The sequence below is a fragment of the Eublepharis macularius genome, chromosome 15, assembly GCF_028583425.1.
Source record: "Eublepharis macularius isolate TG4126 chromosome 15, MPM_Emac_v1.0, whole genome shotgun sequence".
Taxonomy (NCBI): Eukaryota; Metazoa; Chordata; class Lepidosauria; order Squamata; family Eublepharidae; genus Eublepharis; species Eublepharis macularius.
This window is the reverse complement of record NC_072804.1, coordinates 55,092,351-55,160,859: the sequence shown is the minus strand read 5'-3', so window position 1 is coordinate 55,160,859 and position 68,509 is coordinate 55,092,351. Positions and strand designations below refer to the sequence as shown.

Sequence of the window (68,509 nt, the reverse complement as noted above, 5' to 3'; positions counted from 1 at the left end):
TCCTGCTGCCGCCGTCGCCGCCACGGGCGGGGCGCCCAAACCAGTTGAGGTATGTCTCTTCTGGAAGGGCATTCCGGCCGTTGAGTTTCGACTCCCTTTCCTCTCCTGCGGGCGGTAAAGACACCAGGGCAAGCCAGGCAGTTCCAAACGAGCCCTTAAAGCCCGGAGCACGGCTGGGCAAACCCTGTTCTGCCGAGAGACGGCCCTTCCCCTTTGAGCGTGAAGCAAAAGACAGACTCCACTGAGCTTTAGTTTTCCGGTTATTCATAGAACTTCTCGCTGCCCAACTTGCGGCCCTCGAAAGTGGGCAGAGGGCTGTGTGACCCTGCCTCCCGCTCTGCGTCTCTTAAAATGACCCTCCAGCTGTTTAACAGTTTTTGAAGATGCTCGCCCTGGCCGCAGTCCATCGGGCAGATGTTCGGCACTGAACAGAATGCTCTCGCTAGCTGGAAATGGGCCATAACTTGCCCACCTTGTCCAGTCGCTGCTGCTTGTCTTTAAGAAAAGTTTCTCCTCTTCATGGGACCAGATAGTTGAATGAGGTGTGCCTTGCTGAACATCCCAAAGAGAACAGGCTAGGGTTTAGAGAGGGCAGGAGGTGGGCCTTCTCCCCCTCCTCGTAAGTAGCAGAAGCTGGAAAGAACTCTGGGGGTAAGCGATTATATGCACATTTCCATATAATCTTCCCAGGATGCAAAGGTAACCTTTTCTTAGCACAGCTGATTTATTGTAGCTGCCAGTCCTAACAGATCACGTTTAACTGGCACCAGTAGCAAACTAGGCAATGCACAGTTCAGGGAACTAATACCCTTTTGTCTGTTAGAGGAACAAGACAGGGTTGGGAAAGTCCTGGGATCAACTGGGGTACAGATTCCATGAGCATTTGGGAGACCCAGTTTCTTCTCCCCGTACTGCCAAGCACCTTGCTGAGTGACATTGAGCCAGTCACATCGGCACTCATGCTAGCCTACCTCACCAGGTTGTTGTGAGGATAAAATAGGAGAGGGGGCTTGTGGGTACTGCCATGAGCTCCTCGAACAGAGGAAAACATAACAATGGATAGATCGGCACCTGCCAAGCGTGGAGCAGATGCGGGCTCATGGCAGGTGGTCTTGAAGAAGCGAGGGCCTGGGAGGTATAAATTGAGGAAGTGGTTTGATGAAGGCGTCCTAAATTAAGGCTCCACTATAGAGCTGGGAGGAATATTATATGCTGCCATAGGGATTATGCGCAACTGCGTGAAGTTTGAGGAGTAAAAAGGGAAGCCACCGTTAGCCACGATTCTCGGTGTACTACACACAGCTATGTTGCTCGATCCTTTGGCATTTCTGTAGTGAAGGCCCGTTCTCCTTGGGGCTTGAAGCCAAAGTGAAAACCCACTTGTAGACCGAGTCAAGGTGGTGTGTGGCTCGAGTTTCTCTCTCTGACTACCGCGTGATTCTCACTTCCTGTTTCCATTTTAAGTAGCACTTCAGGTGGCTCTTGGCTGTGCTACATGACTTGTAGCTGAGAGCTGGCCTGTCCCTTTATCTCTCTGGGGCAAAGCCAACCTTGCAAATAAGTCTTCAAGAGTTACCAGCCTGCAAGGTGTCGGAAGCCTCACACAGCCTGTGTTGGTCACTTGAGCCCCATTGAGGCTTTGGAAGGAAAAGAAAGGCAAATGAATCTTTCGGTTCAGCAGGCTTTGAGTCCAGTGGCACCTTAGAGACCAGCAAGATTTTCAGGGTGCAAGCTTTTGAGAGTCAGAGCACCCTTCTTCAGACGCTTTCAGAAGTTCTCAGATCATGAGATTGGCTTCCCTGGTCACCTGAGGGCAGTCTGTGTTCGCTGCAGCGTCATGCTGTTTGTGAAATGTGCTTGCAGTGGGTACCCCCCCCCCCAGTGCCTGTGTTCAGCTGGGAACAGAAAGCACTTCTGGGTACCTTTGGGACTGGCGTGCCCAAAGGCAAACAGATGGGGACAGGCTAAATTAGACTAGAGGAGATGTGAGGTGGTTGTGGCTGGCTGGAAGGGGACGTCGGGCACCAATGGAAAGGGAACACGTGTTGCAGTCCCCACAGAGAGGCTGCTAAACACACACACACACACACACTGGTGATCAGGCTCATCCCATAATTTTGGCAAATCCATTTCCACGTTCTTGCATTAACCACACGTGCTCAGACCTTACAGTAGACGGCTGAGGGGTTTTGAGCAAGGAAAGAGAACCAAATAGATGCCACATGGTAATTTCTCCTTTCTTGTCGCCGCTTCTTCCCCTGCCCCCTCCCCCCCCAATCCAGCCGTGTATGGACTGTGGTGCTCGCCCGCAGCCATGGGGAAGATGCTGTCCAAGATCTTCGGCAACAAAGAGATGAGAATCCTGATGCTGGGCTTGGATGCGGCCGGCAAAACCACCATACTTTACAAGCTCAAATTGGGTCAGCCGGTGACCACCATTCCCACGGTGGGCTTCAACGTGGAGACGGTGACCTACAAGAATGTCAAGTTCAACGTCTGGGACGTAGGGGGTCAGGACAAGATCCGGCCCCTCTGGAGACACTACTATACTGGCACCCAAGGGTTGATCTTCGTGGTGGACTGTGCTGACCGCGACCGGATTGACGAGGGCCGGCAAGAGCTCCACCGTATCATCAACGACCGGGAAATGCGAGATGCCATCATCTTAGTTTTTGCCAACAAACAGGACCTCCCCGACGCCATGAAGCCGCACGAGATCCAGGAGAAACTGGGCCTCACTCGCATTAGGGACAGAAATTGGTATGTCCAGCCGTCTTGTGCCACGTCGGGAGAAGGACTTTATGAAGGCTTAATGTGGCTTACTTCCAACTACAAATCATAATTCGAGGGCTATATCATGTATGACGTGCGCGCGCACAAAATCTCTTTAACCAATGAATCCTACAACGTATATATATATATTCTCTTCTCTCTTCCCCCACCCTACTCCCTCCAGTCATTTTTGGGGGGCTGGATTTGAAATCGACTCTTCACTAGTCGCTTCTGCAGAAGTGGAGAGGGATCCACAAAGGAGCTGTTGGGAGAAGTCTATTCCCCCGCCCCCGCCCCCCCCCCATGTCCGATAAGGAATTTTTGTTTCCCGTTGGCGGGCTGAAGGTGGGGGAGGGCGGGGGGGGCTTTTGGCTACCTCTGAGTGCTAGCCTGGCTTTCTTCTGGCTACCGTTTCCACCCCCAGTGGATCTCCAACCTGTCATGACCTGGTAGCAGCCTTTGTAGAGAAACTCGAGTGGCCATAAGCAGTTTGGAGTGACTTGCTCACTAACAGCAGGTTTTAAGGATCAGAGTTTTTCTCTATACCGGGATCTGTCCTCCATCCTTAGATGTGGGCTCTTTCGGTTGGATCCCATGGGAGAATATCCCCTTTTATTGTGGGGGAAGGCTGCACAAAGGGGGTCAGCAGAATCCAATCCTCTTTGCTTTCAGGAGGCCTGTTAGATTTTGCTCTCTGCCCTCGTTGCCTGCTGTATGATTGGGAAGGAGAGGGAGGCGGGCAAGGCGTCAAAGCGTGAATCTGCAGGGTGGAAAGGGAACCTCGCTTGCTGGAATGCTCCACGTATGCAGGCCCTGTCCTATAAACGCCTTTTGCTGGAACCACCTTCAGGGTTTTGGGGTTTTTTTTTTTGCTACTAGACTTTCCACTCCTCTCTTGACCTGTTCAACCTGCCAAAATTGCCTGCTTGCTGTAGGCAGAAATGTGCACGCCCAACGGAACCAGTTCCCCCAGTATGAGATGGGTGGGATTGGCAAAAGCCATGAATCAGAGCTGTGCCGTACTCCCTTCCCAAATTCTTCCAGGCTGCTCCCTTTCACGGGCGACAGGTTGCCACCTTGAAACGGAGGAGGGCGGGAGATGCCTGAAGAGGAGCGGTTGTGGCTCACGCCCACCACCTCTCCAGTGACACATCCCACCCGGCTTTTTGACGTGGTTTTCTAAGCTCTGACTTCCTGTCCATGCAGGACGGAATCCATCCGGGTCTGTTTTGGTTCTCTTTTTCCCTTTCCTTTGTAAAAATCTTCCTCCTACACAGGAAAATCCCCTCCTTTAGCTTTACCTTTTGGGATCATATCCTTGGCTTAAGATGCACTCACAAGGCACCTAGCTAACCGTGCCACCCAGCCAAAGGAAGGGACTATTAGCCAGTATTTACCCCTCTTCTGTGCCATCCTCTCTTGAGTGGGGCCTGAACTCCGGTTGTATGACTTGAGGCCATTCCCCAACCCTGGGAAACCTAGCTTGCTAGCATGTGTTGAAGGAGAAACACGCTCCGCAGGTTCTCTGTTCCAGCTCTTGGGCGTGGAATATGTATTTTTAATCTGATTGGTTACGCTGGTGCTATTCAAACCATAGGCGTATGTGCCTGGTGGCCAGTAGTTTGGCATGAGCGGAATCTCGGGCACGGACGAACGAGGTGGAGTTTTGCAAATACTCATCGAGGTGGCAGCGAGGAACCTGTGCAAGTTTTCTCCTTCTCTTGGCTGAATGTCTGATTCTGTCCCCCTGCCTGCTTCTTTGAAGCGAGGTCTCGAGAGAAGCAGCAATGAGTTTTAGGCAACTTTTTCTCATCGTCCCGTAATCCACCAGCAAAGGAAAGTATTCTCCGCATCCCCAATTGCTGGTTTTAAAATTGAGTTGTGTGTATTTGGACTCCCTTCTGCGCGGGGCGCTATGCTCAGGGATTTGTAGTTTTCTTTCATCCATTCCTTCCTACGCCCCATCCCTAAAGAGCAATTCCTGATTTTGTAGACTTCCCTTTTATCAAGAGCCTGGCTGAACAGAATTTGAGTTCTCCTCTTCATACAAGATGGCGTTTGCCAGCTTTTGCCAAGGAGGACTTCTGCACATCGCAGCATGGCAAATTCTTGGGACTGGGGAGGGAACCTGCCCTCTCATACGCCCCTACAAAAATGCAGCCTGTTGCTTGAGCAAGTGAGGGACACATGCTTAGCTCTGATTCCTTGGTCCGTCACTCTAGCATATCGACATGTGGACGCAGCAGATTTCCCTGGTGTGCCCACATCCGATGTTTAATTTTGTATGTGTGTGTGTCTGTGTCTTTTGGAAATCCCCAAAGAGAGTTTTGGAGGGTTGAGGGGAGGCTGTTAAGAAGTGCTCCAGGAAGAAACAAACAGCCATCAGAAAAATGATAGTCAGTGACTGATCTCAATGGCTGCCCCCCCCCTTACCTGTTTCTCAAACTGACAGTTAATTGTCGGGGGGGGGGGAGTCCGAACTTGGGATCTTTGCACTGGGGAAGTATTAACCCCCCCCCCCCTATTTGCTGTGCATCAGCTTCCCTCTTACTCTGCACGGATATCTTTGCACTTGTGTGTTGGTTTGAATCAAGACTTTCAGGGCTATCTTCTCTTTGCAGGAGAAAACAGCCCTTGCTGTCTTCTAAGGCTGTCCTCAAACAAGAAGATGGTGAGCTCCCCCCGCCCCCGCCCGCCACTATTTGGGGGCCTACCAAGACTTGCGGTATGCGCTATCCCTGCAGGGGGAAAAATCGCCCATGCTTCCTGCTGTTGTAGTGGCCCCACTCATTGGGCGTGAGCTCCTCTCAAGAAAGCCTGACTCATAATTCCCACAAGGCGTGCCCCCCCCCCCGCGCCTTGGATGGGAGGGGAAGTGACTCTTCTTGGCTTGAATGGCTGAAGGCCCATTTTCAGCAACCGCCCTCTTGCAATTCATTCGCTTCCCTCTCCCAGCAGCACACAGCAGTCTGGCTGGGCGCCTTTCCTCTGCACCGCAGGGCCAAGATTAAAATCAACTTTGGGGAGGGCTCTGGACTCTGAAATCCTCAGGATTTCACTTTCAGAATCAACAGCCTTATTCTGTTGTACTGGCCCCCCTCCAAAAAACCCTGGGTGATTATTTGGCCTCTTTAAAGTAAGACCGAGCCTCACCTTTGCTGAGCAATATGGTGAGAATCTTTAAAGGGCCCATTTTCTCCTCTGTTCATATTTCTTCCCCCGAACCAGCTGCAGTTAGCTGTCTTCAAAAATGCTTGAGTGACAGAAAATATGTATCTTAAAAATGGGGGTTGGGGTGGGGGGGGGCGTGAATTCGTGACATTCCTTGTTCTTTTCTCTCGCTTCTGGCTTTCCCTGCCTTGCTCGCTGGCGTTCCCGACAGATCTGTGCTGCGCTTTGGGAACCTGGCGCTCGGATTCCGGCGCGATTGTGTTGAATTGGAGGGCATCTAAGTCGGGAGACGGACATCTGCGTAGGCATTCAAGATAATCCAATTTACGGCACACAAAATGTGGGACACGCATACACACTGCCGGCTTCTTGTTGGGTGGGAAAAACCCTTAATATGCCAGGTTTGCTTCTGCAGATTTTCCTGTGGCTCAGCCAGCGTATTGCAGAAATGTTACTTTGGTCTAGATTCCCCCCTCCCACATCTGGGGCTGCTTATCTGCTGTCTTCAGTGAGTAAAAGAGGGCATTGTGTGTGCTTCCCACCCCCTAAGGATCTGTGTGCATGACACACAAGACCAAAGCTGGCTTGTATCTAGATGGCTGTTAGAATCGTAGGGGAAGGGTGGCTTTTTCTCCCGGGGAATTCAGGGCCTCCGTGGGTCCTATTCGGGATAAACAGGGTGGCCTTAATTGGTAGGTGATGGTTTGAGTTCTCGCTCGAACGTGTGTATTTCAGTTACCCTGACTAGGAAAGTTGTGTATTGGTTATAATGTACGAAGGCACTTAACACACAAACACACACACCTTGCCATTGCCGTGTTCACTGGTGGTGGTTGCTAATTTCCACGTCTGTTCCGATCATGTTAAAGTTGCTTCCAAATCCACGTGCAAGCGAGGGGTGCTTTCTTCTGTCCGGGGAGCGGGGGGGGGAATAACTGGCTTTCTCTTGTGCCTTCAATAATGGCTCTCAGTTACTTACGGGAAAACAAGGTACTTCTTGTAAGCAAAACTGCAGCTGTGGAACTGGAATACACTGGGTTTGTTTTACTATTATTTTTTAAAATTAAGTTTCTTTTTCTCTCCTCTGAATAGAAAAAAGGGGGGAGGGGGTATCCGATGCTGATCAGCATATGCAAATGTACTGTACATTTTAACGCTGGAATTTCTTTAGATTTCTTTCTGTTGGGGGGTGGGATTAAACACATCTTGCGGTTATGGGTGCCTGAATTTTGGGTGGGGGATCCCCCCAAATCTCTACAAACAAGGGCTCACTTCATCAAACTGTTTTTTTTTAAAAAAAAGAACAATAAAATAAATGATTTTTTTCCTTCTAGTCCTCATGAAAATGAAAAGTGGTGTTTGGTTTGTTCTTAATGTACACATGTTTTTAGGGACTTTGTACCAGCTTTGCAAACTAGGCCCGCCTCCTCAAAGTTACTAGCTCACCTCTGCTGGATTTGTGATTGACATGAAAAGAACTGCCAAATATTGGGAGTTTCTTTCTGCCTGCTTGCCCCAAAGGCAACTGATAAACTCCTTAAGCAGCCAGGTAAGTTGCAGTCAGCTGGGCTGGTCCATTGGTTGACTGTCATCTAAGTCCATATTTGGTGCAAAGATGACATTTTGTAGCCACATCCTGACTTGTACCTCGGATTTTCTCCATTTCCTCTTCTCCCCTCCACCCAAGACTTGGTTCTCTTCTTAAAATTCCTCCCATCTTCCATCTTTGGACAAATGTGTTTGATTTCCTGTACCTCATATGACAGGCAGGAATTCTTATAACACGGATGCATTAGAAATAGTTTGCTAACGGAATTTCTTCTTCTTGGTGCCTCTGCCAGGAGAAGCCAGCAGTGGTGTCTCCATTCTGGGCAAAGAGGAGCAATGTCGGTGTTCCCTAGATGCTAGGTCTGCTCCCCCCCCATTTCAACAGGAGCCCCAACACCCCCCAAACAGCCATTTCATCTGGATCCGCTTCCGCCTTGAGCCAATGAAACCACCAGTCCCAGAATTTACCTACCCACTACACACCCAGATTGCCTTCCTTCCTTCCTTCGCTGCACTCCTTTCTCTCTTTTCCAGTCAGCATCCTCCGACCTTCAGGAGTAGAAATTGTGCTTTAAAAACAGACCCTTCTCATGAAGCGGGATTCTGATTTTGGTATGAATTCCTGAACTTCAGTAGATCCAGAGAAGTTAGCCGTGTTAGTCTGTAGTTGCAAAATAGTAAAGAGTCCAGTAGCACCTTTAAGACTAACCAACTTTATTGTAGCATAAGCTTTCAAGAACCACAGCTCTCTTTGTCAGATGCAACCGTCAGGTTCTAGAAAGCTTATGCTACAATAAAGTTGCATCTGACGAAGAGAGCTGTGGTTCTCAAAAGCTTATGCTACAATAAAGTTGGTTAGTCTTAAAGGTGCCACTGGATTCTTTACTATTTTGAACTTCAGTAATGTCACCACAAAAGAATATGTCCACCCACCCACCTCTGCCTCCCCTGTCCTGGTTTTCTTAAATTCAGGTGCAGAGTTTCCTCTTCTGTCAGACTGTGATCTGACCTCAATGGGTGTGGTGCCTGTTTCTTTTTGCAGTGACTTAACCCTCCTTGGGTCGTGGCTGGTTCTCTCGTCCTTTTTGGTTCCTCTTTGAAACGCAGCTCTGACGCAGGCGTGGGGGTGTCGGGGGGGGTGCTGGGGAGTTTCGCCTCTGGTTTCTCACTGAGGCAGCAACGTTCCTCTTGGAGAATCATTTTTATCTCTCTGCGTGCACACTTCCTCCCACACAACCATTCAAAGCACATTTGTTGAAAAAGTTTTGTGGTGGTTTTTAAAATCTGAATGCCCAGATCTTGGGGTGTATGAGATTCCAGCGTCATGGAGCTAAAAGCCGTCTCTTCTCACAGGCCCATTTAATTTCTAAAATGATGCAAGCAGACCATCTCATATTAAAGGGCTCGTGGTCTTCTCTGAACTCCCCTGGCCCACCAAGGTTTGCAAACGGTGCCCATTTCTTCTTTTCACTCCATGTCCCTCAAGAGCGCCGATCCACTTATCACCACTACCCTGTATCTCCTGCAGGCTTACCCTTGGTTTAAAAATGCTAAAAGCGCCCTAATAAAAGCACAACAGTAGAAGAAAAATCGTGGAATTTAAGAATATAAATAGCAGGATAACAGGTTTTTTTTAAAGTCCAGAGTAGCGGCATAGAGGTATAAAAATATTTCTCAGCAAAAATCCCATGTGCTCTCAAAATCCATTTTTTTTTAAATTCTGCCCTTCCTCCAAAGTGCTCAGGATGGCATATGTGCTTCCCCCACTGCTCCACTTAGTCCTTAACCCTGCGAGGTAGGTTAGGCTGTGATAGTGACACGGGATCACTCAAGTGACCTTTGTGTCTCAGATGGGAAACCTCCAATGAAGACCAGGGTTGCAGAGGCAGGCAACGGCAAACCACCTCAGTCTTTTGCCCTGAAAACCCCACCAGGGGTCACCATAAATCGGCTATGACTTGAGGGCACTCTCCATCATTAAGCCATGGGTGGAGGGTGGCTCCATGGCAGAGCATCTGCACACAGAAGGCCCTTGTTCGATCTCCAGAAGCTTCTCAAGTTAAAACAATGATTTTCTTTAGTCATGGATCCAGAGGAGCTGGCTGTGTTAGTCTCTAGTAGCAAAATAGTAAAGAGTCCAGTAGCACCTTTAAGACTAACCAACTTTATTGTAGCATAAGCTTTTGAGAACCACAGCTCTCTTCATCAGATGCCTCTGACGAAGAGAGCTGTGGTTCTTGAAAGCTTGTGCTACAATAAAGTTGCATCTGACGAAGAGAGCTGTGGTTCTCGAAAGCTTATGCTACAATAAAGTTGCATCTGACGAAGAGAGCTGTGGTTCTTGAAAGCTTATGCTACAATAAAGTTGGATGCATCTGATGAAGAGAGCTGTGGTTCTCGAAAGCTTATGCTACAATAAAGTTGGATGCATCTGACGAAGAGGGCTGTGGTTCTCGAAAGCTTATGCTACAATACAGTTGCATCTGACGAAGAGAGCTGTGGTTCTCGAAAGCTTATGCTACAATACAGTTGCATCTGACGAAGAGAGCTGTGGTTCTCGAAAGCTTATGCTACAATACAGTTGCATCTGATGAAGAGAGCTGTGGTTCTTGAAAGCTTATGCTACAATACAGTTGCATCTGACGAAGAGAGCTGTGGTTCTCGAAAGCTTATGCTACAATAAAGTTGAAGGTGCTACTGGACTCTTTACTATTCTTTATTCTCTGACTATAGTCTTGAGCATCGATCTCAAGCTAAAAAGGGCCAAGGTGAGGTAAAATACTTCCACCTGAGACCCCGGAGAGCCGTTGCCAGTCAGAGCTTAGAATATTATGTCTCCCCTATATCCTTCCTTCCGATCCACTTCCGTAATAAAACAGCCGTGGATCATTTCCGGGGAAGGGAAGGAGAATTTGCTAATAGGAGAGAGAAAAAATAGGAATTGACCAGTTGAAAACCAAGTAATTTCTGATGATTGATGTTTTTTTCCTATACATGGTAAAAGTGGTCATTCGCCTTGGTGCCAAATGAATCTTTCATATGATATACAATTAACTCATCGAACGTCCTGCTGCAGAAGGTTAATGATGGCAACAGATTTAGATAGCTTTGTCGATGGTAGGTCTGTTGGCAGCTATAAAGGGAACCATGTCTGAATTCTGAAATACAGGGTGTAAATGGGAGGGTGATGGTTCTGGAAACATGTTGCTTACCGCGGCTGGCGTCCTTTGCTCGGCTGTGCTGAGTGTCAATTAGAAAGATCCACCCAGCTCCGATTCAATGTGTGCTTCGTCCTACACTTCTCTGGTAAGTATTAAGTGTTCTCTGTGTTGGGCCACAGGAATGTGCCTGTTAGCTAAATGAAGGGTTTTTTTTAAAAAATTGATTCTTAAAAACAACCTAGGAGAAATCCCGACAATGTCTTCTACGTAGACCAAATCTGCTTTAGGGAACTTGTGTACAAAACCAGTTTTCTAAAAGAAAAGTTTGTCGTTTTGTTCTCTAAAATGTGCGTTTGTGCACAGTTTGGGGGACTGCCAATAGCCACACCCAGCACACAGGTGTGCCTAGACAGGGTTGTGCAATGCGGCTGCGGATTTGTGGCCAACGGTGTCAGGCTGCACCCAGTTTTGAACAAAACCTCTTTAACTTGAATGGCGACACCCTTGTGAGGTGGGATCAAAGTGGGCGGGGCTATAGAAGGGGGTGGAGCTTTCACAGCCAAGGGTATACAAGTTGGAAAGTTTGAGCTTTGGACGGCTCGCTGGGGGGCTGAAGTCTGGGAGGACAAGCTGTCACAATTGCTGCATCTCCTTGCTGAGAAATAATGTGCCTGTTGAATATCTGTCAGTGCTGGCCAGGGAAAGCCACAGCAACCCCTGGGGCATGATGCTTCCCTTCCATAGCCACGTTTTTGCTTGCCTGGTAAAAGTGTGGCTCACCTGAAATGTTTGTCTCTTGCATTCATCTCATGGCAGAATTCAAGGGGTTTAGCGTGTTCAAATGTCTGCAGGGGCAATCTCCCCCCCCCCCCTGCAAAAATACTGCACACAAGAAAATGAGGGGCTTAATAGCAGGTCGTCCGCTTTGCGTGCCGAAAGTCCCGAGTTCAGCCCATTGCCTCTCCAGTGAAAAGCAATCAGGTGAAAGGCATCTGCCTTGGCAAGTCAGCCTCTCTCTGGCTGGTTCCCTGCGGCCAGTCTGCACAAGCTGCTCCTTTCTCACCCCGTCCTGTAATGCAGCGCAAAAGGGAAAAACACCTTTCCGCACCCTCGACTGCCGTTAAGGAGGGTGTTGCTTCCCCTTCAGTGCGTTTTTCTCTGTATTGTGGAAGTGAAACGAAAACTCTGCTTCACCCTGTATTTGAGCACCTGCTATGTTCCTTAAAGAGGTCTGCAATTACATTAATGACTACTCTTTGCAAATTAACCATGCCCCTCTAGGCACCTGAGGAGAGACTCTAGTTGTCTAGCCCTAATAGTAAAGAGTCCAGTAGCACCTTTAGGACTAATCAACTTCATTGTAGCGTAAGCTTTCAAGAACCACAGTTCTCTTTGTCAGACGCATCGTCAGCTTTCAAGAACCACAGCTCTCTTCGTCAGATGCATCTGATGAAGAGAACTGTGATTCTCAAAAGCTGACAATGCATCTGATGAAGAGAGCTGGTGTAGCCCCTGCTCAGATGCATCTGACAAAGAGAACTGTGGTTCTCAAAAGCTGACGATGCATCTGACAAAGAGAGCTGTGGTTCTCGAAAGCTGATGCTGCATCTGATGAAGAGCTGTGGTTCTCGAAAGCTTATGCTACAGTAAAGTTGGTTAGTCTTAAAGGTGCTACTGGACTCTGCTCTGTTGCAACTACAGAGTAACACGGCTAACTCCTCTGGATCTATATCCCTAATAGGACAGTATTTCCTTCCCAAGGGAAAGCGGTGACAGTCTTGTCCAATTCCCTTGGGCTCTGTTACGAAGCAAAATATCTGGCTTCTGTCTGTCCTTAGATACAGTGCAGAATCCAGAAGTCTTTAATCTGGGCGTGGGGGGGGGGGCAGAGTCGTCGAAGTAGGAGCAAAATCTAGGGGATCGCACCAACAGACATGCTCAGCACTGCCCCCCTCCCCAAGTTCTGTGTCTTTTCCCGAAGTGTGTTTTCAAGCTTGTAAAATGTCAGGCAGTGGAGTCCCCCCTCCCCGCGCCCTCCCCCGGGCTCTCCTTTGTCTTGCAAGAATGTTCTCTTCTGCGGGGGAGTCCTCTTGCAAGGCCAGCCGTGCCCTGCTGCCAGAAAAGGCTCAAGGCCTGCCCTGAGCGGGGACTGAATCATGCCCGTGGGAGAAGCAGGCGATGCTTTTTAATCAAGAAGCTCAGCTGTCTGAAGTCGCTTTTGTAGCTGCTTTTGGCCACGGCGGCTGTGATCCGTAGCAAGGAGGGTGGCCACGTGTGAAGGGCAGGGGTTACTTTGGCAGGAGCTACACCAGTGCTTCCTAGTGAATGGTGAGGCAGAGGCGGCCTTTTGGCATGGATCTAGCCCAAATGTTCAGCGCTTTGGGGGGAAGAAGCAGGCGCCAAGCCTCCAACCCACGCTTCACTTTGGAGTGGCTGATTTCCCCTTTGTTCAGGAGCTGGTCTGGTTTGTCTGTGAGAAGGGCCCCGGTTCACAGCATAGGAGCCTTTAAATAGTTATGCCGATGAAAGCCGTTCTCTCTCGGTCCTTCATTAGTCAGAGAGGGTTGACTGCCCTACCTCACAGGGCTGTTGATTTGATCGTGCAATAAATTAATCTTGAGAAACGCAAGTGGCAAAGGTCCCGGCTGAAATCACCCCTTAACTATAGATAACTTTGACTGAGCAACAATTCTCTTAAGTCTCAGGTGCGCCACCCTCCACCCACCTGGGACATTTTGACTTTGCAAGGCTGTTGTGAACGTGACAAAACAGATGTGACAGGCGACAAATACTCAACACGCACTGTATATCCATCATGTGCCTTTGGCATTCCCGGCTTAGAAGCTGACTGGGACAAGCAGGTCAAGGTAAGATTGAGCAAACTCCTGGCTTAACCTCGTGGACTTTAAGAGATGTCACCCAGAGGTGGAGCTTTGTGGCCGTGTGATGTGTTGGAATGGGCTTGCATGGGGAGCTCGTGCAGCCAGACAAGAGTGCGCACTCTGTTTGTCAAGATCAGATGCCTGAAACAAGCAACCTTGCAGGTTACACACAGTTAATGTTCCACTGACCATCAAAGCGTTCAGTGCCGCCATTTTCCAGCTAATCTTTGAACTTTGGGGAGGGGGGTGTATGGCAGGAACTGGCTCAACTTGAAAGTCGGGTACTTGGCAGAGGGCAATGCAGCGACACTCCTCTCTCAAACTTTTAAAGAACTCTTGACCTGGCAAGATCCCCACTTGTGGCAGGACACAGATTTCCACAAACGCCAACCACCTTGCAACAGTTGACATAGCAGAGTTCATGCCCACAAATGCTCTTTCTTCTTCATTTGCCGTCCCACAGCTAAAGCCAGTGACTTGCATCAGCTAATCCAACTTGTGCGCCAAGTTCATTTAGTGGAAGGGCAGAATTTGAATTTGTGATCCTTAGGCTGTAGCTGTATTAGGCAGGTGTGGAATTAGCCGTGGGGCTGGGGTTGACCAGAATCACAACTCTGGAGCCAGGCGGGGAAAATTCACAAAAGTTGGGACTTTGTCTTTCAGAGCCGTAACTGGAGACACTGTAAGAAAGCGCTAGCAGTTTTGGGGATGGGGAATAGGAAGAATGTGTCTAAATTTTCCATGGAAATTGCAGAGTGAAGCTCTTTTTTCTAACTTCCTCCCAAAACTTCAAACCAACGGCTCCCTCCCCCACCCCTGGATCAGTAACAGGCTTTCTAGTTCTAAGACAGTGACTTGGAGAAGCAATTTCAAAGACTAAATCGGCCTTTTCCAACGTCTGCTGAGCCTCGACTTGATGGAGGAGTTTGTGTGTTGGCGGGTTAGCCATTGCTCTGGGGTTTCTCTTCTCACCAGTTTACAGCAATTGCAGTCGAAGTTCAAAAATTCTGACTGCGGCCTTGACAAGCTGTGTATGCCTGCTTATTTATTTCAGTGATTATTTTATTTTACAACGTTTCTGTCCTACCTTTGGGGATTTGGTGTGCATTACTCTTTTTCCTGACCACAGGAGGATTTTCCAATAACACCCCAAACCCTGTGATGTGAATAGTTACCGAGCCAGAGGAGTTATCCATGTTAGTCTGTAGTTGCAAAATAGTAGAGTCCAGTAGCACCTTTAAGACTAAACAACTTTATTGTGGCATAAGCTTTCGAGAACCACAGCTCTCTTCGTCAGATGCATCATCGGTAGCACCTTTAAGACTAACCAACTTTATTGTAGCATAAGCTTTCGAGAACCACAGCTCTCTTCGTCAGATGCATCATCGGTAGCACCTTTAAGACTAACCAACTTTATTGTAGCATAAGCTTTCGAGAGCCACAGCTCTCTTCGTCAGATGCAACTTTATTGTAGCATAAGCTTTCGAGAACCACCGCTCTCTTCGTCAGATGCAACTTTATTGTAGCATAAGCTTTCGAGAACCACAGTTCTCTTTGTCAGATGCATCCAACTTTATTGTAGCATAAGCTTTCGAGAGCCACAGCTCTCTTTGTCAGATGCATCTGATGAAGAGAGCTGTGGTTCTCGAAAGCTTATGCCACAATAAAGTTGGTTAGTCTTAAAGGTGCTACTGAACTCTTCAATAATTACAGATGCATCAAACAGTGATATGGAATGGCATGCTCAATAGAAGAGGAGCGGGGACAGATGCTGAGGGCAATGGAAAGTTTGACTCAAGTTGCTGGTGTTCTGCAGCAAGGGAGGGTTGGGTCATGTCTTGCAGCTTCCTCACCCTATCGCTGAAGAGATCTCGCCTGGCCACAGCTGCGAAAGGAGCACCCTGACGGCAGGATGCAGAGACAGCTGCTAGGGCCGCAGCTGTTGCCGAAGCAGCCTTCTCTCCCTTCTTCTTGGGGTCACTCCTGTATTAAATGTTATTGTCACAATCTGGCGTCGACGACGAAAAGAGAGGCCGTTAGACTGTCCAGAGATGCTCCTAGCCCCTTTCTTGGAGCATTGCTCCAGCCCCTGCCGGCCTGAGTAGACAATACTGAACCTGATGGACGAATGGTCTGATTTGGTATTAGGAAGCTTCACGGGTTAACGTGTGCCCTCCCCTACCTACACCAATATTCAGATGCAGAAGGATGCTGCTTTGCAGTGCAGCTGCCCACAGTGGTTCCTTCTGGAGAATCTGAGCATGGAAGCATCAGAGAAGTAACATTACTGCCAGCGCTACCTGAATCGCCATCTATTACATCTTTGTGCCTTCCTCTTGGGAAAGTCTTGGAAAGCAGAAGTGAGCCTCCCAGGAAGGAGACGGGAGGGGCCAGGCCAGAAATAGCCACAGGAGTACAGGCTGTGCGGCCCCTTTTTGCTGAGCAATCCCTTTGCTTGCACAGCAAACTGCTGAGCAATCTCAGTTGTCCTGGCCCAGAGAGACCCAGGAACTGCAGCTAACAGCGAGCCAGCCCCCCCGCCCCGAACCCAGCCCAGCCATTGCTATGAAGTGCAGCCATCCGCCCAATATTGCACTGCCTCGAATACTGCCTCCTGCCCTTGGTTCTCCAGAATGCACCCTTGTCCAGCCAGGGTGGCTGCTTTGCATTAGAAAGATGTATCCTACAGAAGCAGGGCAGAATGGGGAACAGTAGCAAGGCTGCATGACTAATGAGAATTTCCAGTACCAACCTCTTCCCACTGTCATGGCAGCGGGCTATTCAAGTGCTGCCGGACCCCCTAAAAAATTGGTTTCCCCTCCAAGCTTGATCACTTCCTTCTGCCTTTCTCATTACAAATGCTAATTTCTCCACCACCCCTCTGCATACTTCACCCTATCATATCACGCCTGCTATTGTCATTCACCTGTTATTGTCATTTGAAATCACTCCACTCCCTAAGACATAAGGACAGATGGACTCACATTCTAGCTTTATCTGAAGAAGTGAGCTGTGACTCACGATAGCTCACACCCTACCACAGTTTTTGTTAGTCTTATAGGTGCTACTGGACTCTTGCTTTTTTCTACTGCTCTACCCATTTTGAGCTGCCTTTCTCTAGGGAGGCTTATGGGGGTCTCCAGTTTCAGGGGGGCTCGTAGCCCCTGCTTCCAAAATGTAACACCCATCTGCCCTGTCTGTAACTGAAGTAGCATTTAGCTATGCCTCATTTCAGTTTCTTTAAGCCCTTTGGGGCTTAAGCAAAGCAACCCCTGGCCGCTTTCCTGATCATAGCTTGAGTAGGACCACAAGGGTTGCCACCTCTAGGGTGGGAAATACGTGATTTGGGGGTGGAGCCTGGAGAGGGTGGAGTTTGGGGAGGGGAGGGACCTCAGCAGGGTATAATACCACAGAGTCCATCCTCCACAGCTGCCATTTCGTCCAGGGGAACTGATCTCTATGGTCTGGAGATCAGTTGTAATTTTGGGAGATCTCCAGCCACTACCTGGAGGCTGGCAACCTGGAGCCTGGAAATGGTGGGGTTTGGAGAGGGACCTCAGCAGGGTGTAATGCCATTTCCTCCTCTAGGGACTGGAGATCAGTTGGAATTCTGGGAGAGCTCCAGCCACCACCTGGAGGTTGGCAACTGGGCCAGAGTCCCTGGCAGCTCCCATAAGCCTTTGCAAACTGTGCATTTGAACTTTGGCTCCCTTGAGTCTTATGATCATTTTGCTTTAGTCCTTGGAAGCCCACTGGTGGTTTTGGACCAAAGTCCAGGGCTGCTCCCATGATCCTTTGCGCAGAAGCCCATCTGCTCCCTTTGGTTCCCGGACTTAGGTCTAGCCAGCTCCCATGATTCTTTGCCCTTGCATAGGCGTTCTGGGCGGAGCCCTCTGAGCGAAACGTTGAAAAATCCCGCCTTCCATTGCGTTGTCTCTTGGTTTTGTGATCCCATTGGCTGAATTTGCGAAGAAATGGAGGGGGGACCTGCAGCTGCATTTACCAATTAAAATAAAGGCCAGAGGTTTTTGGCCAATGAGATTTGGAAAACTATATGACTGACGCGAGAATCATCCAATGAAATTGATTTCGGGAGACAATGAAATTCTTGCAGGAACAAATAAAGGCGGGCATTTTCGTTTAGGTTTCACCCAATCTTTAGAGTGTTACGGTAATGGGCGTTCCATGTAGCCAATCAGGAAACAGAACGCGATCGTCGCGTTCTCCGAGAGCCAACGGTTTTCTGGAGAAGAAGGAGGAGCTTCTCGGGAGGCAATGCGGTGGGGCGGGATGCCGGTTGGAGAGACACCGTTGTCATCCAATAGATTTGAAGGGAGGGCGGATAGACGGCACCTTCGGCCACACACAGCGCTCTGAGAGACTTGATAAGCAGATCAGTCTTCGAATCAAGTCGACAGGCGGGAGTGGCTGAGCCCAATGGCGGCGGAGGGCGGGACTCAGGTAGGCGGGGACCTCCCGGGGACCAATGAAGGCCGCGGCGCCGGTGAGTGGCAGCGTCCGCGCCCAATAGAGGCGTGCCTGAGGAGGGCGCGAGGGTGGGCTCGCAGTATTGCAGGCGCCATGTCGCGGCGGAGGTGGCGAGGCTCGCAGAGCGGCGAGGGTGGCGGCGGCGGTTCGGGCCGAGATATGGTGAAGATGGCTGGCGGAGGCGGCGGAGGAGGAGGCGGTGGCGGCGGGGGAGGCGGCTCGGGCCGCTACTACGGCGGCGGGCCTGAGGGCGGCCGCGCCCCGAAGCGCCAGAAGACGGAGAACGCCGACCACGGGCCCGGGGGAGCGGCCGGCGGGGTGAGGGAAAGAACGGGGAGGGGGGAGCTGGAGGAGAGGGAGGCCCTCGTGGCTGCTTCCTTTTGGCTTTAAGCGAGAGGGAAGAGAAGGAAGGAAAAAACGAGCCTCGCTTTCCTGTCAGAAAAAGACAGCGGAGCCTCCTTGGACAGGAGCAGCCTACCTGAGGCGCGCGCCCGCTGGAGAGGAGGGAGGGCCAAGCCAGAGGCGGGTTGGGGGGAAAAGGACCGCCTCATTTGCTCTCCAGCCCAGTATATTTCGTCACTAGATTTATTTAATTTTTTTTTAGGTGGGAGCCGTGTTGGCCTGCCGCGGAAGGGCAGGGTCCAGTGGCCCCTGATTGACCAACGAGATTTTCAGGGTGTGGAAGCTTTTGAGAGCCAATGCTATCTGAAGATGGTAGGGTTGCCAGCCTCCAGGTAGTGGCTGGAGATCTCCCGGAATTACAACTGGTCTCCAGGCCACAGGGATCAGTTCACCTGGAGAGAATGGCTACTTTGGGAGGTGGAATTATGCCATGCCAAGGTCTTTTACCTCCCCAAAGCCCAGTTTCTCCAGGTTTCGCCCCCCCCCCCCCAGATCTCCAGGAATTTCCCAACTTGGAGCTGGCAACCCTAGAAGAAGGGAGTTTTAACTCTTGAAAGCATATGGTGGAGGAGAGTGCCCTCAAGTCATAGATGACTCATGAAGACCCATGGCAGGGTTTTCATGGAAAGAGACTAAAAGAGGTAGTTAGCTATCGCCTGCCTCTGCAACCCTGGTCTTCCTCGGAGGCCTCCCATCCAATTACTAACCAAGGCCGACCCTGCTCAGCTTCTGAGATCTGAGGAGATCAGGCTCTCCTGGGCAATCCAGGTCAAATGAGATCCTGCCCTCAAGTCATAGTTGACTTATGGTGACCCCTGCTGGGTTTTCCTGGCAAGAGACTAGCAGAGGTGGCTTGCCATTGCCTGCCTCTGCAACGGCCTCCCATCCAATTACTAACCAAGACCGACCCTCCTTGGCTTTTGAGATCTAATGAGATCAGGTACTCCTGGGCTATCCAGGTCAAGGCCTTCAAAGCATAGAATTACAGGGTTGGAAGGGACTGACAAGGATCATCTAGTCCACACCCGGTGCACACTGCAGGAAATTCACAACTACCTCCTGCTTCCCCCTCCTCCACACAGTGACCCTTGCTCCATGCCCAGAAGATAGCAAAACACCAGCAGGATCCTTACCCAAACTGGCCTAGGGACAATAAGATAGTTGCAAGTGAGTAGCTGTGTTGGTCTGCAGGGGTAGAGCAGGATTCGGGTCTTGCAACATCTTAAAGACCAACTAGGTTTCCAGGGTAGGAGCTTTTGAGAGTCAAAGTTCCCTTCTACAGATATTGGGAGATCCCTGAGCCTTTATATCCCAGTCAAGAGGTGGGTGGGGTGAAGCAAAGAAGGGAGTCTGGATGTAAAGAGCAAGATTTGAGTCCAGTGGCTCACAAGATTTTCAAGGTGTGAGCATTTCAGGAAGGAGCTCTGACTCAAAGGCTCATATCCTGAAAATCTTTTTGGACTCTTAAGGGCCACAGCTTGACTCAATTCTACTATATTGTCAATCTTTTCCACTGGGGATCAAAGTGAATTACGTGGAGCATGTGTGTTATGTGCCATCAAGTCGCCTCCAACCTATGGTGACCCTAGGAATGAAAGACCTCCAGAGCATCCTATCATTAACAGACTTGCTCAGATCTTGCAAACTGGAGGCCGTGGCTTCCTTTATTGCATCAAACCATCTCATTTTGCATCTTCCTCTTTTCCTACTGCCTTTCACTTTTCCTAGCTTTATTGACTTTTCCAGAGAATCTAGAAAGTAATACAATTCATATGAAGAGACTTCGAGCACAGGCTCATCTAGGGTGGCAGAAATCCGAATGTGCAACCCTAGTGTGTGTGCAGCGAGCAGTTAATACTCCTTGAATGCAGCACTTTGTTAGTTTATAGGTTAAGTGTTTGTTTAAAGAACACTCGAAAGCATTGGAAGTATTTGCTCTGCTTTCTCTCCTTAGAGTCCATTGTATCCCTTCTCTCCCTCCATTCTCTTGATCTCAATAACCGGCCTCAAAATACTTGAGGCTGTGCGTGGATGACTGTCCCAAGTTACCCAGTGAGCTTTGCAGCAATTTTGATCTGGATCATTCTATAGTCTGGCATTATGACCCCGACAAGAGGAACTTGATTTTCACGGCATGTGGCATAAATTCTGCACTAAGCAATGTGGTGATGGGGTTTGTTGAAAGTCTTGGAAGGTGGACTTGATAGTTATTGCACATGATAGCTGAATGGAACCTCCGTGTCCCAGGCGATGGTGAAGAATGAGTAAGGTTTTTGAAAAAGATGGGGATTTGGAAGTGAAGTTGAAAGGATGTTAAGTAAGTCCAGGAGCTGCAGGTGAGTGCTGGTTGTGAATTGTGGAGCAAGTAGGGTGCCCAATATTTTGGGGAAAGAAACTTCCTTACCATTTATAATTTCATCTCAATATGATGATAAAACCTAATTAAGGTTTTACATTATAGCCGCATGGAATAGTGGTTGGAATGTCCGACTTGGGCTGAGCAAATTGTAATGAAATCTTCACTTGCTGTGGAACTTACTGGGCGAACCTACTTCACAGGGTTGTTGAGGATAAAATGGAGGAGAGAACCCTATATACCACTTTGTGTTTCTTGGAGGAAGGGCAGAAAAAAAGTTTGCCAGCTAAAATATTTCTTCATTTTCGCTGCCAAAAGCCAATTGGAATACAAACCAGTATGATGGCTGTCAGTCTGGGAGGGCTTGCTTCCTCCTTCCCTTTATAGAATACAGTTAAGGCAGTCTCTCTCCAGTGACGCAATGGAAAAACAGCCCAACAAACCTGCAGGTATGATGTAGCCAAGGAAACAAGAACTTGCAGGATAGGGGCTTGTACTGAAATCAATTACCCACCATTTAGGTACGGCCTGTGGGAGTTTGCTGTCTGCTACTAGTACTATGGTTCCGTGTGCCGTGGTGCACTCTGCAAGTTGTGGGAAGAGCTACTCTGGCATGAGAAAGAGACATCAGGGCACGGTGTGGCGAAAAGTTTCTAAGCAGAGAAGCAATAGGTGCACTCTTGTCAGCTGGCACCAATTTGAGACGGTGCTTTCTGTTCCCTTATTACAGGGGTGCTGCAAGAGAAGCAGCCTGCCAGAGAGGCTCATGAGCTGTGGGAAGCCCCTTGGTTCCTAGGTGGGAGGCATCCCTGAAGCGTCACTCCTGGGGAGATAATGACTGTTAAGTTGCCTTTCGGTGGTTTAAGCATATTTATGTGCCTCGGCAACAGCTTCTCCAAGGCAACATTTGTTTTCTTAGCTGGATCTGACTAACAAGGCTGTTTTTTAAAATTATAAATAGAGCCTAATACTAGGAAAAGTAACATCTTTCCAGAGTCTGCTTTCATATATTTTTTAAAAATTTCTAGCATATAGTGTAAGGAGGGCTTTTGGAATGGATTGACCCAAAGCAAGCAGCACTACGTTGGTGTGAGGAACATTTCAGTCGTGTGCCTCGCAGGCGAGTGCAGATGAAACGGTTCCGCAGCTCTGGCAAGAGATCCGGTCTGGAATGAGGGCTGTGCTGCTGCAGCTGGATTTACAGCCATCCCAAAAGCCAACTCCCCTTGATGGGCTTCTCCCGCCTTTCTTCAGGAGAACTATGATGACCCCCACAAGCCCGCTGCTTCCCCCGTTGTGCACATCAGGGGTCTGGTCGATGGCGTTATGGAAGCGGATCTCGTGGAGGCCCTGCAGGAATTTGGCCCCATCAGGTAAGTCTTGGGCCAATTAAGCGGAAGTGAGGGTGGGTGGCTTGTGGGCAGTGTAAGCAGCGCTCCTTCTTCTCTCCCAAGCTACGTGGTGGTGATGCCCAAGAAGAGGCAGGCCCTGGTGGAGTTCGAGGACATCCTGGGAGCCTGCAATGCCGTGAACTACGCGGCCGACAACCAGATCTACATCGCTGGGCACCCGGCCTTCGTCAACTACTCCACCAGCCAGAAGATCTCTCGCCCTGGGGACTCGGATGATTCCCGGGGCGTGAACAACGTCCTGCTCTTTACCATCCTGAACCCCATCTATTCCATTACCACGGTGCGTCTCTGGATTTGCGGAGCTCCCGAGACTCCCCTCAGGCACTTGGCTTTGCCAATGTTGACCTGCAAGAACCCAAGGCACCGGTGCTTGTTTCGTGCACTGCAAGTCAAGAGGGATAATACCAAGCCCTCAAGTCTGGCAAGCACCTGTGGAGGTGTGGGAGAGAGCACATGGGTTCAGTGCAGTGGAATATGGTGTGCAAGTCCACAGCGAGTAGATTAGTCTGTTGTGTTGCCTAGCTGGGAGACGCTGTGGGAATCCTATGAAATAAACGCTACTAAGAATATATGGAGGAAAGCCTTTCTGAGCAGGCCTCTTTTTTTACACAGGATGTGCTCTACACAATCTGCAACCCGTGCGGTCCAGTGCAACGGATTGTTATCTTCAGAAAAAATGGGGTCCAGGCTATGGTGGAATATCCTTTTTTAAAAAATTAAGTGACTGGACTTAGAAGGCCATAGTAGCTGAGCCACATCGGTCTTTTGTGTACTGTGAGTCAAGTGGTTACATCCTAGATGTGTTGCTGTTTGGGCTCTCTGTCTCGTAAAAATATTTTCTGTGGTACTGGAGAATAAAGACAGGTGATGCATGAATGGCCAACATCCCATTTTGCTTGGAGTTAATAGAAGGTGGATGTCTAATTCACCCCAAAAGGCAGATTGTATTTGTTTAATTGAAAGGGCTTTGTGCCTACATTGGGTTTATAAATCTGCTTTGTAATTGAGTTTGCGTTCACCAGTTAGTGGCCATCTAAACCATTGGCTTCTTACAGATTACAGATGCAGAAGAGTGGCTTCTGTTCAGTTAGTGCTGGGAGATGGGAGTGACCGATCTTAAACACAGAACGAAGAGATGCTTCTTTGAGTGTCTTGAGAACAAAGAAAGCTGTTCCCAGCCCTTCTGGCTTGGAAAGGTTCCTCTTGATGCACGTAAAGCAACGGTTTCCTTAACGCTGCAAACATTTGATTCGGTGCAGAGTGCTCAGAGAGCAAAGGCATCTCTGAATGGGGCTGATATTTACTCTGGTTGCTGTACTTTGAAGATTGAGTATGCAAAGGTGAGTGTTACCTGTTGGAAGAGAGGTCTTTGTCCGTGGAAGCAGCTGCGTGTTCGCCTCTCCACAAGTGCTTCCATGTATTTGAAAGGCCCTGCTACATCTGATGTCTCTCTTGCTACCAAAGAAGCCGTTTCCCCACTGTTCAGATCTGTGATTCCCTTTCTTAAGAGAGGAACACACAATCCTTGCCTTGAGGCTTTACAGTCTGTGTGGTGGCCCCCTCCAACAAGTTGCTAATACCTAAAGTGTCTTCAGTGCTGCTGTGACACTAGGTAACTTGCATCACTTGGCAGGTGGAAGTGGCAGGGAGACTAGAGAGGAGGGCACAAAGTCAAGATTTTAAATGACAAAATTCACATGTAGTTGGTGTTCTGGGTTCAGTCTCACCTTGAACCATCTTTATCATATGATAAACAGAGGTATTGCTTGTAGAATGTGACTGAACATGCGAATTGTGTTGCCACTAGGGAAAAAAAACATCAACTTGTGTAGCTTTGGTTTATTGGCTGCCAAATGTGATATCTGGACATAAATTCAGTGTATTTAATGGGCTCTCAGCTAATTGGGCTATGGTTTGTTAGTATTGAAGGACAAGAACAAGCCATTCAGCCGGTTGGTCCGGCCTAGTACATGCCTTGCATATAAAGCCCAGAGCAGCCACCGTTACTATAAGGCATTGGGAGTATGCGCTGCTAGAAGGTTGTCCGATCTCTTCCATGTCCTTTGTCTGACTTTCGTCTGGTTCATCTCTAGCCCGCCCGTTTGAATGTCTTCAGGAATGACCAGGACACGTGGGATTATACCAACCCCAACCTCAGTGGACAAGGTAACCATGATAGACACCTGTGGTGTCACACACAAACCCTCGTCTTTCGCGTTGAGCCGCACACTTCATAGACCTGATTGGTGTGATGTAATGCCATTTGCCTGCTCGCCGCTGCTGTGCCTGAGCTTGAAAGTCCAGTGCTCTGCCCTTTTTTTTCATTCAAGGGCGTTGTTGGGCCTTCTCAAACGGCCCCTACCGAGGCACTTGGCAGTTGCTCAAAGCGCAGGTCTAGATAGTGACCAAGGAAGTGGTCGTGGGGCGTGGCTTCATCTCCCTGCCTCGGCTCTGTAGGAAGTCTGCAATATGCAGCCTCCCGTTTTGAGCCTGATGTTGAAAAGTGTCTGTGTGATGTCATGGTCAGGAGTAGAGAACTGGAAATGCGGAGCACAGTTAAGAGGAGAGCGACTCCTGAAGTCCGGCTTCAGGACCCCCACCTCTGTGCGCAGCCTTGAGGTGTGAGGACTGGATGAGCAACAACAAGGAAAATCGCTTTGGGAGTGAAAGCCCAGAAATGGTCTTCATCCCAGGGCTGCTACTTCAGGAATGGCTGTCTTCAAACAGCTGGATGCAAAGCAAACATTTCCCAATGCCAGGACGTCAGCCTGTGGTCTGGAACCAGCTCCAGCTCCGAGGCCATAGCTTGCCACCACTCCTGCTATTCGCTGGGTAGCGTGGGGGAAAGAAGGCTTCTTGGCTGTGCACTGAGCAAGGCAGCAGCTGTCAGCCTACCAGTGCCTGGGGTGAGAAATGAGCCAAGCCAGTTGCTCTCTCGCAAGCTTGAGGTCCACAGACAGTGGGCAAGCCCTTGTCTTGGCTTCTGAAAGCCATGGGAATGGCAGGCCTGCTTGACCAAGGCAGCTCTTGTATCTGAGGGTGAACCTGCCCTGTTTGAACTCTCATGCGTATAGCGGTGACGAGAGTACAGTGTAGCTTGGGGAAGGGGAGCCACGGCACCAAAATACCATCAAGCTGGGATGTGTTTATGCCATAGCTGTGCCCTTAAGAGTTGCGACTGGAGCTGTCCGTGCTCAGGGAATTCAGAAAGATGGCAAGCAGTTGGGGGAGCGCAGTCGGTGGAAACTCACCTGTGGGGAAGTCTGGCTATTTTTGACCCTCCCCGACCTAGCAAAGCAAGCAATGGCATTACATGACTTAACATGAACATGACTCACTTTCTCCTCCAAGGTACATAACTAGAAGATATACAGGCTGGCAGAGGCTAGTTTGGCAGGGCCGTGCAAAGTTAGCCGCCTTGTGGCTCTCCTGCCTTGAGGCTGGGCAAAGAGGAGGTGCCCAAAACCTGGCCTTTCCCCAGCTCTGAACAGTGCCTTTCACACATGACCCTGAGGGAACCGTATTACTGCAACAGTGGAAGTCCAGAATTTGCCGGTGATCTGCCTGTGCTGCGCACACTCTTAACACCACACAGTGTAGGAAAAAAAAGTCAACCTTTCCACTAGCTCTGCCGGGAGAAAACACGCAGCAATCTAGACGTACTCGAAATGCAGCAGATTGAGTTCATGTTCCTTTACATCAAGAACACAACACCGTGAGATCCAAGAAACATCAACAAGCACAAAGAGAGAGAGAGAGAAAGACGCACCAGGCCACGACATTCTTACAAATCCAAACCAGATCAAAAAAACCAAAACCAAACCTTGAACCCAAGAATTGTAACACAGAAACTAGGAAAACACAGACCAGAGGGGGTCTCAGACAAAAGGCGCCAGCGCTCTTACCGGAGAATGGAGTAGATCCCAGAGGCCCTCCAAGACATAAGAGGCTCTCCACATCAACATGGTTTGGTTTGGGAGGGCAGTTTATCACTCCTCCTTTGCTGCAGTCCTCGGGTGCAACATTTATCAGCGCCAAGCGGAGACAGACAAAAAAACAAAACACCAAGCCCCTCCAAGCCCACAGCTCTCTAGAGGCTGGGTGTGGTTTCTGCTCCAGGGGGCACTTGAGGTCCAAGGCACATTCTATTACAGAGGAGAGACACGTACACGGGAGAGCTACACAGAGAGCCCGAAGCACCAGTCCTGTTAACAGCACATGACAAAACTCTCAGGAGACGCAACACGGAAGGGACACTCATTTATTACACCTTGTCATGTCCTTTTTTTTTGCTTGATACCATCTGAAGACAAACAAAAACCAAACATCTGTGAGCCCTTTACAAAAAAAATATTTTTTTTTTACTTAAAAAAAATTTGCTTGGTGCCTTTGACTTGTCTTTGACTCTGAAACCATGTAACGCAGGGTCGCAGTGTATGTTTGATGGGACGCCATCTTTCAGAACTGTGCTTACACTGTTGAAGCGTCCAATGGTAAGAGCATTGCAGAATATGTATGTGACAATGGACATTGTACTGTGTACTCCTGCTGTAAGTAGCCCTTTTCCATCTTTGTACTGACTGTTGAAATAAAATTGTACAAAGCACTTTTTTATTTTTGTAAAGAACAAATTGAAATTGTTTGGCTCGCTTAAAATCTTCTGCCTTGTACAACAGTTGCTTGTTTTTGACTGGATGAACTGCTGGTTTGCTTGGCTTGCCCCATTCTTCAGTCCTTTTATCTCTGCTGGGGTTGGGGCAGGAGCATGGGGGCCCTGTCTCTTTCTTCCTGCCCCACTTGCCTTGTTGAACATCCTAGAATACTTATCTGCGCCTGTTTGGTCATGAAATCAAGCAGGTGTGCTCTTTCCTTCGATTCTCCTTCTTTTCCTCCTGTTCCTCTTTTCTTGGGGGAGTCAGTAATCTTTGTAACTGGCCTTTTACAAAGTGATTGGGTTCCAGTGGCGCTCTGGGGGGGGGGTTGGGGGGTGCGCTTAGGCACAGGCTGTGGTTCAAACTGAACTCCGCTTTTGCCCAGCCATGGATGTTTTGAAGCCCAGTCTGGCATGTTTGAATCAGCAGAGACAGGAAGCCAGGAAAACAAATAAGTTGAGATCTCTTAAAAGGCAAGAGAGGCTGAAGGTGAATGATGAGTTGGCTGCTTCATTGTTACTTATTTGTATCCTGCCTTTCTCCCCAGTGGGGGGACCAAAAGCAGCTCACAGTATTCTTCCATGGGTCTTTGCAAAAACCTTGTAAGGTAGGTTAGGGTGCATGACTGCCCCATAGGACACTCGGCAAGCTTCCATGGGGGAGCAGGGATTCGAGCCCAGGTCTCCCAGATCCTAGTCCAATGCTCCAGCCACAGCCTGTCTATGGTGAGATTGGGGCAATATTTTGGGCAGCTGCTGGGCTATCACTGCAGCCCAAAAGGGCAACTTTGAGGTGGGGAGGGGTCTGCATTGGGAAGCAAATCTAGTGTACCTTTTCAAATCCCTCTGTTTCTCCATGACTGGTTATGAGGGGACTAGAAATACTTAATCTGTGGGATGGACTCAAAACTTAAATCAGGTTTAGCATCTGGGCATGCCCCAGAAATCCGAGCAGCATGTTACTCCCCTAAGCATCCTCACACCTCTTTTCTTTTTTGCTAGGTGAGCCAGGTGGAAATCCAAACAAGAGGCAGAGGCAGCCCCCTCTCCTTGGGGACCATCCTGCAGAGTATGGTAAGAGGCTGGCTGCTAACAACAGCATGGGGAGGGGGGGGGGGGTAACCAGCACATCTGTTTGGTTTTCTGATGTTTGTCTCCCCTCCCCAGGAGGACCGCATGGTGGCTACCACGGGCACTACCATGACGAAGGTTATGGCCCTCCACCACCGCACTATGAAGGAAGGCGGATGGGCCCACCTGTGGGTGGGCGCCACAGGGGACCAAGCCGCTATGGCCCGCAGTATGGACACCCTCCTCCTCCACCACCACCGCCGGAGTTTGGCCCCCATGCTGACAGTCCGGTTCTGATGGTCTATGGCTTGGACCAGTCCAAGATGAACTGCGACAGGGTCTTCAATGTCTTTTGCCTGTACGGGAATGTGGAGAAGGTAAGGCCAGACGTCTGCTCCCCCTGGAAGCTGCTGTGTGTTGCCTTTTGGCTCAGTGACTGGGAGTGTGTGCAGCTCAAAGGGCACACGTGGGGCTGATTTTAGGGCGTGGGATTTTAGGGCAGGCTAGTTGTCAGTTCAAGGGCACGGATGGTTGTTTCTCTCCAGTGGAATCTTGTTCTCTTTTTTCAGTATATTGCTGCTGCTTAATATTTTGGTTCTTGGTTTGAGGGTTGATCAGGCAGCTGTTTTGTTCAGTGTTGTGTTTGCAAGTTTGTTAGCAGAAAGACAGGATACTACCTTTTTTAAAAACAAAAAAATCATACATTTCCCTAGTACCCAGGGCCTTGATATCTTGCTTGTAGAAAATGCTTTTAAAACAGATCAAACGAGGCAAGAGATATAATGCAAACGGATAGAAGTGTCTTTTTGCAGTCATTTGATTCTTGGTGGGAAGTGACTGTGGGAAAGATGAACACTAAATGGTCTTAAGGAAGTTGCTGGTATGGGGGTGGGTGGATCAGGGTACGTCTGGGATCGGGAGTCCGAATCCAGTTTCCATAAGGGAATGTGTATTCAATCCCATTTTTAAGCAAGCTGGAGAAACAGTAAAGCATCATCTCTCCCTGCTGGCAGCCCTTCATGCTTATAGAAAGCGGTGCCTTTTTTTGTTTCGTTTTTGTTTAATTAGGTGAAGTTCATGAAAAGCAAGCCAGGAGCAGCCATGGTGGAAATGGCAGATGGCTATGCTGTAGACCGAGCCATCACCCACCTCAACAACAACTTCATGTTTGCAGAGAAGCTGAATGTGTGGTGAGCGTTTCTTCTTCTTCATTATCTGCCCTCAGCACCTTGTATGCAGCTCCTCGGCTGAAGAGCATGCTTAATCAGCTCCTCTCCCCCCCCCCCCCCCGGCTTGTCTGCAGTGTGTCCAAGCAGCAGGCCATCATGCCTGGCCAATCCTATGGCCTTGAGGACGGTTCGTGCAGCTACAAGGACTTCAGCGGCTCTCGGAACAACCGGTTTTCTACCCCGGAGCAAGCAGCCAAGAACAGGATCCAGCACCCCAGCAACGTGCTCCATTTCTTTAATGCTCCTCTGGAAGTGACGGAGGATAATTTCTATGAGGCAAGAGCTCTGATGCCTTTGTCTGTCTGGGTGTGCTCCGAAGGGCTCTGCAGGAGCAAAGGTTGCCTTGCAGGGGAAGAGAGAGGAGCTCTTAGGCTGCTAAGGAGAGATTCCCAAGAGCTGCTGTGAGGGGAAAGTGATGCTAAGCTTTTATTCTGTGTTTTACTCTGCATGACTATCGTAGCTGATGCCTCTGGGTTCTGGCTGGAAGGGACTGTGTGGCCGTCCGAAACGAGACATCCTGTCAGAATACAAAGAGCTTTCAAGGCTGTTTTGCTACAAAATATATGTGTAATAATAGGAACAAGGGAGCTCCAGGGCTTTTTCTGTGGTGGCTCCAGTGTTCTGGAATGTGCTGCAAAGAATGTTAATTCTGTCATTGTGGTATCAGCTAGAATTGAGGCTGTGCTTTTATTGAGACAGGGTAATGTTTTTCTTCTTAATATGCATGTTGTGTAAACTACCTTGGAATCACTTACTGGGGCGGGTGGGATATAATTCATATGCCCTTTGAAAACATCCCTGTAATTCTGCCGCTTTGCTGTTATGAATATACTGTAGTTGCTGTGGTGTGTGCATACTCACGCCATCAAGTCACATCTGATTTAGGGCAATCCCGTAGTAGTAGTAGTAGTAGTTTATTTTCACGGTCAATGACCAGCAGTTAACAAATCCCGTAAGGTTTCCAAGGCAAGAGATTTTTCAGAAGTGTTTTGCCGTTGCCTGCCTCTGGTCTTCTTTGGTGATCTCCCAAATATTGACCAGGGCCATTCCTGCATAGTTTCCAAAATCTGACAAGACAGGGCTACCCAGGGCTCATTCGTCTCTGGAATTTGCAGAATTGAATGTGTGTTATGGAAAAGTAAGGAGGGGTGCGTGTATACACAAAAGTGCCATGGCTGAACAGTTGCATTGTGTCACAAATGAATCTTCCTCTTTTCAGATCTGTGATGATTTGGGGGTGAAGAGACCAGCTTCAGTGAAGGTGTTTTCAGGAAAAAGTAAGTGTGCGGTACAGATTCCTTGCCTCAAAATGGCTGCCTCTCAGAAGTAGGAATTAAACTTTGCTTGTTCCGCAAAATAGTTCTGACAATGCATCTGATGAAGAGAGCTGTGGTTCTCGAAAGCTTATGCTACAATTAAGTTGATTAGCCTTAAAGGTGTTACTGGACTCTTCACTATTTTGTGACTACAGTCTAACGCTGCTAACTCCTCTGGATCTTATTCTGCAAGGGAAGCTAACTCAATTACTAAAAAATGGTTTTTGGCTACCCGCTTGAATTTTCTCCATGAATTCTTGCCCTTGACCTTTGTCCTGACCTAAAAAGTCTAAAAACTAAAGTTTCTCGGCCTTCATAACACTGCCTCATAATCCTCCTCCAAGGATCCAGAAGCAGCCCGGCTTTTATCCGGGGGCCAACGTGATCAGAGCATGATGTAGGCAAAGTTGTATTAAAGATCCCAAAGGATCAGATTTCTAATAACTTTTTTATTATAAAAAGAAAAACCAGTATTTATATGGCACTAGCAAGTGAGCACTAAAACCTTCTTAAAAGTAGCAAACGTCATTCAAAAGTAATTGAGTACAGGCTTTTTATACCTAATAAAACCAGATCTGACAATTCAGGCAAGGCATGAAGCTGCTCCAGAATCATCTTTTGTTTGAGCTGCTTTTCAAAAGGGAGCCAACCATGTGCTTTCTGGGAACAAAGACGCCAACAAAGAATGCAGGAACTTTAACCCTTGCTTGGTTAGTCTTTGTACCAGTACGTGCCTTTGTCTAGGAATTAAATGTTCAAGAGTCACTGAAAATACAGTGTGGAAACTTTGTCCTCCTCTAGGCTGGGACAAAATTATTTTTTAGCAGAAGAACCAGTCGGCCTTGTGGTTTTGCCAAAGAGCAACAGATTATATTCCACATTTTACGCTCACAAATCTGTGAGGCTGAGTATAGATTTGAGCCGTTTTAGCCCACTTTGGGGGAAACCTTGACTGGTTTACCTCTGAAATGGTTGTGCTGTTCAGAATGAGGTGATTTCAAAGGCCCTTCAGTGTGACAGTGTGGCAGGACAGTCTCTAGTAACTTGCTCTTTATTTCCACTAGCATGAATGCAGAAAACAGGAAGGCATTTGAGGTTTTGGGTATGGGTGTAACACAGAAATGGAGGGTCACCTTCATATAGTTGATAGGTGAGGGTTTCTACACGGAAGTAAGTGTGGGTGGGTGTGTAGGTAGGTAGTTGGGGGTTCAGGTTACCTGACTAGACTTCACCAATTCAGCTAATAGTTTGTGGTGCCACTCCCAAGTTTTCTAGAATAGCTCAAATGTGTCCTGTCTTAACTGTTGCTGTTGTTCCAGGCGAAAGGAGTTCCTCTGGCTTGCTAGAGTGGGAAACCAAAGGGGATGCCCTGGAAACCCTGGCATTTCTCAACCATTACCAGATGAAAAACCCAAGTAAGCCTCACACTGCAGGCCGAGGGGGGTGGGTGGGTGGGAGGGATTGTGTGTTGAGACTCTGAAGGGGTTAGGGAGCTTATTAAGGAGAGTAGCATGAAGGTAGAAAGCCCTAAACTTAGAGCCACCTCGTGCTTAGTGTCACGGGGAAGGTGGGACTCGGTGGCTTCCTAGCTGCCTTTCCCAAGGCTTACAGCTTGTGGTGAGTAGGCATTAAATGCCAGATTGGCAGGTCCAAGGTGCCAGGATCCAGCACAAGAAATAGTCCCTGTAGTTCCTGGCATCCACATGCCTTCAGTGTTATTGCGGCTTGTTTGGCTCCCCCTGCCTTGTGGGAGACCATGGGTAGGAAAGAACAGGAACAGGAGGTGGCCATAGGAAGTCTGGTACGAATTGGTCTGATTCTTTAATAGGCTTGGAGGAAAGGGGGCTGAGGGGTCTTTAGAAAGAAATACCTGTCTTAGTCTTTGCCTTGGCATCATCATGACTAACTACTTAGGTTTGCACCAAGGAAAAGTCAGACAGGAGCTGAGTCAGATTGGTCCTAGATATTTTGGGCATGGGGTAGCGCACTGGGTTGCCCCCATCTGCAAAAGCAGGGCACAATATAATCTGCCTCAACTCAGGCTCGTAAGAGGGGAGAACAAAGCCTGGGGTGTCCTGATGTCTCTCCCCTTCTTCCCCCCAGATGGGCCGTATCCGTACACACTGAAACTCTGCTTCTCAACTGCTCAGCATGCCTCTTAAGTTTTGTTTTAGTCCCTGCTAAGGAAGACTTCCTCCGTTATTTTTCCCCCTCCCCTCTTTCTGTCAACATACCCCTGTGTTCCTTTTTTTAAAAAAAAAAGTGAGAGAAAAGCCTGAATCAGCTGGGAAGAGAGAAGATCTGTGGCATTTGGAAGACACCTAATTTTAAAACTAATTGTACATGTGACTTGTTTTTTTCCCATTCAAACTTTGTGCTGCCTGTGCTGTTTAGCACACCTTAATAAAGCTGTTTGGAAAATATACTTTGTGCCCTTGCAGTTTGCTTCGGGAGGCAGTGTGTTTGGTTGCTACTTTTAAGTTTATTACCCCTCCCCAATATGCTGCATTTTGAATCCCTTCCTATAAGCAATTCTGCTAGCAACAATAAACAGGTGTTCTCTTTGCACAACTATCTACACTTCTCTTCGGGGATAAATAATGTAAACCCGTACACTAGCCCTGTTCACATGTTACAGTGAATGCATGTACCGCTGGCATGTACGCATATCCACCTGCTTGTTGGAAAGACTCAGTATGTGTTCACTTTAACAAAGGAAATTTGGGTCCAGTTCCTGGATAAATGCGGAGTGTAAATCACACATTTGGTTGTACGTGCATTGAACATAACATGAGAATTATTCAGCGTATGTACACTGTTCACAGATTGTATCCACATTTGCTATACCTTGTGAACAGGGTTACTGTGGGTTCGTTATGTTCAAAGCACTTTGAAATCTTTGCTGGAAGGATCTTGATTTACCTAAATACGTGTGGTGCCCTAAGCTAAAGCACTGAAGTTGCATAAACAGGGCCTGAAAAGTTTACATGAGATCATAGATGCTTAAGAGGAGGGAAGCTCAGCAGAGTTTTAATTGGTGTCAAAGCCAACATTTGAAAAGGTCTGCTAGCTTTATTTTAAGCCTACAGGGCACTTGGTGAGTCTGTGCATGAGGTGACAGGCCACTGGTGTCTGCTTCTGCACCAATTCTTGGGTGTTTACAGCTCTTCAAAGGGGTACAGGGCCACACATGGGCCAGAGTTCAGATGCTCTGCATCTTTTCAGTTGCAGGTTTTAGAATTTATATGGTCCATCTGCCCCCATGCTTGAGGAGTTAAGAGTTTCACCAACCCACACCGCCACCCTTTTCTTCCCTTGTGTATGGTGGGAAGGGAAAGGGGAAGGGTGCCCCATCTGGCATGCCGTATGTTTGCACTGAGATGTATTTTATTGGTTTTATCTATATTTGTGATTGTAATCTGCCCTGAGCTTGCTTGTGGGGAGGGTGGGCTAAAAATCTAATAAATCAGTCTGTGTATACCCTGACCTGGATAGCCCAGGTGAGGCTGATCTTGTCAGATCTCAGAAAGTAAGCAGGTTTGCCCTGGGCTAGTAATTGGATGGGAGACTTCCAATGAAGACCAGGGTTGCAGAGGCAATGGCAAACCACCTCTGTTCGTCTCATTATGTAAAACCCCACCAGGGGTCGCCAAAAGTCAACTATGATTTGTGGGCATTCACCACCAAGTCTGTGTATAACCCCTGGCTTTCCCTAGCAGCAGGTGAGTCTGGTAAAAGTCTTGAACTGATAGGGGCGAACATAGACGCATAGGGCTGGAAATGACCTCCAGGGTCATCTAGTTCAACCCCCTGCACAATGCAAGAAATTCACAATTGGAATTTCCTATTATAAATTTTTGCTTTAGGAGCAATGGGATTGCAGTAGAACTAGTGTTTAGGACTGAACTGTTAATATTAGTGCCTTTGTAAATGCAGCATTGGATAAAGCATGAATTCTCTCTCGGGGGGGGGGGGGTAGAAGGAAGTAGGCTAGCAGAGGCCAAAAAACCATGCAAGGTAATTTATGCAAGTTACCAGTGGAGGGGGTCTATTCAGACCCCCAAGTGTCTCTTGCTCCTGCAAGTCATTTCTGCCACAAAAAAGTGGACAGCGATTTCCTAGTGAGCCCGTGGGATGCAGGGGCATTATGGTACTAGACTAGGACCCACTTGGTTGAGATGAACACGAAGCTATAGGCTAGTCACGTGCTCAGCCTACTCAACCTCGCAGGGTTGTAAGGAAAGGGAGCACCGCTTGGTCCCCGCTGAAGAAGTGAATCAGGGCGGCAGATAAGCCTTCCGAATACATTCTGCGGTAAAGTGTTTTTGCAGGGGTGGGTGGGTGGAAAGACCCGGCCTGCTCCACGTGTGCAGGAGAATGCGGGCAGGAAAGGAGGGACGTTGCATTTTAGAAACACGCAAAATCCTGAAGTCTTTTTTCCCCACCCGAGTTGTCTACCCTGCAGGGAGGGGAAATCTCGGAAACAATCCCCCCCCCCCCCCACACACACACACAAACCTCTGGCCTGCAATGGTTTGGTCCATTCCGCCTCCCCCTACGAGCCTCTCCAACTGACGCCTGCTTTGCCACTCCGTCTCCGGCAGGGGGAGCGCCGACGCAGCCACCGCGAGGGAGCCGATTGGCTACGCCAGCCCTCCTGCGCCGTGTCTGACTGTGTCCGCCATCTTTCTTGAGGGCAGAGCTTGCTCTTTCTCAAGAGGACGGAGATGACAGGAGGGGTGGGCGGGACGTCAGGTGACCGGCCGGGGGGAGGAGACTCTCTAGCCCTGCCACTCGCTGATGCTCCCCTTCCAGAGACAGAGGAGAGGAGCAGGCGCCATGGCGGCGGGGGGCGCCCTGAGGGGGCTGCTGCGCAGACGTGAGTGGGGGGGCTCCCCCTCCTCGACCCTTCTCCTCCCCCGTTAAGCCCCTTGGGTGGTTCCCTCCTCACTCCTCTTTTGAGCCCCCTCCCCTCATTGCTACACCTTGACATGACCCAATCTCTACGGTTGCCAACTCCAGGTTGGGGAATTCCTGGAGATTTGGGGGGCTGGAGCCTGGGGAGGGCATAGTTTGGGGAGGGGGTGGACCTCAGCCCTCAGCGGGATATAATGACACCGAGCCCACCCTCCAAAGTAGCCCTTTTCGCCTGGGGCTCTGGAGTCTGGAGGTGAGTTATAATTCCGGGAGATCTCCAGGAAGTTGGCAACCCTCGCTGGTTGCCCCTGTCATATGACTCCACTCGCTCTTCCCTGTCCTACACCCCAATGACCCTGGCCTTCTTACTGGCCCCACCCTCTCTGTGTTGGCTCCTCCTCTTTACTAGCCTCTCCCCCTTCCTGGCCAGCCCCCCTCCCCTTTAAGCCTCAGGTTGGGGCAGGGTCCTTGCACGAGTGTAAAGCTTGCCATTCATTGAACCTTTCGGATCTGGCCCACTTTCTGGCTGCTTTACCCAGAGCTGCCTCCTTATGACCTCCCCTTCTTGTCTGGAGGAGCAGTTCCCAAATTTTCCCCGCCTGGGCTAGCCTGGCCCCAGCTGCTGTGGCTTTCCAGGCGCCCCTGAGTCCAGAGTCTCATGTCTCCTGAGCTGAGCTCCGCCACTGGGTGCCAGGTAGCCTGCAGCGCTAGGCTGGGCCATGGGTCACCAGGGAGCAAAGGTTACAAACTGCAAAGGGGGGGGGGCCTTTCGAGCTGGTTTCTGACAAGTGGAGAAAAGCCTCCGATGTGCTCTCTTTCCTCCCATACTTGCGGGGGGGGGGGCATGTGGAAGAAATATTTCTCATGTATCAGAGCCCAGACATATTTCCCAGAAGAGAGCCTTTCTGCTCCGTCTGCACTGCCTCCTAGTTGCACAAGAGTTTGTACACACCTTCACAGGACAGAGGTTGCAGGGAGCTGCCTTTGTCCAAAGCAAATTCCGAAAGCAAAAAGTCGTGTTGTCCCACAACTTAAAATGTTCAAGTACTGCAGTGCTTTAGATCAGCTGGATGGGGTGTTTAAGGAGGGAGGGAGCGGAGAGAAAAGCGGATACATGAAGCTGTGGTCTTGTCTGCATCCTGTAGAACAGGCAGATTTGAACCGGTAATGTGCTGGGTGGAGCTGGTCTCTGGTTGTATCTTCAACCTGCAGGGAAGAAGTCGGGGGAATGGCAGCTTCTATTAAAAATCAAGACGGGCACACCTTCAGAGCCAAAGACTGTAAACCAGCAGTTGATTTATTTATATGTACATTTCCATAACAATTTTTAGATTGTATAAAGAGTCTAAAACAGGAATCCAGTGGCACCTTGAAGAGTAACAAAATTAATTTTAGCACAAGCTTTTGTGAATTAGAGCTCCCTTCATCAGATGCAAAGAACTTTCTAATCAAAAGAGAAATTCAGTCTCCTTGGTGAGGGCGGGGTGGGGTGGGGAGGGAATCACTCCTAACTGTTGATAGATAATATAAAATGGGACTATGGCAGAGTAGACCATGATGGACAGATCTGGTCAGATAACTACAACAATATCAACGGAACCAATTGACTTCTGTGAGGGTGGCCCAGGCTAGCCTGATCTTGTCAGGTCTCGCAAGTTAAGCGGGATCAACCCTGGTTAATACTTGGATGCGAGACTACCAAAGAAGGCCAGGGTTGCTACGCAAAGGTAGGCAATGACAAACCACCTCTGAATATCCCATGCCTTGAAAATACAGTAGGAAGGCCAAAAGACAGCTGTGATGTGGTGGCACTTTCCACACACAAGAGGTGTGCAAATTTCTGAATTAGTGTTCATTGGGAATTTTTAGCAGTGCTTTTCTATTCTCAGGACTCTCCGTTTATCATGCTTCCGGTCTCATCTCAAGGCCGTTGTCAGCACAGCCAGAGAAAGAGGGAGCCCCGCACAGCTATGAGACCCTGAAGGTGGAACAGGTGCGGGACAATGTGTTGCACGTGGAACTTAACCGGCCAGAGAAAAGGAACGCCATGAACATCGCCTTCTGGAGGTGAGGAGAGCGGGTGGCAGCTCCAGAACCGGCAACGGGTGTTGCTCTTTTCCGTTGATGTGATTGTTGCAGTGTTGAGGAGGCAGTGCAGTAGCTTGGTGTGTCTACCTTTAAAGCTTCTGAGCGCTCCGAACTTGCCCTCGTGTTGATTCCCATGGGATGGGGTGTGTACAGAGCTGGGAGCCTCCCCAGGCGTAAAAAGGCTTCCCTTGGGCTTTGGTGCAAAGAGCATCGTAGCAGCTTGGCTGGTCGCAAGGACAGTCTCTCCTGAGGGCTGTGTCTGGCAGTGGCTGGCCAGGTGGTCCCAGAAAGCTCCTAGGGGCTCTTTTCCTTCCTTGTCCCTTTTTAGCGTCAGAAGGCAGATCAGAGATGGGTGTGGGGGCAGAGAGGACTAGTAAAAATGGAGTTAACTCCATGACTGGGGTGGTTGTTGCCCCACTGTATGGAGCAGGGTCAGTCGGGAAAACGTGGCCATGCAGTGTTCTCACACACACACACACACCCTTTCCTACAGCACAGGCTGGGCAACCTGTGCTTGCGTGCTCTGTGAGACGCAGCATCCGATGAGACTCGTTGGGCAAGGCGTGCAGAAACTCGTCTTGAGGTTACGAGGCGCCCTCAAGCGTCTACTCCACGGTAGGCAGCACTGGAAGGCCAGAGAGGCCCGCTGCGTTAGACCGAGGGCCCTTCTGCACCAGCAGCCTCTTTCACACACTTGCCAGCCACACGCCCCAGGGAACTCACAAGGAAAGCAGGGAAGGGAGAGGCCTGCAGCTGGTGCTCGGAGGTCCGTTCCCCTGAACATGGAGCTGGGTGCAAATAGCTGTTGGCCGAGCCGGGCTGTGGTTCAGTGGCAGAGCGTCTTCTCGCGTGCAGAAGGCTGCAGGTTCAATCCTGGCAGCATCTCCAGTTAAAAGAACCAGGTCGCTGGTAATGTGATCTTGGGGAGCGGCTGCCAGTCTGAGTAGGCAATACTGACCTTGATGGACCCGTGGTCTGGTTCAGTATAAGGCAGCAGGAAAGGGCAAGAGCCCAGCAGCACCGTAAAGACTAACAAAATTTGGGGGTAGGGCATGAGCTTTCGTGAGTCTCAGCACACTTCAGTGCTACAGGCAGACTAAGACGGCTCCCCTTCTTGATCCATCTCAGCATAAGGCAGCCAGCTCTGTGAATTGTCTTGTAGTAGCAGTGGGTTGTGTAAGTTCTCTTTCTTTCCTTCTTTCCTCCTTCCCTCCCTCGTTCAATGTCTTTCTTTCCTTCCTTCCTTCCTTCCTTCCATAGGGAGATGGTAGAATGCTTCAACAAGATTGCACAGGACTCCGAATGTCACGCAGTGGTGATATCCGGTGCTGGGAAGATGTTCACTTCAGGTAATAACAACAACAACAACAACATTCGATTTATATACCGCCCTTCAGGACAACTTGATGCCCACTCAGAGCGGTTTACAAAGTATGCCATTATTATCCCCACAACAAAAGACCCTGTGGTAGGTGGAGAGAGACACTGAGGACTAAAAGGTGGCTTCTCCTCCTCAAGATCCACAAGTTCCTCTTTTGTTGATAGGACTTGAGTCCTTGTAGAGAGTGGTTGCTCTGGCAGGAAGTCTTTGAGCTTGCCTAGGGACGTCCATCTTCCAGACCTGCTGGGAGTCAGACTTCTGTTCTTGAAGTCTCTCTCCCCCCGTGACCTGTAGGGGCTCCCTGAACCCAAAGTCCCCCAAACAGCCGTCTAATCCTCTCTGAAGTTGAGAAGTTTCTCTCAACGTTCAGCTGAAATCTGCCCTCCTGCACCTTGTGCCTTCAGAGAACAAGACGGTAGGATCCTCTAAAGGCTTCGAAAGAGAGAGCGTGGCCTCTTAAAACTTCCTAAAGGCTGTTTTTGAAGGTGGTTCTGAATTCTCCCTTGCTCTGCTCCCGTCATCCTGTAGGCATCGACCTGATGGAGTTGGGCAGCACGTTCATAAGGATGGAAGGGGACGACACAGCCCGGAAAGCTTGGAACATCCGCAAGAAAATTCGGGATTTTCAAGAGACCTTCAATGTGCTGGAGAAGGTGACAGGGGTGGGGGGCAGAGCTGGTCAGGGGCGGGACACCTCAACAAGGAATTGGCTTCATGCATGGCTGATTTATTCTCTGCCCTGCAGTGCCCAAAGCCTGTCATTGCGGCTATCCACGGGGCCTGCATCGGAGGAGGTGAGCTTCATGGAACTCGCGTTCGGCTGTACTAGTCGCTTGATGTCCCTTCAGAACCCCGTGGTCCTCCCCCCACCCTGCCGTCCGCACACGTGCAGTCCAGTGGATTTGTGAGTGCGCATTTCAGGGATCAGCAACGGGGATCCCATGGCCCAAACTCGAGCTTCCCTTCTCTCCGCAACACCTCGAAGTTGGTAAGACCAAGGAAGGCAGATGGGACCAGGGGCAGAGATGAGAATGGGTCTTTCGTCGTCGTTCTTCTGTGCCTCCGCACATGGGACTGCGCAGTCCCATGTGTGTCAGCATAGAAGAACTCGATTAACGATAGTTACAGGTACGTCAACCCTGTTTTCTCGCCCCCCTCCCTGCTTCACCAGTCTCTGTGTAATAATGCTGGGCTTCTCGAGACATTCTGAAGAGTTCTTCATTTCAACCAGCAGGGCTGTTGAGCTGAGTTGCCTCTGTGGTCTCTCTCTTCCCCTGCCTTTACTTTCAAGAGATGTTCCACCAGTAAGGTTGCCAGTCCCTCGTGGGGGGCGGGGGATCTTCCAGTCCCACCCCCTGCCCCTGCTTACTTGGCTGGCGGCGGGGTGGGGGGAGGAAACGGGTCTCCCGGGGTGCGCTCCTGGGCCATGCGGTGTGCTCCTGGGCTGCACGGGGTGCAGGGCGCTCTGCAGCCCGTGTGATGATGTCACTTCCTGGAAGTGATGTCATTGCACAGGGCGGGAGCATGTGCGCTTTACGCACGCAGAACAAGGGAATGGAAGGTAGGTGCTGGGCCTCCCACCTGGGGGATACGGGGACCTGGCAACCTTCTCCACCCGGCATACGGTTGAGGTCAGAGCTGGGTGAGCTTCTTTTTGCCAGTCTCCTGCTGAGCGGGGAATGTAGCCCTCTCGATTGTCTGCCGACCCACTTAATATGTATGCCATTACCCGTGGGTTGTACTCGGTCGGGTTTGGTTTATGGGCTGTTGTGTAGAATTGCTCCCTCTTGTACTGATTTTTATCCGCTGGTTTTTCATGTTTTAATGTATGTAAATGTGCTTATTTATTTAACATTTGTATTGTGATTTTATTAATTGACGTTACCTGCTCTGAGCCCTCTTGCAGGGGGAGTGGGTTATAAATTTAATCAAATAAGTGTGCAAACCTGGCCCTTACTGGCTCCTACAGGGATACCACGGGAAAGCAACGCAGCAGCGCTCTCCGTCTGCCTTCCCCGTTGTCATGGATCAAATTCTCGAGCTGCAGGGGGCAGCATTGGAACACTTTCTAAAAAATTCTTCTTCCCGAAAGCAAAAATGTTACAAATAATTCGAAATCCTCAGACTGCAAATACACGACCATGGCTGATCCCGCACACGTTGGATAATGCACTTTCAATGCACTTTATCAATCGTTTGAGGTGGATTTTTTGTTCCGCACACAAAAAAATCCGTTCCAAATGATCTATAAAGAGGATTGGAAGTGCATTATCCAACGTGTGCGGAATCACTCCATGTCTCTGTTCTCTTTCTCTTTTTCCCTGAAAGTGGGAATAAGGGCTGAACTGTATATTCTGCTTCATTCCAGATTACATCAACATCCGTACGATGTGTGTTGCTACTCTCAGAAGGAGGGAGGGGTACTGGAGTCTGAGATTTCTGCAGGCATAGAATGCACACTTTTGAACATACCTTCGTAAACACGAGGACCAGAACCTTACTTAGTTTTATTTTAATGGAGGCTGAGGTTTTGCAGGAAGTCAGATTTTGCTCCCAGGATTGTAATATGCACTCCTGGGTATAATGGCATCTATAAAGCGCTTGGTATGCGAATGCGAAGAAAAACCTAATGCTGACGAGCTGCAGAATCTCTGGTCAGGATGTCACAGTCTAAATAGTATTGCTGGTTTGGTGGCCTTTCCAGGTATGAACCTCATCACAGCCTGTGACATCCGCTACTGTACCCAGGACACTTGGTTCCAGGTGAAGGTAGGTGGCTGCGCACTGGAGCCCTTCTTCTGCAGCCCCGCGAGCTCCCCCTTCTTCCATTCAGGTGCAGAGCCTCGTGTTCATGTTCACCTGGCCTGCTCCGTTACTGTCCTGGGGAATAGTTGGAAGGCCCCTGAAGCATCCACTTTGCAGGAGCCAAGCAGGCTTGGGCCCGGTCAATGCCTGGACGGAGGAGAACTGCCTGGGCATCTTTCACAAGCTGTCTCCAAGTTCTAGGGCGGACCAAAAGCAGGGTTAGGTGTGCCAATTGATCCGCCTGACACCAGAGTGTGTTTCCTCTTTCTTACAGGAAGTGGATATTGGTCTGGCAGCTGATGTTGGCGTCCTACAGCGCTTGCCGCATGTCATCGGGAACCGGAGGTGAGGGCTTGGCTCCGTTTGGGTTCTATTCCATTTCCTTTCCTTATCTCAAAGAATCTCTGGAGAGGCCTTGGCTGCATTGATTGAGTTCTATGACCAGCTTGCAAAAATTGGGTGTTGAGCTGCTTCCGTGTCTGGGGGAGTGGATCACCCCAAGGATTCCAAAGTCCAGGAAGGGGGCATTGTTGGGAGGCCCCCCTTCTCTTCCTCTCCAGGGAGGAAGCTGCATGCCCTCTTCCCCCATTTGGGAGCACCGTGCCTGAGTTTACTCTTCTCCTTTGCTTGCCTCTCCAGCCTGGTGAATGAGCTGGCTTTCACAGCCCGGAAGCTGATGGCTCCAGAAGCAGAGAGCAGCGGCCTTGTCAGGTATATATATTGTTTCCGTGTGTGTGTGTGTTGTGTAGTGTTAACAGCCTTTCTCCTCTACAGCCTCCCCCCCCCCCGCCCCTTTCCAGATGCTGCAGGGATGGAGGAAGCTAATGTGACATTAGCAGTTAGTAGAAAGGGTTGTGAAGAAAAGAGCAAGGATCGTGGTGCTGTGGTTAGATTATTACTAGGTTTCAGGAATCCCAGGTTCAAATTGTTACTCAGCCACAAAGCTTGCTTGGTAACCTTCAGCCCAGTTGTTCTTTTGCAGCATAACCTACTTTGTAGAGTAAAATGTGAGGACAAAATAGGGAAGGGAGAACCACATACGCTGCACTGAACTCCTTGGACGGAGGGCAGGATAAAAACTTACAGCCAGTATATAAATCTAGGTGCGGCCGCATCTGAAATGTAGAGATTGAGCGGCGGCATTTCGAAAGAAGATGTCTCAGAGCAGAGAAAAATGAAGAGCAATTGAAATGATCAAGAGGGATGAAATATTTTCCTGCGAGGAAAAGCCAAAAGCATTGGGGTCTTTTTTGGGAGAGAAAATAAAACCCCAATCTTGGCTTAAAAGAAAGAGGCGGAGCAGGGACCAACGGAAGCAGGACTGCTCACAAGCATTATTAACTTGTGGAACTCATTGTCTCAAGATGTGGTGTTGGTCATTGGCTGTAGAAAAAGATTCGATGGATTTTGGGATTCATTGGAGACCCAAGGGATCTTCCGTTTTCAGAGGTTTCTGCCTGTAAACTACCTTTAATGACAGAAGGGCGATCGATAGATCGATCAGTAATTTCTCTTTATTCATGCCCCTTTTCAATGAACTGCCACGGACATTTATAAAAAGCAGCTTCTAGGTTTTCCCCTCTAGCGTGAAAAATCTCTGTGAGGCTAATGATGTCGGAAGCACCCTGGCCTAACCCAGACGCTTCTGACTTTTCCCAGCCGAGTCTTCCAAGACAAAGAAACCATGATGCAGAGTGCCTTCGACTTGGCTGTCGAGATCGCCTCCAAGAGCCCGGTGGCCGTGCAAGGCACCAAGGTCAACCTGGTCTACTCCCGGGACCACTCAGTGCCTGATGCCCTGAAATACATGGTGAGTGGGAAGCAGGGGGGAGTGTGTGCTTTGCACCTGGGTCTGATGCCCAGGCATTGCCAGGTAAGAGACCTCAAGGGGCAGGGCTGTGAAAGGTCTCCACCTGCGATCTGGGAAAGCTGCTGCCGGACAAGATCCTGGGCGGGATGGATTCCTCCGAAAGTGTTCCTTAAAAAAAGCCATCGTCCTGTCTCACCCTCGGCTTCTTTCCTGACTGGGCAAAAGTTCCCTCATTCTCCTGCTGGTGCTGAATTTTAAAGAAATGTTGCCAGTGGGTGTGTCTGCAAAACATGTAAGAGGTGCTAGATTTTTTTAGTTTCTGGGCTGCTAAATTGGAAGTCGCGGCTGACAGCAGATTCACAGAATTTTGACACTGCAAGCCTGATATACACCCGTTGCCTTTTCCCATGCTGCCACTGGCTGGGGCCAACTGAGCCCCCGTGGCCTGGGCTGTTGCTTGCTGTGCTGGATAGCCACCCTTCTGTGCTGCCTCAAGCAGTTGTGGCGAGAGAGTGGCTTGGCTAGGGAGCCACCTCTGTTGTGCCTGCACCAGAAACCTCGTGATGCACCAAGCTGACTTGCAGGCCTCTGGCCACGGGAAACTGATCAGGTCGGTGGAATGGAGGGAATTTCTCCTCCTGCTTCACCTCCATTGGTTCTCATTCTTTTCCTTAGCAGGTACTGCAAGTGCTGCCTGTGTGTGGTTGTCATAGGGGCTAGGAAATTAACTCTTCCTCTTAAAAGGAAGAAGCCAGTTTGGTGTAGTGGTTAAGAGCGGCAGGACTCTAATCTGGAGAGCCGGGTTTGATTCCCCACTCCTCCACTTGAAGCCAGCTGGGTGACCTTGGGTCAGTCACAGCTCTCTCAGAGCTCTCTCAGCCCTAACCTCTTTCTGAGCTCTCTCAACCCCACCCACCTCACAGGGTGATTGTCAAGAGGATAACACACTTTGTAAACCGCTCTGAATGGGCGTTAAGTGGTCCTGAAGGGCGGTATATAAATCGAATGATGATGTTGTTAAAAAAATGAATGTGTGGAATTTTGGGGGGTCCTGGTTTTCTTGAGCATAGAACACGGCAGACACAACCCCCAAATATACAATGTTGTGTGTACAGCAAATCAGGACCAAATTATTCACTCCAAACCTAAAAGGACTGGATCATCTTTTGGGGGGGGCGGTCTGGGGTCTGGTTGAGGACAAACCAGAGACAGTGCTGTGCTACACAGTATCCCAGTTGAGATATGGAACTCATTGCTACCGGGATGTTGTACTGGGCACCAGAGTTAGTGGCTTGGAAAAATTGGCTGAAACCGTGAAGTTAAGACTTGCTTTTGCCCGTTGGAGATTTCAGAAGCTCCGCCTCCTCGTTAAAGAGACAGTCTCTCTCACTGCCAGATCTGGAGGGTAAAGCGCAGATTATTCCCCCTGCACCCTCTGGAAAATCTCGGTGGCCTTTTGCTGGCTGCTGTAGATGATCAGGAGAGTGAATTCCAGGTGGAATCCATGATCTTACGCAGTGTAAGAACCGTGAAATCATCCAGGCCTCTGGAGCCACACAGATACGTATTGGCCTGGTACCCGAAAGGAATCAGATCCGGGGCCAGGCCAATACCCCAGGGCTGGCATTCCCTAGGCAAAAAGCCCTTTCCCTGGTTGCTGCCCTTGGGAGGCTTTGGCAGACCCCCTGATGTTTCTGGGCAAGTGCTCAAGGTCCGGCCTCGTTCCGTCCTCCAGGCTTCCTGGAACATGAGCATGTTGCAAACGGACGATATCCTCAAGTCCGCTCAGGCCGTCATGGAGAAGAAGACACCCAAGGAGGTTGTTTACTCCAAGCTGTAGCCACCCCCTCCTCCGAGGGAGGGCAGCCAGCCCCAGCAGAAAGCAGGCAGACCGGCCGGCCACCTCTCGCACGGACTGGACTCCAGGCCCTCGCCAGCGGAAGGGGCTCAAGTGCCCTTGGGCCACGGCCCAGCTATGTGCACCAAGAAACAGCTCGACTCTGACTGTGCGGGAGAACAGAAACCTGGGCAGGGTTCTTTCTTTTTTTATTTCTTTCCCAATGAATACTGCAGGGAAGGATGAGAAATAAATACGTTCGATACTCTGGGAAGAGAGGTTGTTTTTTACAGGAGTTCAACATTCCTTACGGCCAAGTAAATCAGGGTTCCTCGAGCTTGCAGTCCTATGCACAATGACCTGGGAGTAAGACTCATTGGGCACGGTGGGGGTTACGTCTGAGTAAATAAGCCCAGGATTGGGTGGTGCGTTCTGTGTGGTCTCAGGTGAGGAGGTCTGGATCCCATACATAGGGCTCGTACATTTATATCTTAGAAGTCTGCCCCACCATAACCCTCATTCATCTTCCGCAGTTGAAAATGTGCTGATTTTGCGCAACCGCTTCCTTTTTCTCGTGGAGCAAGAGCAAAGAACCAACAAAAAAGATGCTCGAAGCTCTGGGAAGCCCACTCCTCTTAACTCAGCCATTACTTTCCTTCTCCTCCTAGTCTTGTTTTTGGAGACGATTAGTGCTAGAAACTTCTTTTTAAAAAGAGAGAAAGAGCGAGATCAAATTCTGCACCCAGCACCAAATTTTGTCCTTGTGCAGCCCTTTTGTAGAATTGCCTTAATTTTAATCCTTAACAGGCTCTGCAAAAGGCACAGCCAAGAACCCGGAAGGGGAAAGCCAGAATGGGCTTGGGGGGGGCGGGGGTTGGAGAGCAGTATTGCAGGCTGGGATGTGGGACTCCCTCCCCACTGGAAACTTGTGCCCGGTTAGCTATTTCTAGCTAGCTGGCGATAGCCTGCTGTGCATTTTTGTTGATAGGCGGTTCTGCCTTCTTTCCCTGGCTGGCCCCTGTGCTTTAAGCTTAACGTCTAAATGACCTTTAGCCATTCACTTGCAAGCCGCTGTTCAGCAAAGGGGAGATTGGGGAAGAGAAGACGATAAAGACGATCCTCTCGGTTAAAAAGACTTTGGTGGTTTTATTATACCGGGGAGGGAGGCAGAGCTGGGAAGAGTCCATCACTGGTGGAGCAAAGGGTCAGTTGGTGGGTCAGGAGGGCCTGAACAAAGGGGCTGGGAGTGAATGCAGTAGCAAGACCCCGCTTTGCATGGGAAAATTCCCAGACGTGGTCCACAGCAGCTTTGAGGACCGTTGGAGAAAGGCTGGAACCCGCCTTGCTTGCATGAGGCTTTGGAGAGCTGCCCTCATGGAGACGTCTCTTTTCCTTTGCATCACTGGTGTGGGGCAGACCTTTTCCTCTGCCACCCGTTGCAGGGTTCCAGGTCTGGGTTTCGAATAGAAGTAAGGTGTTAAAGCAGTGGTGTGCTCTCAACCGTCAGAGCACTGGCATTGCTGCCCTTTCTTCCAGAGTCGCTTCCCTTTGGCACCACCCATCTTTCCCCGCTCCCACCTGTCGGGCAGCCTAAAAGCAACCCTCTTAATCTCGGTGCCCATCAAACGCCCAGCAGATTTGCTCAATAAGTTTCGAGGGTTCTGCTCCATCCCAGAGGCTCTTGGGTGGATCCCAAGCACCCGTTGGCCCCAAACAGATTGAAATCAGGTTGTGTATGCTGCTGATAAGAGAGGCTTGGCAAACAGTAATAAAGATCTGGCTGTTAAGGAAAGAGGGGATAAGTTTGTTCCGGCTGTGCTTTGTATACAGGGAGCAGGTACATGCGCTCATTCCTATGCGTCTAGAATTTGCATTGCAGTGTCCTTCCTGGGACCGAAGTGATCTTTTTCTTTTTGGAATCTTCAAGAACCGCAATTCTCAAGTTTTTAGCACTCCTCGTTGTACACAGCAAGGCGGGGCCTGGCAAGGAAGGGAGCAATACTGCTTCTAGAAACTTCCTTACACCCTTTCAGAGAACACATTTACACCACTGACTTTCAACAGCTTTAAATGTGCTACAACTCCCTTAGGGGAAACCCTGGGAATTGTAAAGAGTCCAGCAGCACCTTTAAGGTTAACCAACTTGATTGTAGCATAAGCTTTTGAGAACCACAGCTCGCTTCGTCAGATGCATGGAGGGTATAAAGAAACTGGCCAGAGATATGTAGGTGGGGGGGGAAGGGGGGAGTAGATGCAAATCAGTAGGAACAGTCATGAAAGGGGTGAAGTGCACAATCCAGACTGGGTGGGACCCCTCCCCTCCATAGCTGAATCTGAATAGAATTGTAGTTCGGTGGTGATGGGGTGCTCCAACTGAGATTTTTCCAAACCTGCATACACAACTACAAGAGTTTTTGTGTGTCCCCTTGTGAGAGTGGTACTTGTTAAAGAAAAAGCAAGCTCGGCAGAGAAAAACATCTCTGAAACGCTGAGGCTGAAATTGATTCCCAATGCCTTATTTGCAGTTTCTAGTTCCCCAGTTTCTTAATCTTCGTTTCTCCTAGGAGGGGGATCCTCTTTGGAGAAGACAGCACCAAAAAACAGGCTTTGGAAGAGGAAATAGCATTGCTCCATCTGTAGGGCAGAGCTCCCTGAATCTGGGAACGTATGTTTTGTGGTGATCCAAAGCTTATTTTCAGGAATCCTCAATATTTGTGGTTGAATTCACAAATAAGGAACTGGGAACCCACTTCAGTCTCGTTCCGAAATGGCACAGTTGTGACCACCTTTAGTAGTAACAGAGCAATTGCAAAGCAGCCAGGTGTGTGAAGAGGGGAGGCAGAGTCGGCTCACAGGCAAGAGAGGTTGTGAGAAGAATCCGGCTTCCTCAGCTACTGGCGTGGCAGAGTTCTGGGGTGTGTGCCGGATTTGTGCCTGAGAGACTGCAGCCGGAAAATGCGCCCTGCGAGTGGCACAAATAAATGCAGCCTCGCCTGGGTTTCCCTTGGTAAGCTGCACGGGCGCTTTAGATCCGAAAAAGCGGTGAGAACCATTTCAAACCAGCAAAATCGAGACAGTCACATTTAACCGGCACCTTATCAGGTTTATCGTGGCTTGAGCTGAGTTCAGCCCAGGTGGTGAAAATTGCTCTCCCAGTCGGGTGTTCCTGCCATGGAGACGTGGCCCTGGTTCTAAAGGGGAGAAATTGGATAGCTGCTTCGCACCGAGCAATCCGGGGTTCAATCACCACTCAAAGGGTGCTGGGAAAGGCCCTTCCCTGCCTGAGACCCTGGGAACAGCTGCCAGTCAGAACGGGTTGCCGATTTAGCTGGACCCGTGGCCTGATCTTGCATGTATATTGACGTCTGTTCTTTTATGCTTTTTTGCCCCAAACAGCTGACTTCTGGTCCCAGGCTCTGCCCCTTCCGGGTGGTCAAGAAGGCCAAGCCTGTTTGGCTTCAGCAGGGGAACTTTGCTGTGGCCCTTTTCCTGGTTGTAAAGCCACTGGAGATGTTACCAGAAGCTAAATACTTCTGCTGAAGCCTGATACACGAGCCAAGCGCCTTGGGTGTCTGTGGCTGTGCCCAGAGCTGGCGCCAGAGGCGTGGGTGTTGCCTCATAGGTTCTCTGGCACCCTCCCTCCCCTCTCTGTCTCCCTGCTGCCACCTTGCCAGCCCACGACATGCACGGTCCAGAGTCCACCTGGCTTCCTTTATGACATTCGTCCACTCCTCCGGTTGTCCTTCTGCTCCTCCGTCCACATCGCAGCCTTCACCCCACTCTCTCCAGCTTCCCCTCCCTTCCAGGGAGAGCCACCTCGGCTGTTTGCTGAGTATTCGCTTTATGATCAGCCCACGCTCTGCAAACAGCACGCCCCTCTATTACCCTCCTTGGTGCCTGGAGAGTTTTAGGGTTTTATTGCAGCCACGTCCTGCTGGGTGCTCTCGCCAACTCCAGATGTGGACACTTTCCAGGGTTGTGGGCTAAGAAGGAGCAGAAGGGGTTGTTCGGCAAAGCCTGGAAAAACTTGCGCATCGGATCCACCCTCCACGCTGGTTGTGTTTCAAGCAAAAGGCCCTTTAGATGGTGTGATGCACTGCTTGTGAGTGCGAGTGGGGGGCACTCTCCCCTCTCGAATGCCCCCCTTCCTGTGACCTGCACTTGTCTGGTGCCACAGCCACCCAAAGCTGCGCCCACCCCTTCTGCCTCCTGCCCTTCCAACTCGCTCTCCCTTTCTCGTGAATCCTCATAAGTACGGCCCATGATGTTCCTCGCCCCTGCTGAAAACTGGCCCCACTCAGCACCTGCAACCAAAGAAAAAGGCATTTCCTGCCACTAGGTGCCACCTCCCTCCCTTCCCTGTCTTGCTCCTCTAAGACAAACATTTAGCTTGTAAGCTCCTTGGGGCAGGGACCTCTAAGCCTGGTCTTCTGCCAGAGCTACATCTGGGCTAGTGTAGTGGCTGGAATTCTGGACTAGGAACTGGGTAAGCCGGGTTAAATTGCCATCCTGTCATGGAAGATTGCTGGGTGACATTGAATCATAGAATTATAGGGTGGGAAGGGACCTCCAGGGTCATCTAGTCCAAGGGTCATCTAGTCCAACCCCCTGCACAATGCAGGCAGTTCACAACTACCTTCCCCATCACACCCCCAGTGACCCCAGCTCCATGCCCCAAAAATGGCAAAACATTTTCAGGCTCCCTAGCCAAACTGGCCTGGGGAAAATTGCTACCTGACCCCAAGGTGGCAATTGGCCTTACCCTGGGCATGTAAGAAGTGGCCACAAGAACTAAGCACTGATGTAACCCTTCCTGCCCTCCCTTTCGTGATCTGCCCAGGGCCACAGAATCAGCATTGCTGTCAGGTGGCCATCTAGCCTCTGCTTAAAAACCTCCAAAGAAGGAGAGCCCACCACCTCTCGAGGAAGCCTGTTCCGCTGAGGGACCGCTCTAACTGTCAGGAAGTTCTTCCTAAAGTTTAGCCGAAAACTCTTTTGATTTAATTTCAACCCGTTGGTTCTGGTCTGACCTTCTTGGGCAGCTGAAAACAGCTCTGTGCCATCTTCTATATGACAACCCTTCAAGTATTTGAAGATCTGGTTATCACTGGGCCAGTCAACCCCACGCAGCTTGCAGGATTGCGAAGGATAAAAAGGGAGAACAACGTCAGCTGCTTTGGGACCCCAGTGTGTAGAAAGGTGGGGTTTTAATGAAGCAAAATAATATATAATCTTTATTGTATAATATTAACATCAAAATATAAATAGAACTTGCCGTATATGAAACAATAACAGAAGGCATGTACAAAGTTTCTCTGCGCCACCCCCACCCCCCTTTGTGCTACCGAGTGATCCAAGTTAACTTGCACCCCGATGGCTGCTTCTGTGCCCCTTTGGGGGCTGGACCCAATCAATCAATCAATCAATCAATCAATCAATCAATCAATCAATCAATCAATCAATCAATCAATCAATCAATCAATCAATCAATCAAAAGTTTATTACAGTCACAAGACCAGCCAAGTAAAGTACAGATAAAAAGAGCAGTTTTTAAATACTTAAAATGGGTAAATATTTAAAAGATAAAATCATATATATGTATATATATATATCTAACAGTAAAACTCACTCACTTCATTAATTCACTTCCCAGCAATTGACGTTTCCTTCGTCAAGTGATTCCGCTTTCTGAGTGCCGTCACACAGAATTTTGCAACTGCGTAAGACTCTCTGAGGAAATGGGGCAGGAGGTAAGAGGACCTCACTGATGGGGCACAGCCTGCAGCGAGGATATAGTGGCATGTATGTTCACGTTTCTCTACCGGACCGCTCCTGGTTTTATGCCCAGGGTTCATCGCTTTGCCTCTTTCCATCCGCACAGAGGGTCTGTTTTTGCATGCAATAAATGCATTTGTTCCTCTGCTCTTTGCACGTGGACAGAGGCACGTGTTTTTTTGATTACCAGACCAGTTCCGAAAGGCTGCCTGCAGAGGCTGGACTCTGCTGTTGTATCTCCATGGAGACAGATGCTGGCAGGACCAAGGTGGCAGTTTTCAGTCACCCTGGTTTCCCCTTGCCATGTAGCTACCATGGTACTCCAATGAGCTACCAGGGATATGCCAGGCTGTCTGAAAGGAGGCTGCTCGGATGGGCTCATGTCGCCCAAATTCTGAGCAGCAGCCGTGGGCTTTTGCCTGGGCCTGGCACCTCTGAGATGGTGTGGCTCAATACCCTGGCTGGGGGGTGCGTGCTCGTCTTGGCTTGCGAAGAATGTCAACATGGAATTCTCTCATGTCTGTTGGACTGGCTGGTGGCGAAGTAAGGGGGCATTGTGCTGGTTAGCCAAATGCTCAGCCCACTGTCGAGTGGTAGGGCAATTGCAGCAGCCAAGAAGTGTGTGTGTGGAGGGGGGCTCAGAGAAGAAAACACCCAAGTGGGATCCAGAGCTAGAGATGCTGGGACAAGGGAAAACTCCCACCTCTCCAAAGATTACGAATGTCACCCTTTATATAGTAAAGAGTCCAGTTGCGCCTTTAAGACTAACCAACTTTATTATAACACAAGCTTTTGAGAACCACAGCTCTCTTTGTCAGATGCATGGAGGGTATGAAGAAACTGGCCAGAGACATATAGGTGGTGAGGGGAGAGGGGAGAGGGTGCATGACGAAGAGAGCTGTGGTTCTTGAAAGTTTATGCTACAATAAAGTTGGTTAGTCTTAAAGGTGCTACTGGACTCTTTACTATTTTGCACCTACAGGCTAACACAGCTAACTCCTCTGGATCTATGACCCTTTAAATAAAGTGCAAGGATCTTTTAAAAGAAAATTGAGGGCTGAGACTTGACAGCTCAGTGACCTTAGGACAGCCATTCACTCTCTCAACGTAACCTACCTCACAGGACTGTTGTGTGGGTAAAGTGGAAGCAAGAAGAGCCTTTCTGGGCTTTTTCAAACAGGATGGAAATAGGAGAAGCCGGCCTGAAGGGAGGCTTGGCGTGCAAAGTGCAAAGTGAAGAGAGGGGAGAAAGCTTCACCTGTGACATTTTGGCCTGTCCAGCTGCTGGTAAGAGCACAGGTTGGAGCAAATGAAAACGTAAAGGCTGTTGCCATCTTCCCCATCCCCCTTTCTCTAACCACTAGGTCATATAAAACGGGATTGGTGTTGATATCCCCAAACTTTCCAGTGGGGAAAAAGAAATAGGAACTTTCCCGAAGCACCCTCAGGGAGCGGCTGAGGTGGGGATGTGAGCAGGTGAGGGCTGGGTGAACTTTCTACCTGCTGGGGGGGGTGAGATGGTGCCAGCTGCCCCACCCCCTGAAAAGCAGCTATAAAAGCCACCTGCTGGCCGGTTTCTCTTTTTCTCCATCCAGCCTTGGCCCTTTTTGTTGTGGAGGTGACACTGCGGCATCATGACTTACGTCCCGGCACCTGGGTACATGCCAACCTACAACCCCGTAAGTATTCCTTTTTCTCCCCTGCCCCATTTCTCCCTGGGCGCTTGGACTGGGGTTACTCTCAGGGAAAGATTTAAATGCATCAGTCAAATGCTTGTTGGAACCCTCAGTCCCTCTTCCCTACCTTGGGATGATGAAAAGTATTAATTAATTCAGCAAACAGGTTGGGAGGAAAACATCTGGAATCCTTAAAGCAGCTGTGCGCTTCCCCTGCCCAAGCCCCAAAACATTTACGTTGCTTGTGCAAAGAAGTGGCCTTTGCAGTCTTTAGCAAATAACTTGTTATTTCACCGGATCAAGAGTTCTGCATTGATCCAAGAGCCAAGAGGCTGGTGTTGGCATTTAAAAGTCAATTAACTATCCAGCCAATTAATTGGGACATTGATTTTCATGCTGGTTGTGGCCAGTCTTTGCCATAAATCAAATCCAAAAGATGAGATGCCCGTCTTGATTGTCCTGCTATAATTCTTTTTTGTTTCTCTTTCTCCTCTCATTTTGACACGTCACAAGGTAGTCCCTTTAAGCTTTACACGGGCTGCTTCCCAACTAGAGGTTCCTCCTCACAAATGCTGGAGACCTTTAGGCGGCCTGCAGGCCCCTTCTGAGCTTCTCTGCAGTGTGCGCTTCTTAGTTCCCTGTGGCAGTGCCAATAGATATTCATCCTTCGCTGCAGAAAACCTCTTTAGGTACTGCCTGCTACAAGTTGGGACTGCCTCTCTTCTTTCAGTATCCTCCATCTTTTTGGTCCTCTCTCTCTCTCTCTCTCTTCCCACCACCCTCCGTGTTCATTCCATGGCTGTCCCTCTGCCTCTTCTGTTTTTAAAAATTCATAAGCAATGAGAATGAGGGGAGATATATTCCTTAGGTGACCCACATCAAGGTGTCTTGCAATACGGTTTTGGTTCTGGCTGGCCCAGCCGTTAGAAGACACACAGGGCCGGCATAGCATTGGGTTGGCTCTTGCTCAGGGCCGTATTATTCATAAGGCTAACCGGGATGAAGTTTAGGGGTCCCGCAGAGACTAGGGGCCCATCAATTTTTTTTTTTTTGCTGAGGCACAATTAAATTACAATTAACTGATTACAATACATTACAATTAACTGATTAATTAATAATTACAATTAATTACAATTAACTGATTCTCGTGTATTTATTTATTATATATTTATTTTATTTGATTTATACCCCGCCCTCCCCACAGATGGGCTCAGGGCGGCTATATAACCTCTATTCATAAGATATTATTATATAACCTCTATTAATAAGATAATTAACTGCTTCCTTATTGAAGTGAAACAAATTGTCTCTTATATTAAAACAATTATCCATATATTATATATATTTTTCATAAATAATAAAAATGTTATTCACTTCAAAATATGACAGCGTTGAACAATCATACCTCCAAAATGTGCTTTCCTGAAGAGTTCTACTTGTGCAATAAAAATATTTTTAAAATCATGAATAGAATTCTTCAGGAGAATATGGGGCTATGTACTGCAGTTTAGCACCTCCCGTATCAGGGTCAGGCTGTCAGCTGTAGTGGGGCAAAAGATTGAAGTGCCAGAGGGGGCCCAAAATACCTGAAAGCCTCGGGGCCCCGGCCATGGGTTAATATGGCCCTGCGCTTGCTTGTCTTCCGTATGCACCGAATGTGCTCCAGGAGTATTTGTAGGAGGGTCGTTGGCAGACATGTCGATGACGTGGTCAGATAGGAAATCTGAAAGCCTCTGACTTGCCCAAAGCAGGAACTTTCGGAGCGCGTTGTAATGGCAGCGGGATCTCCTCTTACTCTGGAGGGGAAGTAGGACTCCATGCCTTTGCAACAAGGGGCTGTGCACCTGTTGAATTGCTGCCTCCCCAAGCAAGGAGAATACCTTTCTTCTTGACAAATCACACTGGTGAATAGAGTTTAAGTTGATGTGCGTGATGCCGGTTTCCTAGTGGAGTGGGTTCGCCGCACTGCATAGCAATACATGTGCAGTTCATGTCGGCACAGGCTGGTCTACTCAAGAGTAGAGCTGCAATGTGCTTTTGAAGACTAGGAAGAAAGGAGAGATAGTTAACTGTTAAAGTTAAATGTAGTGTAGAATAAGTATCAGCTTTTGATTGCTTCAAATGGAAAATTGGTATATATTCCTATTATTTAGATTTTCCTTCTCTTTTTATTTTATTATTTTTTAATTATTTTGTATCAGATTTTCTGTTTTCCCCCAATCTCTTTGTGGTTTTTACTTTGTATTTCTCTCTCTCTCTCTTTTTCCTCTTTCTTTTATTTTTTGTTTTTCTTCTTTTCTTTTTCAGTCTCGTGTATTTCTCCCTAGTCCTTTTCCTTTCTTAACTGTATGCTGAAATTTTGAATGAAAGCTATTTTTAAAAAAGAGTCATGCAGCTGCCCTTCTGAATCTCAACAGTTCCGATGAATGCTTGGCAGGGAACGGAACCGGATCCGAATCCTGCCAGCCACGGCCAGTGGATGTTGGCCGGAGGTCTGACTTCCCCTTCACCGAATTAAAAAAAAATTCCTATGCATGAAGAAATCAGATAAAGGGAGACCAACCCAACGCTTCCAAACTGTGCAAGGCCCTATTCGACAGGCCGGGTAAAAGGAGAACTTGGAGGGACGCTGGCAAGTGAACCCTGCCCCACCTTGCACTCAGTTTCTAGGCGGAATTATATCAATAATTAACCAGAAGTTTATTTCCCCTAGAGATTCACATTTGACCTAGAAAGTTCAGCTATGAATAGGAAGGCTCTTCAGGTGTGTGTGTGCCGGGGTGGGGGTGGAATTCACCTTGAATTGCAGCTAGGAAAGCCATAAAGAGTAAATAAAGTGGTCCCCCCAATTTCTTTGTCAGTTAACTAGGAGGGGTCAACAACACCTAGGAAATTGCATCTCCTGCTGCTAGACATGGACAGTATGCGCTGTGCGTGGTGAAGAGCGCTCGGTCTGACGGGGAGGTCCCATCCCAAACAGTTCCCAGAATTGCATCTGTCTTAGCCCTCCCGCCTCCCTTCATTTATCATGGGAGCTAAGGAGGGATTTCTTTAAAACCAGAGATTCACCCGCAAACAGCGTTCCAGCCTTGAAGTGGGAATGGTCCCATCACAACATTAAAATGTTAAAAATCTCGGGGTGGGGGAGGGGTAAACAGGGCTCCCTTGGCCGCACCCTGCCCACAGCCTGGTCTTGCAGCTGTAATGGAGAGCCAAGCTGTAAAACCAGGGCGCCTACATTTCCCATCAAAACTTGAGGGAAGCTGACAAGTGTCCAACCTGTGTAAGGCGTCACTTGTAGTTTGGCTCTAAGTTGGGGAGGAACTAAACTAATGGCCTGATTTGGATGACGGCAACTTCACAAGCAAGCACGGACACGCTCTCCAGTGACCCTTCCTTCTGCAAACTCGCCTTCAGAGTTTGCACAGTAGGGGAGCTCCCTGTGAGGGACCTTCCCTCTTGAGAGGCCGCACTTGACCTTTGCTGATGCAGAATTTTGTCTTTTAGAAAAAAGTTTTCATTTAGCTAATGCTGCATCTGTTGTTTTTCATTTTGCTGTTTTGACCAACTTTCTGTGGTCAAAGCCTGCAGGTCAGCTAAGTAATTTCTGTCATAGAATCTCGCTGGTGAATGAATGAATGAATGAATGAATGAATGAATGAATGAATGAATGAATGAATGAATGAATGAATGAATGAATGAATGAATGAATGGCTCAACGGGTCCTTTCCCCTTCTTGCAGCCCCTCCCTTGCAGCAAGCCCGTGCCTTATGGACTTCGTGCTGGGATGTCCGTCTACATTCAAGGGGTGATACATCACTCTACTAACAGGTAAACCCGCCTTTTAGGTACACAAAAGGGTGGGCAGTGCAGCAAATACACTCTGGCTGAGCCCTGCGCTCTACGAAGTCTGAATCAGTCACACAATATCCAGAGCATTTGACAGGAATCCTGTCTGTCCATGCAAATGCAGCCAAGGTTTGTAGACCTTCTAGCTGACATGGGCCCTTTTCACACTGCCTACAGGGACTCGCAGTGATGTGGAACATCGCTTTTTCTCGCGCGAGATTTGCGCGACATCGCGCGAGATTTGCGCGATGTCGCACAAATCTCATGCAAAAAAACACGATGTTCCGCGTTTGTAGCGCCATGTTGTGCATCGTTGCAAGTCCCTGTAGGCAGTGTGAAAAGAGCCATAATTTGCTAAAAGGCTTTCTTAGTCTCATCTTACTCTGGGGCAACTTTTGTTTTAAGCAGCCCCTGCCTCCATATTTTCAGTCTTTTCTCCAAAGCCACGAGGACTGGGAATGTTTCTGGGCTCTGGAGAGCTGGCACACGCCTTTTCCAATTAATTGTGGGGGGGACAAACCCTCTGGTTCTAAGGAGGCTGGATGATTATTATAATAAATGTTATTACACTTTAAAGGCAGACAGGGAAATGTCATCCCGCATTTTGGCACGAAGCAAAATGCTTCCTGTCTCTTTTTATTTTATTTTCCTCCAAGGAAAGATTAAGGCTTTGGGAGCTTTTTTTTAGTTTAGAGACAAGATGAGCTTTGTCAAATTAGGCCCGTGGTGGAGAAGATGAATTTTTTTACTGCTCCCTGATACAAGAGCTCAGGGACGCCCAGTGAAATTGATGAGCAATGGATTGAGGGTGGGTAAGAGGAAGTCCTCCATTATTTAATGAGTATTTAACTCATGGAATTCACTGCCACAAGATGTTGTGACGGCCACTAGTAAAGTTGGCTTTAAAGGGAATATTAATGAAGGAGAAATTGTCCATTGATGGCTATTAGCGGTGACTCAATGGAACCTCCATGTTTAGAGGGAGTGTACCTCTGAACACGAGGGCCTTAGTGTCCTTGCTTTGGGGTTTTCTGGGGCATTGGGTGGGCCACTGTATAAAACAGGTTGCTGAACTATCTGGCCAGTGGTTAGGTACACGGTGGCTGCTTCGATGTTCTCTGATTTCTTTTTGATTCACAACTTCCAGTTTCCGAGTGAACTTTTCCTGCGGGAATGATATCGCGCTGCACTTCAATCCCCGCTTCCAAGGCCATGACAAGGTCGTCTTAAACACCTTCCACGGGGGCAATTGGGGGAAAGAAGAGCACCACCACATGCCCTTCCAACTGGGCCAGCACTTTGAGATCATGTTCATCGTCACCAATGAACATTACCAGGTTTGTGTGGACTTCTGAGTCTGCAGGGCGGGCCCGCCTCTTGCCTGAGTGTCCCAGAATTAGCTTGTTCTTCTGCCTGAACTTGAGGGATGTTAATATCTCCATGTAGTCAGTCAAAAGCTCCCTGCAGAATCCTGGTGTGCTGGTGCGGAATGTTCTCAAACATTTTCTGTGCTGAGAAGTGGGAAGAGTCGGCGCAGTTGAATTTGGCCAGGAATGGACCTCGTACATAGTGTAGGAACATGAGATGACTGTAGTGCAGCTGGAGTGACAGGATTCTTGGAATATAGAGGGCTGTTCGAGAAACCCCTCAGAGAGTTGGACATGTATTTGTGTGGAAGTGGGAAGTATAGGGGGAACTTCTTGTAGGAAGGCTATTGGATAGTTAGGTTGAAATGTACCCTTTAAGCAATCCCCAAACAACGTTGCTGTTAAGACAACCTAATAAAAATCCTAATAGCCCATAAGAGTGGTTTAATTCAAATTCAGGCAAAACCATTTACTATTTATTAGTGTCTGTGCTACTGTGATGGGGAGGAAAGCTAGCATGGTACATCCTGAACTGGTCAGATCTCGCAAGCTAAACTGGGTCGGTACTCGGATGGGAGACCACCGAGGAAGACTCTGGAGAGGAAGGCAATGGAAAACCACTTCTGTTTCTCACTTGCCTCGAAAGCCCCTTGCTAGGATTTCCGTGTTGGTTGCAACAACAGCATATATGTACATTCTACTGTGATTAGCAAGGGATAAGCATACATTCTAAATAATCAATAATTAATTACAAGGCTGTGCGTGATTTGAGTTCTAGACCTCATAGGAGAACCAACATGGTGCAGTGGCTAGAGACGGTCCAGACTAGGAGTTTGGGACACATGGGTTTGAATTCTTCCTCTGCTGGAAAACTCAGTGGGTGATCTTAGTTCTTATTACAACCGCTCAGCCTGACAGGTTTGTGGGGAGGGTAAAATGGGGAATTGTATATGCCACCCTGAGCTCCTTACGAGAAAAGAGATAATCATAGGCGCCAGATAGATAGGGAGTGGAGCAGAGTCCTCAGTGTTCCTGATCTGTAAAATGGGTACGGGAAGGATTTGGCTTGCTTCAGGGCGACTGTTGCACAGGGCCGCGATGGAAGTCGCTGTTGCCCATCCTGAGCCTTATGGATAAAGGGGGCTTGGCAGTCGAGATTGCCTTGTTTTGAATTCTCCCAGATCTCGGTGAACAGGGATCCATTCTGCGAGTACAGGCACAGGATGCCCGTGGAGCAGGTGCAGGAAGTGAACGTGGATGGAGACATGGAGCTGCAATCTCTGACCGTCCTTGGCGGGGCCATGATGGGAGGCATGGTAAGTATCTCACCTGGGAAACCAGGTTTTTTCCTCCCGTGGCTGGAGCCCCCAGCCCCCATCTATGCCGCTGCCGGCGGCTGCCAGCTCACCTCGGGTCTGGCAGTTGTGTTTGCTCATGACTCTCCATGCTGAAGACACACGGAGGGTGGAACTGGGGTAGCAGAAGCTTTTTATGAATGCCCAGTTTGTATTTCCCCAATCTGGGTTTCCTAAAGGAACTCAGGTCTTTCTGTGGGAGCATACAGGAAATGAGTTTATCACATTCCAGTTCTGGATGGTTTCTGCCTACCCCAGGGGTCTCCAGCCCTTTTCAGATTTGCGGGCACCTTTGGAGTTTTCACACAGGGTGGGGGGCACAACCACAAAATGGCTGCAGCCAGAGGCAGAGCCACACACCAGAAACCCAAGTGCAAATGGGTAATTAAAAAATTCACTGGGAAAGAAGGATAAGAGAGGGTAAAACGAACATGGTGGTGGCAGTCGCCACTGAAACACCATTATTTTATCCAGAGGAGTTTAGCCGGGTTAGTCTGTAGTTGCAAAATAGTAAAGAGTCCAGTAGCACCTTTAAGATTAACCAACTTTATTGCAGCATAAGCTTTTGAGAACCACAGCTCTCTTCATCAGACGTATCGTCAGATGCATCTGACGAAGAGAGCTGTGGTTCTCAAAAGCTGTCGATGCATCTGACGAAGAAAGCTGTGGTTCTCAAAAGCTTAGGCTGCAATAAAGTTGGTTAGTCTTAAAGGTGCTACTGGACTCTTTATCATTATTTTAATCTGCATAGCCAATCAGGTCTTCAGAGGGCAAAACCTGCTGGGCAACAGCGCCACCTAGAGTCGGCAGATCCCCTTACCCTCTCATTGTGGGGGTACTTGGCACTTACCTTATTGATCCCCTCATGCGCACAGCACAGGAATGCTTGCAGGACCTGCGCAATGACGTTACTCCTGGGAGTAATGTGCGCCATGCCTGGAGTGAGCCCGGGAGGCCTGTTCCCCTGTCTTCCCCCCTCACCACCAACCAGGTGAGTGGTGGCGGAAGGTAGAAGCAGGGGATCTCCTACCCCATGGGTGGCAGCCCCAGCGCCACCCAATTTCTAAAAACACTTGTTGGGCACCAATGAAAGTATTGGTGGGTGCCATGACACCCAGAGGCAGCATGTTGGGGACCCCTCGTAAACCCAAACCGAGTTAAGATGGGTAGCCGTGTTAGTCTGTCTGTAGCAGTGGAAAAGAGCAAGAGTCCAGTAGCACCTCTAAGACTAACAAAATTAGTGGTAGGATATAAGCTTTCGTGAGCCACAGCTCACTTCTTCAGATACAAACCAGGTTGAAACTAGACTGAGCCTTCCGGGTAGATCTAACCCTGTTTATCTTTGTACAGGGAATGCCAGCACAGCCTTATCCTCCGATGGGAATGCCGGTGAGTGCCACAACTAGGGGTCCTTATGGGCTGGGGATTAATTATGAGGATTTAGCCCCACAGCTTATCTGGAGATAGTGGGATCTGAATCTGAGAACTTCTGGCTTTAAAGCCAGCACTCTGCCTGTGAACCTCTGCACCGGTGCTTCGTTTCAGTTCTTCCGTGTGTTTGAAGACTCAAAGCAGGCTCCCTTCTCTACGCCAGGGGCATGTGAGTGCTACCATCATCAAAGACCCTATTTATTTATTACTTAAAATCTTAAAATGCTGCCTTTCCCATTGACCACAATGGTTTATTTAAAAAATAAACTGACTTGCAGCTGACGATTAAATATGAAAATACAAGAAATGCTCGACTGCAAAGTTGTATCACTTTCTCATGAAATAATACCTTCCATACGAAATGAACTGCAAAATGCCCACTTAAAAATGTACAGAAGGCGGACAGCATAGTGGCCTTCTGCCACTCCTCGGGAGCGAGTTCCATAAAACTGGAACTGTGCTGTGGCCTAAACAACAGCTCAATAGCAAACAGCCATGTAAGCCAGTAAAATGTAGAAGACCCCTTTATTAATACAGGTTTATTTAAGACTAGCTAGATACCCCTGCTTCGCTACGTTATTTAACTACTTTAAATCCAGTTATAATACTTATGAGTATGTAACATTTTTGGGTTTGGATTTTTTTTTTTGAGTTGGCAACCCTGGTGAACTTTTAGGGGAAGACTGGGAAGTGCATTTTACCTCAGGACACATTCAATGACTCCCAGTAACTGTTTAGAATGTGGGGGGTGAGGACCAATTAGGGTTGCCAGGTCCCTTCACTCTCCCAGTGGGAGATTGGGACGCTGGCTCCCAACTCCAAGTCTTCTCCTTGCACGTGGGTGCATTGCGTGCACACTCCTGGTTGGTGTGATGATGTCACTTCCGGGGAGTGATGTCATCACCTGGGTCAAAGGGCAGCCCAGGAGCGATTCTGTGCTTGCCCAAGGGCTGAATTACCCCTCCCATGGGGCCCAATTTGGCTGAAATGGGCCCGCTACGGGGTGTGGGAGCACACTGTGCTCCCAGGGGTGTACTGCACCACGGGGGGGGGGGTGCCGCTGGTCGGGGTGCTCCCACCCCGCTGGCAAGGTAAGTAGGTGCAGGGGGAGGGGAGGTAGGACCAGGGGAACCCTGCCCCTAGTGGGGGAATGGCAAGCCTAAGACCAATCAGGCCACATATGCAAATGACCTCTGTGTTCCTACTGTCTCAGAGGGGGATGAGGTGTGGAATGTTGTGAGCCCCAATCAGCCCACATATGCAAATGACTTTGAAAGGCTAGCCCAATCAGGGAAGAGTGGCTGAGCTGGCAGTGGACAGGGGCGCAAGCAGGCAAAAGCCTGCCAGCCACACAGGGAAGCTGTATCCCTTTGGATAAACACATTTGACTCCTTTTTACCCCCTTAGGGGGCGATTTTCTTAAAATCTCTTCTTAGTGGGTGTTTACATCATTGAGGGAGGGGAGTGCACAGCCTCATCTAAGCATCATTTCACCCTCCTGGAAAGAGAGCAAGCCTATTCAAGCCTCCGCTCTCACTCCTTGTTTTAGGGCATGATGCCCAATCCCGGATTCATACCTGGAAACTATCCTGTAAGCACGCCGAGTAAAGGGGGCGGGCCGGGGACTGAGAAGACTATAACTTTTCCCGCAGGCTGAATTGCTCAGCCTTTATTTGGTGGGGTTGAACGTCATCCGGTGGTGAACGGCAGCCACTTCTGGGGAGCAGCGGCTCTTTTACATAGCAAATCCAGACCTGTGATTAGGTTCAACTTCTGAATCTGTCCCATGAAAGAGACCCGGTTGGCCTCCCGTTTCACAAGACGACTTTTCTTTTTTAGGGCATGATGCCAAATGCTGGCTACCCAAACCCAAACCTTCCTGTAAGTACTCGCATGAAAGATGGGGCAGGGGGTGGTTTTAGGTTGCTAGAGCCTCTTTATAAGGGGAGGCGCTTCATCCCGTGGTGAAGCGCAACCACTTCTGGGGTGCAGCAGTAGTTTTACACAAGAGACCGCTTACATCCTACTCTGAGATACAACTACCTCAGGGATATCTTTTGAAAGGTGGACGCCTCCCACACTTTTATGTGCAAACTGGGTGAAGCATAGCGTGTGGTTTGTGTTTCTGCATCACTGTGGCTGTTTATTTTATCCCTTGCTTCTTACGAGTAGAAGTTGTTCACCGCCGCAAAGGACATTCTCTTAGGGATGGAAATCTTGTTGGTGTTTAAGGTCCTTCTGGACCCAAATCCTGCCCCCTTAGAGCTGTTGGTAATAACTTGGATCAGCAGGTGGATTGAATTAAATCACTCAGCCTTGGAAATTAGTTTGTAAAAGTGCTCGTTTAATCTTTTCCTAGCTTGACTCAGAACCCAAGTGCTCTGCCTGCAGGTCTCAAGTGCCAGCTTTAGATTCTTCACAGCCCTGCAGAAATTTTGGAAGCGGTCAGACCTGGCCAGATCAGCTTTCTGCCCCAAAACTATGGGGTGGGAGGGGGGGAGTCAGGATTCCAAAGGGGGTTCATCATGAGTTTCCCTGGTTGACCTTCGATTTGGATTTTTCTCCTTCCTTACAGATGATGATGGCTCCGACTTCCTACAATCCGGTGAGTGGAGATGGATCGGGTGTTACCCGGATATTACCTTGCTTGCATTCACATCTGTGATTCCCTTAACTCTCCCAGGCTTTCTCCAGGAGGGTTCAGCTATGGAGTGATGTGGAGAGGCTCAGAGCTCACTTGGAAAGATTCATGGCCATGTAGCACTTCGTATGTGACCAGGGGTCACATGTCAAATGCTAAGAAGGTCATAGATCCAGAGGAGTGAGCCGCGTTAGTTTGTAGCTGCAAAATAGTAGAGTCCAGTAGCACCTTTAAGACTAACCAACTTTATTGTAGCATAAGCTTTTGAGAACCACAGCTCTCTTTGTCAGATGCAACCGTCAGGTTGCATCTGACAAAGAGAGCTGTGGTTCTTGAAAGCTTATGCTACAATAAAGTTGCATCTGATGAGGAGAGCTGTGGTTCTCGAAAGCTTATGCTACAATAAAGTTGCATCTGACGAAGAGAGCTGTGGTTCTCGAAAGCTTATGCTACAATAAAGTTGCATCTGATGAAGAGAGCTGTGGTTCTCGAAAGCTGATGATGCATCTGACAAAGAGAGCTGTGGTTCTCGAAAGCTTATGCTACAATATAGTTGCATCTGACGAAGAGAGCTGTGGTTCTCGAAAGCTTATGCTACAATAAAGTTGCATCTGACGAAGAGAGCTGTGGTTCTCGAAAGCTTATGCTACGATAAAGTTGCATCTGATGAAGAGAGCTGTGGTTCTCGAAAGCTGATGATGCATCTGACAAAGAGAGCTGTGGTTCTCGAAAGCTTATGCTACAATATAGTTGCATCTGACGAAGAGAGCTGTGGTTCTCGAAAGCTTATGCTACAATAAAGTTGCATCTGACGAAGAGAGCTGTGGTTCTCGAAAGCTTGTGCTACGATAAAGTTGGTTAGTCTTAAAGGTGCTACTGGACTCTACTATTTTGTGGAGACGGGTTGGGCACATTGATATCCCTACAAAAGTTGTGGCTTCTCAAAAATACCTCTTTTAAGATGGCCTGCTGAAGTGTTTAGAGAGTGGCCCCTTTTTATTATTTATTATTTATAGTCTGGCTTTCTCACTGAGATCCACAGCAGATTACATTATGGATCCTAACATTGTATCATCCTAATTTGGAATTAAGGCCACATAGAAAAATCAGGTTGGCTGTTTTGTGATATTGGGAAGTGATTTCTGCAAACTGGCACGGCTTTGTCAGAGTTTCTTAGGAAATAAAGATTGGGTCCTGGAGGGGGAAGAAGGGCTGCCCCCACCCAGTCCCTCATCAGTCTCTAATAAGGGTGGCATTGCTGGAGATACTCCCATCTTTTGTGAAAAGGTCAATTAAGCCCAACCTGCTGTTCTTTATGAGCTAGATTATTCACCCTTGTGCACGCAGCGGGGCTTAGAAGCACACAGCCAGCAGCCAGGAAGTTGTAAATGGTCGGGATTATGTGTCTCTTGTCTGTGTGAACCTTTTGCACAAGAAAGGTTTCGGTGATCCTGCAGTCTGAAAAGGCCGACAGGGTGCTGGTTGAGGCCGAAGCACCTTATTTGAACAACGTGCCACCACTTGGACAGAGTAGTTACGTGTGCTGCTTAGGTTGCTTGTCGGGGTAGCGGCCCAGGTTCAACGAGGTGCTGTGCAGGCGCCAAGTCCCACTGGCAAGTACTTTGGCCTCACCCAGTGTCCCATTTAAATCTGGCTTGGGGGTTGTGTTGGAGGTCCGTTTTTCTGGTTTGCTTTTTAAGCATAATTTTCGTTTCAGCAAGTGCCCTATATCGGCAACTTCCCCGGAGGCCTGGGCTCAAAGAGAACCGTGGTGATAAGAGGATTTGTCCCGCAAGGTGCCAAAAAGTAAGTGCCGCGCGGCTGTTCTCTTAATGTCATTTGCAAACAAACCAGTACTGCAAAAAAATCATATTAAAATTCTAAAAGGAACAGTAGTTCTTTTATATCCAGACCCATCACCCAATCAAATCCGCAAATGTCTTAACGTTCATTTTATGACTTTACAATCTGCAGGTTCATCATGCCCTGAAACATCCTTTTTTCTCTTTCCCCCTCCCCTCTCCTTCTCCTTTTTAATACTGGACATTCAGCCTGATGAAGAGTTCTATTGAACTCAAAAGCTTGCTTGATAGTTTGGTTGATGCTAGTAAAGAGGGCTTAAAGAATAGTTGTGTTTAGAATTTTGCCAATATAACTGGTCTTTGCATATGCCAAGCAGGGAATGACTTTTGAATTAACCATTAGGTGCCACTCCATTGGCAAATTCACTTGCCTTCCTTCTGTGGCCTGTAGACAAATAACCCAGTGTTCACCAGATTAGATGTGCCTTTCCATTCCAAACAGGAACAAAAAAGCCAAGAAGTCTGGCTTCTTGTTCAAGTTCAAGTTATAGCCAATTTTGTAAAAAAAAAATGCATCCAACAGCGTTGGTGGGAGATTGGCCTCCAGCCTGCCACGTGCCATGCTAACTAAATGAAACCTCCATGTTCAGAGGCAGAATGCCTCTGAATGACAAACGCTGGGAATGAGCTAAAAGGGAGGGTTTTTGCCTTCCTGAATGAGACAGAGCTTTGGGCTGGAGCCAGTGGAGAATCTTCTGATCTCTTTTTATGCTCTTCCTTTCCCAGCTTCCATATCAACTTTAAAGCTGGCCACAGTGATATAGTCCTACACATTAACCCGCGCATGAATGAGAACTGTGTTGTGCGCAACAGCTTCCTAAACGGCGGCTGGGGCCGTGAGGAGAGAGAGCTGCCATTCAACCCCTTTCAGCCTGGACAGTACTTTGATGTGAGTTTTGGTTCTAACCGCAAAAGTGTGTGTGGGAGAGTGTTGTTAGTGGAGGGAGAGGGAGCGCTAAAGTGCTGCTTGCTGCTGCCCTCTGCTGGAAAGTATCAGAATTGCCTCTCTGGGCTCCTTTTTAGCAAGAGGCTCAGAGCTACCTGCCACAAAAATTCCAACACTTTGGAATTTTTTCTCTGGAATAAAGTGTGTCACTTACATAACAATTTCTTCCAGGGATATGTTTACTCATGTGCATGTTTCATAACTGATTGAGTAAATGTGGAGGTTTTAAAATCACGGAACAGACTTGTCATTATTAAATGGAATCAAGTTTCATGGCGGTGGCGATAGGCTTAAAAGCGTGTAGGCAAGTTTTAAGGAGAGTAGGAATTTAGGGGTGGAGGCGTGGCTTCATCAACACCCTGTCCTTCTCAATGCTCGCAGAATTAAGGTGGAAATGTAGGAGGAAGCCCGATCTAGGAATATGAATTTCATTTACTGCTGCGTGTTGCAAAATCTGGTTTCCCCTGACCCGAAGTTTTCATGCTGTGTGTATACAATGACCTGGGCATGCTTTTTCCCAAGGGCAAAGGGAGCCACCCTGTTCTCACTGTGGGAATAACAGACACTAAGGCAGCAGAGATGCTGCATTTTTGGTTGTGGGAAACACCATTTTCTTGCTCCACCTTGGAGTTTCCTAGGTAGTCTTGGATTGTTTCCACATGTCCTTATAGGGACGGCCCACTTATGGAATGCTGGCGCTTTCCCCCAGGAATCCAGACGTCTCTGTTTGTGAAACCGTTGCAGGCTAGTTTCCGTTTTTTGGCACCTTTTCTGGGACCGTGGAGGTCCCAGAAAAGGCGCCAAAAATGGAAACAAAGCAACCTGAAACCGTTTTGCAAACTGAGACGTCTGGATTCCTGGGGGAAACCACCAGCGTTCCATGAGTGGGCCGTTCCTATGAGGATGTGCGGAAACGGCCTTGATTAAGCTCCTACACCTCAGTCTTTGTGGCAAAGAGGAGGGGATTGTAAATTGCCACACCACACCAGGTTCCTTTTTGTGGTCAACTTACAATTTTCGTCGCCTTAAGTAACTTCTGTCCTAACCCAAATCACCTGAGCCGGCCATTTCTCCCCTTCCCGTTTGTCTTCCTGCCACATTTTAATTGACGTTTCACTGACCTTATTATCCAAGAAGCACACACAGTCCTAATTTGACTGTTTGGTAGGATGCTTTTTTGTTTTACTTTTTAAACATTTTATGAACAGCTTTCTGCATGGCTGAGGAGTTCCCCCAGGTATTCCCAAGCCCCCTTCTTATCTGCTGCTAGCAAACTTGACAGTCCCCCGTCTGGGAACAGTGATGCTAAAACTGATCCAAGTTTCATGTGCCAGTTTCCTGCTTCTAATCTTCCTCCTTCTCCTGGTCTTTTCTTGCCTGGAACAGCTCTCCATCCGCTGTGGGAACGAGCGCTTCAAGGTCTTTGCCAATGGCCAGCCAGTCTTCAACTATTCGCACCGTTTCCGCAACTTCCAGCAAATCGACACCTTGGATATCGATGGTGACGTTATCCTGTCTTATGTCCAGTACTGAGCTGAGAAGAGGGTGAGAGGCCGAGACTACCTCTGGCCTTGGCCCTACCTCGATGTGAGGATGATACTTTTAAATGGGAGCATCAGTAAAGAATTTTATTTTGAAGACTGCATCTGTCGTGTTTCTGTACACAAACGTGAAGTGTCTCTGTGCTTCATAGAGGTTTGGGGTTCAGAAAAAGTGCGTGTTGTGTGGCTGAGTATCAGCAGCCCTGAATTGCTTCATGAAGAAATCCCTCCCTCTTCTTTCCCACCCCAATTTTCACCCCAAAAATTACTGCATTGGTCCCCACACAATATCACACTCCAGTTGAGTGCTTCCAAAATTGCCTGACTGTACTAGTATTTGTATTTGCCAAGGGTATTTGTTCTTTAGCTAAAACAGAATTCTCCTTTTATAATAACATTTGATTTATATACCGCCCTTCAGGACAACCTAACGCCCACTCAAAGCCGTTTACAAAGTGTGTTATCATTATCCCCACAACAAAACACTCTGTGAGGAGGGTGGGGCTGAGAGAGCTCTGAGAGAGCTGTGGCTGACCCAAGGTCACCCAGCTGGCTTCAAGCGGAGGACTGAGGAATCAAACCCAGCTCTCCAGATTAGAGTCCCGCGTTCATAACCACTACACCAAACTGGCTCTCAGACTAAAATGGATCTGCGGCATGGGGAAAGGGCAGGCACCAAACTGCGTGTTCATGGGTAGAGATTTATACACGTGGACATCAGAGCAACAACAAATGCAGGGATTTACATCTCCAAATGCTCCATGCAAAA

At 48.9% G+C, this 68,509-nt stretch overlaps 4 protein-coding genes across 4 annotated transcripts in view; all 4 read left to right on the top strand.

Moving 5' to 3' along the window:
* LOC129343035 (ADP-ribosylation factor 6-like) overlaps positions 1-7,276 on the top strand; it is a 9,496-nt gene extending 2,220 nt beyond the window's left edge. The window contains exon 2 of the mRNA XM_054998992.1: positions 2,283-7,276. Coding sequence (XP_054854967.1) covers positions 2,315-2,842 — 528 coding nt within the window. The 5' untranslated portion in view covers positions 2,283-2,314 and the 3' untranslated portion in view covers positions 2,843-7,276. The remainder of the gene's footprint in view (positions 1-2,282) is intronic.
* A 10,837-nt stretch (positions 7,277-18,113) lies between these two features.
* On the top strand, positions 18,114-32,882 carry HNRNPL (heterogeneous nuclear ribonucleoprotein L). Its single transcript, XM_054998993.1, has 13 exons — positions 18,114-18,340; positions 22,035-22,153; positions 22,235-22,472; positions 22,805-22,892; positions 23,438-23,532; positions 24,286-24,358; positions 27,846-27,917; positions 28,011-28,291; positions 28,983-29,104; positions 29,218-29,419; positions 30,363-30,420; positions 31,779-31,874; positions 32,563-32,882. Exons 1-13 carry the CDS (start codon positions 18,116-18,118, stop codon positions 32,619-32,621), a joined length of 1,728 nt encoding a protein of 575 aa, XP_054854968.1. The 5' UTR covers positions 18,114-18,115; the 3' UTR covers positions 32,622-32,882.
* A 2,360-nt stretch (positions 32,883-35,242) lies between these two features.
* On the top strand, positions 35,243-45,567 carry ECH1 (enoyl-CoA hydratase 1). Its single transcript, XM_054999916.1, has 10 exons — positions 35,243-35,338; positions 37,266-37,443; positions 38,725-38,813; positions 39,374-39,498; positions 39,591-39,639; positions 41,550-41,614; positions 41,925-41,995; positions 42,290-42,361; positions 43,310-43,460; positions 45,196-45,567. Exons 1-10 carry the CDS (start codon positions 35,260-35,262, stop codon positions 45,298-45,300), a joined length of 984 nt encoding a protein of 327 aa, XP_054855891.1. The 5' UTR covers positions 35,243-35,259; the 3' UTR covers positions 45,301-45,567.
* Positions 45,568-52,667: 7,100 nt separating this feature from the next.
* Positions 52,668-67,837, top strand: LGALS4 (galectin 4). The gene is made up of 10 exons (XM_054999954.1): positions 52,668-52,751; positions 56,491-56,579; positions 57,745-57,934; positions 59,146-59,280; positions 60,670-60,708; positions 62,590-62,631; positions 63,326-63,355; positions 65,109-65,197; positions 65,980-66,142; positions 67,586-67,837. Exons 1-10 carry the CDS (start codon positions 52,707-52,709, stop codon positions 67,730-67,732), a joined length of 969 nt encoding a protein of 322 aa, XP_054855929.1. The 5' UTR covers positions 52,668-52,706; the 3' UTR covers positions 67,733-67,837.
* The last annotated feature ends 672 nt before the right edge of the window (positions 67,838-68,509 follow it).

What these genes read in the sequence shown, in the direction of transcription:
- LGALS4 (XM_054999954.1), top strand. Translation starts at nt 52,707, where the DNA reads ATGACTTACGTCCCGGCACCTGGGTACATGCCAACCTACAACCCC. An exon ending in ATACATCACTCTACTAACAG is followed by an intron (nt 56,580 to 57,744) that starts GTAAACCCGCCT and finishes CACAACTTCCAG; the next exon opens with TTTCCGAGTGAACTTTTCCT. An exon ending in ACCCAAACCCAAACCTTCCT is followed by an intron (nt 62,632 to 63,325) that starts GTAAGTACTCGC and finishes CCTTCCTTACAG; the next exon opens with ATGATGATGGCTCCGACTTC.
- ECH1 (XM_054999916.1), top strand. Translation starts at nt 35,260, where the DNA reads ATGCTCCCCTTCCAGAGACAGAGGAGAGGAGCAGGCGCCATGGCGGCG. An exon ending in CCTTCAATGTGCTGGAGAAG is followed by an intron (nt 39,499 to 39,590) that starts GTGACAGGGGTG and finishes TCTGCCCTGCAG; the next exon opens with TGCCCAAAGCCTGTCATTGC. An exon ending in CTGATGCCCTGAAATACATG is followed by an intron (nt 43,461 to 45,195) that starts GTGAGTGGGAAG and finishes TCCGTCCTCCAG; the next exon opens with GCTTCCTGGAACATGAGCAT.
- HNRNPL (XM_054998993.1), top strand. Translation starts at nt 18,116, where the DNA reads ATGTCGCGGCGGAGGTGGCGAGGCTCGCAGAGCGGCGAGGGTGGCGGC. An exon ending in CAGGAATTTGGCCCCATCAG is followed by an intron (nt 22,154 to 22,234) that starts GTAAGTCTTGGG and finishes TTCTCTCCCAAG; the next exon opens with CTACGTGGTGGTGATGCCCA. An exon ending in GGACCATCCTGCAGAGTATG is followed by an intron (nt 27,918 to 28,010) that starts GTAAGAGGCTGG and finishes TCCCCTCCCCAG; the next exon opens with GAGGACCGCATGGTGGCTAC.